This window comes from Petromyzon marinus, unplaced genomic scaffold (genome assembly GCF_048934315.1).
Source record: "Petromyzon marinus isolate PM22_M1 ecotype Great Lakes invasive population unplaced genomic scaffold, UKy_Petmar_22M1.pri1.0 PM_Scaffold_177, whole genome shotgun sequence".
Lineage (NCBI taxonomy): Eukaryota > Metazoa > Chordata > Hyperoartia > Petromyzontiformes > Petromyzontidae > Petromyzon > Petromyzon marinus.
Window position 1 is genome coordinate 36,901 of NW_027423143.1, and position 72,089 is coordinate 108,989.

Here is a 72,089-nt window from a genome sequence, read left to right on the forward strand (position 1 = left end):
TAGTGTGTGTGTTAGTGTGTGTGTGTTAGTGTGTCTGTGTTAGCGTGTGTGTGTGTTAGTGTGTGTGTGTATTAGTCCGGCAAAACAACCCCCTACCTCCTCGCGGTGCCGGATGGCAACTCTCTCGTGGACAATGCTGTGGGGGGAGGGCCAATTCCGATTGGCCTTTCCCCTCATGGCATCTGTGTCCACCACAGTGGCTAAACGGGGGCTCTGGACAGGTGCGAAGGGCTGGTAACCCCTCCACCTTCAATAAATTACCACAAAACCACGTCTAAAATATCTAAATAATAAGCTTGTGCCGGAGGTCCCAGGTGCCTATGACGTCTCCTGGCCAAACCCCAATTGGTGGAGCCAGGAGATTGAATCTCTACCCTCGGGGCTACTCCAGAAACAACGAAAAGCCACTTCGTGTGGCCACGTGGAATGTTCGAACGCTCACTGCGGAGGAGAGGCTGCCACTCCTCTGTCGGGAGCTGGACCGGTACCGCCTGGATCTAAGCGGCATTCAGGAGGTCCGGTGGACCGGCTCTGGCTCCTGCCACCATGAGGGGTGGACAGTCCTCTACTCGGGGCAGCAGACTGCAAAACAACAGGGTGTGGCTCTTCTTCTGAACAAAAGAATGAAGGGGGCGTGGGAGCGTGGCGGTGAGGTGTGGGAAGCTGTAAGTCCCAGGCTACTCTGGGCTCGCCTTCCCATCAACCGGAGGTGAGGAATGGTGGTCGTGGTTACTTATGCCCACACTGAAGATGAACATCCGTGGAGGGATGCAGGCAAAGCCGATGAGTCAGATGCCTTCTATGACCTCCTGTCACAGGTGCTGGCTAAAGTGGCCCCTCGGGATAGACTCATCATGTTGGGTGACTTCAATGCCCGAGTTGGTCATGATGCTGGCATCTGGCCTGGAGTCATTGGAAGGCATGGGCCAGATCAGCTCAATAACAACGGCAGGAGGCTGCTAAATCTTTGTGCCGCCCATGGGCTTGTAATTACCAACACGCTGTTCCGGCATCGGCGGATCCACACAACATCATGGATGCATGCCGGGTCCAAGCAAGAACATCTGCTGGACTACATAGTGACAGGCCAGCGGATGCAAGCCCATGTCCTTGACACCAGGACCTACCGTGGAGCTGATCTGCCCTCTGACCATCGACTAGTCATCTGTAAGAAGCGCCTGCCATTCTTCCACTCCGGTGGTGGGTGTACACCCAGGACCCCATTCCAAACCTCAAGTGACCTGGTCTCAGTTATCTGCTGAAAGTTGCAAGCGAGAATTTGATCATCGCTTGCGGCTGGGGTTGGCATCGTCCCCGACTCCTCCTGATGTCGAGGGTAAATGGGCGAGGTTTAGGACTGTGACTCATGCAGCTGCAATGGCTGCTTTGGGTACTCGGTCCAGACCTCCCCAGAGACCCTGGCTGACAGAGGAGGTGTTCAGGATGGTTGAGAAAAAGCGACAGGCCTACTGTCATCGGCTACAGAATCCCACGTCAGAGAATGAGGAGGCTTACCGCAGCCTTCGCTCGGAGGTTCGGAGAGCCGTGAGGCGCTGCAAGGATGGGTGGTGGTCGCGGGTTGCTGAGGAGATGGAGTCTGACTCAGTGGCCCGTGATCACAAATCTCTGTTCAACTCCATCAAAAAAGTATTCTGCAGCGCCACACCTATTGCCATCATTAGGGGAAAAAACGGTGATCCAATCTCTGACCCCCAGGAACAGGTTTGCAGATTTGCTGGGCATTTCTGTGAGGTCCTGGGGGAGGGGAAATCCCTCGACATGGGAAACATCGTGGCACAAAGTGAGGATGACCCTGCTGAGGCTGCGGTGCCTCAAATATTGGAAGAAGTCACCCCCTGTGAGTGGCTGGCTGAGGTGCCATCTGTTGAGGAAGTATTGAAGGCGATCCAGAGTCTGAGACCAGGAAAGGCAGCGGGCAGAGATGATCTCCCAAGCGAAATGCTGAGGGAGGGTGGCGTTTGTGCACAGACTGCCCTATACGACATCATAACAGTCTGGACCACTGGACGAGTTCCGCAGGATTGGAAGGATGCCCTGGTGGTCCCCCTCTTTAAGAAGGGGGACCGCACAGACTGTAACAACTACAGGGGCATCTCACTCCTCAGTGTGTCAGGAAAGGTCCTGGCAAGGATCATTAAGGACCTTCATGATAGTGAACGCGCCCGGGTAAAACTACGTGGCCGGGAGTCGGAGCCATTCCCTGTACACCTTGGGGTGCGACAGGGATGTCCTCTGGCTCCCACATTATTGAAGATCTAATTTGACCATGTAGTTCGTGAAGCCTTCAATAGCTGTACCGGGGGAATCTCCATATGGTACAGATATATTGGGAGGCTTATCGATGCCTGAGTGCGGTCAAGGGATGGCTCCCTATTGGTCAACAACGTTATGTACGCTGATGATTTGGTAATCGCTGCTCACTCAGAGGAGGAGTTGGAGGCGCTGCTGCTGAGACTGGAGCGTGCCACTAAGAGATGGGGCCTTACCATCAGCCCCACTAAAACTAAGCACCTGCCTGGGTATTTTGTACCATCGGACACTCCACCCCCACAACTCCCAATCGGTGATGGGGCAGTTGTGGAAAGAGTGGAGAGTTTCCCATACCTGGACAGTGTGCTTATGACCGGCTCCAGTTTAACAGCAGAGGTCTCACTCCGAATCAGTCGAGTGGCAATATCTTTTCATCGGTTGCGTAATGCTGTGTGGAAGCTACCTGGTCTGTCGCTCCGCACTAAGCTTCAGGTCTTCTCGGCCACGGTCATTCCCTCCCTTCTCTACGCTTGCGAAACGTGGACCCCCCTAATGGAACATTTTCGCCTGCCTATGATCCATCCTGGGATTAACCAGGCTGGATTGTGTGAGGAGCTCACAAATCTTTGAAAGATCTGGGCAAGGTCCCATCGGTGAGCTCCTCCGGCAGGCAAGGCTGCGATGGCTGGGTCATGTAGCCCGCATGCCCAGCCACCGCATGCCGAAACAGCTTTTGTTCGGCGGGATCGAGGGGGCTAAGCGGGCGCGGCACGGGCTAGAGAAGAGATGGAGTGATGTGGTACAGGAGGACGTGGAGCTGAGTGGACTTGCCGATGACTGGTACCAGCGGTGTCAAGATCGGCCTCTGTGGAGGAGACTCGTGAAGGATGCTAATGGGCAGTTGGAGGCAGTCGCCATCCAACAACAACGGAGGGCGGAGGAGCGACGCTCACAACAACGAGCGGACCATATTTGCCTCCTACCGCGAGGGTGTGATTGTGAATATGTGTGTGGTGGTGATGGTGATGCTGATGGTGGTGATAGGGTTCAGTGTTAAACACAGAGATTCACAGAGCCAGACTAAGGCTCCCACAGGGTTCAGTGTTAATCGCTGAGGCTCACAGAGCCAGACTAAGGCTCCCACAGGGTTCAATGTTAATCACTGAGGATCACAGAGCCAGACTGAGGCTCCCACAGGGTTCAGTGTTAATCACTGAGACTCACAGAGCCAGACTAAGGCTCCCACAGGGTTCAGTGTTAATCACTGAGGATCACAGAGCCAGACTGAGGCTCCCACAGGGTTCAGTGTTAATCACTGAGGCTCACAGAGCCAGACTAAGGCTCCCACAGGGTTCAGTGTTAATCGCTGAGGCTCACAGAGCCAGACTAAGGCTCCCACAGGGTTCAATGTTAATCACTGAGGCTCACAGAGCCAGATTAAGGCTCCCTCCCACAGGGTTCAGTGTTAATCACTGAGACTCACAGAGCCAGACTAAGGCTCCCACAGGGTTCAGTGTTAATCACTGAGGCTCACAGAGCCAGACTAAGGCTCCCTCCCACAGGGTTCACTGTTAATCACTGAGGCTCACAGAGCCAGACTAAGGCTCCCACAGGGTTCAGTGTTAATCAGTGAGACTCACAGAGCCAGACTGAGGCTCCCACAGGGTTCAGTGTTAATCACTGAGGCTCACAGAGCCAGACTAAGGCTCCCACAGGGTTCAGTGTTAATCACTTAGGCTCACAGAGCCAGACTAAGGCTCCCACAGGGTTCAGTGTTAATCACTGAGACTCATAGAGCCAGACTAAGGCTCCCACAGGGTTCACTGTTAATCACTGAGGCTCACAGAGCCAGACTAAGGCTCCCACAGGGTTCAGTGTTAATCACTGAGACTCATAGAGCCAGACTAAGGCTCCCACAGGGTTCACTGTTAATCACTGAGGCTCACAGAGCCAGACTAAGGCTCCCACAGGGTTCAGTGTTAATCACTGAGGCTCACATAGCCAGACTGAGACTCCCACAGGGTTCAGTGTTAATCACTGAGGCTCACAGAGCCAGACTGAGGCTCCCACAGGGTTCAGTGTTAATCACTGAGACTCACAGAGCCAGACTAAGGCTCCCTCCCACAGGGTTCAGTGTTAATCACTGAGGCTCACAGAGCCAGACTGAGGCTCCCTCCCACAGGGTTCACTGTTAATCACTGAGGCTCACAGAGCCAGACTAAGGCTCCCACAGGGTTCAGTGTTAATCAGTGAGACTCACAGAGCCAGACTGAGGCTCCCACAGGGTTCAGTGTTAATCAGTGAGGCTCACAGAGCCAGACTGAGGCTCCCACAGGGTTCAGTGTTAATCAGTGAGACTCACAGAGCCAGACTGAGGCTCCCACAGGGTTCAGTGTTAATCACTGAGGCTCACAGAGCCAGACTAAGGCTCCCACAGGGTTCAGTGTTAATCACTGAGGCTCACATAGCCAGACTGAGACTCCCACAGGGTTCAGTGTTAATCACTGAGGCTCACAGAGCCAGACTGAGGCTCCCACAGGGTTCAGTGTTAATCACTGAGACTCACAGAGCCAGACTAAGGCTCCCTCCCACAGGGTTCAGTGTTAATCACTGAGGCTCACAGAGCCAGACTGAGGCTCCCACAGGGTTCAGTGTTAATCAGTGAGACTCACAGAGCCAGACTAAGGCTCCCACAGGGTTCAGTGTTAATCACTGAGGCTCACAAGGGGGTAATCTGTGCGTGTTTATACATAGTGTGTGTGTGTATATGAGTGTGTATATACAACGTGTGTGTGTGTCTTCTAAAAATACGCGTGTATGTGTGTGTGTGAAAGTGTATGTATCGCTACTCACAGCACTTGCCCCTACAGACCCTGCTAGAGGCTACCTGGGGGAGCTTTGTCTGTGTGTGTAGCAGCACTTGTCCCTACAGCCCTGTTAGAGGCTACCTGGGGGAGCTGTGTCTGTGTTTATGTGTCTGTGTGTCTGCGGAGTGTGTGTGTATATGTGTGTCTGTGTGTGTATCTGTGTGTCTGTGTATGTCTGTGTGTATGTGTATGTCTGTGTGTGTCTGTGTGTGTGTGTCTGTGTGTGACTGTGTGTGTCTTTGTGTGTCTGTGTATATGTGTGTATCTGTGTGTCTGTGTGTGTCTGTGTGTCTGTGTATGTCTGTGTGTGTGTGTCTGTGTGTGTGTCTGTGTGTGACTGTGTGTGTCTTTGTGTGTCTGTGTATATGTGTGTCTGTGTGTCTATGTGTGTGTATCTGTGTGTCTGTGTGTCTGTGTATGTCTGTGTGTGTCGGTGTGGTGTGTGTGTCTGTGTGTGACTGTGTGTGTGTCGGTGTGGTGTGTGTGTCTGTGTATCTGTGTGTGTATCTGTGTGTGTGTGTCTGTGTGTGTATCTGTGTGTGTGTCTGTGTATGTATCTGTGTGTGTATCTGTGTGTGTGTGAATCTGTGTGTGTGTGTCTGTGTGTGTGTCTGTGTGTGTGTCTGTGTATCTGTGTGTGCGTCTGTGTGTGTGTCTGTGTGTATCTGTGTGTGTCTGTGTGTGTGTGTCTGTGTGTGTGTCTGTGTGTATCTGTGTGTGTGTGTGTATCTGTGTGTGTGTATCTGTGTGTGTGTATCTGTGTGTGTGTATCTGTGTGTGTGTGTGTATCTGTGTGTATCTGTGTGTGTGTGTGTGTCTGTGTGTGTGTATCTGTGTGTATCTGTGTGTGTGTGTGTATCTGTGTGTCTGTGTGTATCTGTGTGTGTGTGTATCTGTGTGTGTATCTGTGTGTGTGTGTATCTGTGTGTGTGTCTGTGTGTGTGTCTGTGTATGTCTGTGTATCTGTGTGTGTCTGTGTGTGTCTGTGTGTGTGTATCTGTGTCTGTGTGTGTCTGTGTGTGTGTGTATCTGTGTGTGTGTCTGTGTGTGTGTGTATCTGTGTGTGTGTCTGTGTCTGTGTGTGTATCTGTGTGTGTGTATCTGTGTGTATCTGTGTGTGTTTCTGTGTGTATCTGTGTGTGTGTGTGTCTGTGTGTGTGTATCTGTGTGTGTCTGTGTGTGTGTATCTGTGTGTGTGTATCTGTGTATCTGTGTGTGTCTGTGTGTGTATCTGTGTGTATGTCTGTGTGTATCTGTGTGTGTGTGTCTGTGTGTGTGTATCTGTGTGTGTATCTGTGTGTGTGTCTGTGTGTGTCTGTGTGTGTATCTGTGTGTGTGTGAGAGAGTCTACACACACACAAACTCGTACTCTCTCCTCTCTCAACAATCTGTAAACACAACTTGACAGCATTGGCGTTGCTCTGTAGGTGGTCTAAACAACATGGGTGGCAAAGGTCTGGCCTTCATCTAGATCAACTCAGCCTAAACACAGAGACACACAGAGCCAGTCACAGACTCACACAGAGACTCACCACCACACAGAGATACCCATAGACTCACCACCACACAGAGACTCACCACTACACAGAGACTCACCACCACACACAGACCCACAGACTCACCACCACACAGAGACTCACCACCACACAGAGACCCACAGACTCACCACTACACAGAGACTCACCACCACACAGAGACCCACAGACTCACCACCACACAGAGACCCAGAGACTCACCACCACACAGAGACTCACCACCACACAGAGACCCAGAGACTCACCACTACACACAGACCCACAGACTCACCACCACACAGAGACTCACCACCACACACAGACCCAGAGACTCACCACTACATAGAGACTCAACACTACACAGAGACTCACCACCACACAGAGACTCACCACCACACAGAGACTCACCACCACACAGACCCACAGACTCACCACCACACAGAGACCCATAGACTCACCACCACACAGAGACTCACCACCACACAGAGACTCACCACCACACACAGACCCACAGACTCACCACCACACAGAGACTCACCACCACACAGAGACCCACAGACTCACCACCACACAGAGACTCACCACCACACAGAGACCCATAGACTCACCACCACACAGAGACCCATAGACTCACCACCACACAGAGACCCATAGACTCACCACCACACAGAGACCCATAGACAATACCACACAGAGACCCATAGACTCACCACCACACAGAGACCCATAGACAATACCACACAGAGACCCATAGACTCACCACCATACAGAGACCCATAGACTCATCACCACACAGAGACCCATAGACTCACCACCACACAGAGACCCAGACTCACTAACACCACACAGAGACCCATAGACTCACCACCACACAGAGACCCATAGACTCACCACCACACAGACACCCATAGACTCACCACCACACAGAGACCCATAGACTCACCACCACACAGAGACCCATAGACTCACCACCACACAGAGACCCATAGACTCACCACCACACAGAGACCCATAGACTCACCACTACACAGAGACCCATAGACTCACCACCACACAGAGACCCATAGACTCACCACCACACAGAGACCCATAGACTCACCACTACACAGAGACCCATAGACTCACCAACACCACACAGAGACCCATAGACTCACCACCACACAGAGACCCATAGACTCACCAACACACAGAGACCCATAGACTCACCACCACACAGAGACCCATAGACTCACCACCACACAGAGACCCATAGACTCACCACCACACAGAGACCCATAGACTCACCAACACACAGAGACCCATAGACTCACCAATACACAGAGACCCATAGACTCATCACCACACAGAGACCCATAGACTCACCACCACACAGAGACCCATAGACTCACCACCACACAGAGACCCATAGACAATACCACACAGAGACCCATAGACTCACCACCACACAGAGACCCATAGACTCACCACCACACATAGACCCATAGACTCATCATCTCACAGAGACCCATAGACTCACCACCACACAGAGACCCATAGACTCACCACCACACAGAGACCCATAGACTCACCACCACACAGAGACCCATAGACTCACCACCACACAGAGACCCATAGACTCACCACCACACACATAGAGACCCATAGACTCATCATCACACAGAGACCCATAGACTCACCACCACACAGAGACCCATAGACTCACCACCACACAGAGACCCATAGACTCATCATCACACAGAGACCCATAGACTCACCACCACACAGAGACACAGACTCACTAACACCACACAGAGACCCATAGACTCACCACCACACAGAGACCCATAGACTCACCACCACACAGAGACCCATAGACTCACAACCACACAGAGACCCATAGACTCACCACCACACAGAGACCCATAGACTCACCACCACACAGAGACCCATAGACTCACCACCACACAGAGACCCATAGACTCACCACCACACAGAGACCCATAGACTCACCACCACACAGAGACCCATAGACTCACCACCACACAGAGACCCATAGACTCACCACCACACAGAGACCCATAGACTCACCACTACACAGAGACCCATAGACTCACCAACACCACACAGAGACCCATAGACTCACCACCACACAGAGACCCATAGACTCACCAACACACAGAGACCCATAGACTCACCACCACACAGAGACCCATAGACTCACCACCACACAGAGACCCATAGACTCACCACCACACAGAGACCCATAGACTCACCAACACACAGAGACCCATAGACTCACCACTACACAGAGAGCCATAGACTCACCACCACACAGAGACCCATAGACTCACCAACACCACACAGAGACCCATAGACTCACCACTACACAGAGACCCATAGACTCACCATCACACAGAGACCCATAGACTCACCACCACACAGAGACCCATAGACTCACCACCACACAGAGACCCATAGACTCACCACCACACAGAGCCCCATAGACTCACCAACACCACACAGAGACCCATAGACTCACCACCACACAGAGACCCACAGACTCACCACCATACAGAGACCCATAGACTCACCACCACACAGAGACCCATAGACTCACCACCACACAGAGACCCATAGACTCACCACCACACAGAGACCCATAGACAATACCACACAGAGACCCATAGACACCACCACACAGAGACCCATAGACTCACCACCACACAGAGAACCATTGACTCATCATCTCACAGAGACCCATAGACTCACCACCACACAGAGACCCATAGACTCACCACCACACAGAGACCCATAGACTCATCATCACACAGAGACCCATAGACTCACCACCACACAGAGACCCATAGACTCACCACCACACAGAGACCCATAGACTCATCATCACACAGAGACCCATAGACTCACCACCATACAGAGACCCATAGACTCACCACCACACAGAGACGATAGACTCACCACCACACAGAGATCCATAGACTCACCACCACACAGAGACCCAGACTCACTAACACCACACAGAGACCCATAGACTCACCACCACACAGAGACCCATAGACTCACCACCACACAGAGACCCATAGACTCACCACCACACAGAGACCCATAGACTCACCACCACACAGAGACCCATAGACTCACCACCACACAGAGACCCATAGACTCACCACCACGCAGAGACCCATAGACTCACCACCACACAGAGACCCATAGACTCACCACTACACAGAGACCCATAGACTCACCACCACACAGAGACCCATAGACTCACCACCACACAGAGACCCATAGACTCACCACCACACAGAGACCCATAGACTCACCACTACATAGAGACCCATAGACTCACCACACACACAGAGACCCGTAGACTCACCACCACACAGAGACCCGTAGACTCACCACCACACAGAGACCCACAGACTCACCACTACACAGAGACCCATAGACTCACCAACACCACACAGAGACCCATAGACTCACCACTACACAGAGACCCATAGACTCATCACCACACAGAGACCCATAGACTCACCACCACACAGAGACCCATAGACTCACCAACACACAGAGACCCATAGACTCACCACCACACAGAGACGCATAGACTCACCAACACACAGAGACCCATAGACTCACCACCACACAGAGACCCATAGACTCACCACCACACAGAGACCCATAGACTCACCACCACACAGAGACCCATAGACTCACCACCACACAGAGACCCATAGACTCACCACCACACAGAGACCCATAGACTCACCAACACACAGAGACCCATAGACTCACCACTACACAGAGACCCATAGACTCACCACTACACAGAGAGCCATAGACTCACCACCACACAGAGACCCATAGACTCACCAACACCACACAGAGACCCATAGACTCACCACTACACAGAGACCCATAGACTCACCATCACACAGAGACCCATAGACTCACCACCACACAGAGACCCATAGACTCACCACCACACAGAGACCCATAGACTCATCAACACCACACAGAGACCCATAGACTCACCACCACACAGAGACCCATAGACTCACCAAGACCACACAGAGACCCATAGACTCACCACCACACAGAGACCCATAGACTCGCCACCACACAGAGACCCATAGACTCACCACACACACAGAGATCCATAGACTCACCACCACACAGAGACCCATAGACTCACCAATACACAGAGACCCATAGACTCACCACCACACAGAGACCCATAGACTCACCACCACACAGAGACCCATAGACTCACCACCACTCAGAGACCCATAGACTCACCACACACAGAGACCCGTAGACTCACCACTACACAGAGACCCATAGACTCACCACCACACAGAGACCCATAGACTCACCACCACACAGAGACCCATAGACTCACCACCACACAGAGACCCGTAGACTCACCACTACACAGAGACCCATAGACTCACCACCACACACAGAGACCCATAGACTCACCACCACACAGAGACCCATAGACTCACCACCACACCGAGACCCATAGACTCACCACCACACAGAGACCCATAGACTCACCACCACACAGAGACCCACAGACTCACCACCACACAGAGACCCATAGACTCACCACACACATAGAGACCCATAGACTCATCATCACACAGAGACCCATAGACTCACCAACACACAGAGACCCATAGACTCACCACCACACAGAGACCCACAGACTCACCACCACACAGAGACCCATAGACTCACCACTACACAGAGACCCATAGACTCATCACACATAGACCCATAGACTCACCACCACACAGAGACCCATAGACTCACCACCACACAGAGACCCATAGACTCACCACCACACAGAGACCCGTAGACTCATCACTACACAGAGACCCATAGACTCACCACCACACAGAGACCCATAGACTCATCACTACACAGAGACCCATAGACTCACCACCACACAGAGACCCACCGACTCACCACCACACAGAGACCCATAGACTCACCACACACATAGAGACCCATAGACTCATCATCACACAGAGACCCATAGACTCACCACCACACAGAGACCCATAGACTCACCACCACACAGAGACCCACAGACTCACCACCACACAGAGACCCATAGACTCACCACTACACAGAGACCCATAGACTCATCACACATAGACCCATAGACTCACCACCACACAGAGACCCATAGACTCACCACCACACAGAGACCCATAGACTCACCACCACACAGAGACCCATAGACTCATCATCACACAGAGACCCATAGACTCACCACCACACAGAGACCCATAGACTCACCACCACACAGAGACCCATAGACTCATCATCACACAGAGACCCATAGACTCACCACCATACAGAGACCCATAGACTCACCACCACACAGAGACGATAGACTCACCACCACACAGAGATCCATAGACTCACCACCACACAGAGACCCAGACTCACTAACACCACACAGAGACCCATAGACTCACCACCACACAGAGACCCATAGACTCACCACCACACAGAGACCCATAGACTCACCACCACACAGAGACCCATAGACTCACCACCACACAGAGACCCATAGACTCACCACCACACAGAGACCCATAGACTCACCACCACGCAGAGACCCATAGACTCACCACCACACAGAGACCCATAGACTCACCACTACACAGAGACCCATAGACTCACCACCACACAGAGACCCATAGACTCACCACCACACAGAGACCCATAGACTCACCACCACACAGAGACCCATAGACTCACCACCACATAGAGACCCATAGACTCACCACACACACAGAGACCCGTAGACTCACCACCACACAGAGACCCGTAGACTCACCACCACACAGAGACCCACAGACTCACCACTACACAGAGACCCATAGACTCACCAACACCACACAGAGACCCATAGACTCACCACTACACAGAGACCCATAGACTCATCACCACACAGAGACCCATAGACTCACCACCACACAGAGACCCATAGACTCACCAACACACAGAGACCCATAGACTCACCACCACACAGAGACGCATAGACTCACCAACACACAGAGACCCATAGACTCACCACCACACAGAGACCCATAGACTCACCACCACACAGAGACCCATAGACTCACCACCACACAGAGACCCATAGACTCACCACCACACAGAGACCCATAGACTCACCACCACACAGAGACCCATAGACTCACCAACACACAGAGACCCATAGACTCACCACTACACAGAGACCCATAGACTCACCACTACACAGAGAGCCATAGACTCACCACCACACAGAGACCCATAGACTCACCAACACCACACAGAGACCCATAGACTCACCACTACACAGAGACCCATAGACTCACCATCACACAGAGACCCATAGACTCACCACCACACAGAGACCCATAGACTCACCACCACACAGAGACCCATAGACTCATCAACACCACACAGAGACCCATAGACTCACCACCACACAGAGACCCATAGACTCACCACCACACAGAGACCCATAGACTCACCACCACACAGAGACCCATAGACTCACCAACACCACAAAGAGACCCACAGACTCACCACCACACAGAGACCCATAGACTCACCACACACAGAGACCCATAGACTCACCACCACACAGAGACCCATAGACTCACCACCACACAGAGACCCATAGACTCACCACACACACAGAGACCCATAGACTCACCACCACACAGAGACCCATAGACTCACCACCACACAGAGACCCATAGACTCACCACTACACAGAGACCCATAGACTCACCACACACACAGAGACCCATAGACTCACCACCACACAGAGACCCATAGACTCACCACCACATAGAGACCCATAGACTCACCAACACACAGAGACCCATAGACTCACACCACACAGAGACCCATAGACTCACCACTACACAGAGACCCACAGACTCACCAGCACACAGAGACCCATAGACTCACCACCACACAGAGACCCATAGACTCACCACCACACAGAGACCCATAGACTCACCAAGACCACACAGAGACCCATAGACTCACCACCACACAGAGACCCATAGACTCGCCACCACACAGAGACCCATAGACTCACCACACACACAGAGATCCATAGACTCACCACCACACAGAGACCCATAGACTCACCAATACACAGAGACCCATAGACTCACCACCACACAGAGACCCATAGACTCACCACCACACAGAGACCCATAGACTCACCACCACTCAGAGACCCATAGACTCACCACACACAGAGACCCGTAGACTCACCACTACACAGAGACCCATAGACTCACCACCACACAGAGACCCATAGACTCACCACCACACAGAGACCCATAGACTCACCACCACACAGAGACCCGTAGACTCACCACTACACAGAGACCCATAGACTCACCACCACACACAGAGACCCATAGACTCACCACCACACAGAGACCCATAGACTCACCACCACACCGAGACCCATAGACTCACCACCACACAGAGACCCATAGACTCACCACCACACAGAGACCCACAGACTCACCACCACACAGAAACCCATAGACTCACCACACACATAGAGACCCATAGACTCATCATCACACAGAGACCCATAGACTCACCACCACACAGAGACCCATAGACTCACCACCACACAGAGACCCACAGACTCACCACCACACAGAGACCCATAGACTCACCACTACACAGAGACCCATAGACTCATCACACATAGACCCATAGACTCACCACCACACAGAGACCCATAGACTCACCACCACACAGAGACCCATAGACTCACCACCACACAGAGACCCGTAGACTCATCACTACACAGAGACCCATAGACTCACCACCACACAGAGACCCATAGACTCATCACTACACAGAGACCCATAGACTCACCACCACACAGAGACCCACCGACTCACCACCACACAGAGACCCATAGACTCACCACACACATAGAGACCCATAGACTCATCATCACACAGAGACCCATAGACTCACCACCACACAGAGACCCATAGACTCACCACCACACAGAGACCCACAGACTCACCACCACACAGAGACCCATAGACTCACCACTACACAGAGACCCATAGACTCATCACACATAGACCCATAGACTCACCACCACACAGAGACCCATAGACTCACCACCACACAGAGACCCATAGACTCATCACTACACAGAGACCCATAGACTCACCACTACACAGAGACCCATAGACTCACCACCACCACACAGAGACCCATAGACTCACCACCACCACACAGAGACCCATAGACTCACCAACACCACACAGAGACCCATAGACTCACCACCACACAGAGACCCATAGACTCACCAACACACAGAGACCCACAGACTCACCACACACACAGAGACCCATAGACTCACCAGTACACAGAGACCCATAGACTCACCACCACACAGAGACTCACCACCACACAGAGACCCATAGACTCACACAGAGACCCATAGACTCACCACCACACAGAGACCCATAGACTCACCACCACACAGAGACCCATAGACTCACCAACACAACACAGAGACCCATAGACTCACCAACACCACACAGAGACTCACCATCCCTGATAGACTCACCACACAGACTCACCACCAGTGAAATATCCACCCCCCCAAAGTGAGGTCAAAGTAAGGTCAAATTGAGGTCAAAGGTTACAACGGAGTTGAGGTCACGTGACTCCCACAGCCTCGTAAATTCATGGAGAGATCCTCCAAGCTGAGGATGGTGGGGGGGGAGAGTGGGGGGGGAGAGTGGGGGGAGAGTGGGGGGAAAGTGGGGGGGAGAGTGGGGGGGAGAGTGGGGGGAGAGTGGGGGGAGAGTGGGGGGAGAATGAATGGGTGAGTGGGTGAGTGAGTAGGTGAGTGGCTGAGAGAGTGAGTGGGTGAGTGAGTGGCTGAGTGAGTGAGTGGCTGAGTGAGTGGCTGAGTGGGTGAGTCAGTGGCTGAGTCAGTGGCTGGGTGAGTGAGTAGGTGAGTGAGTGGGTGGGTGAGTGTCTGAGTGAGTGGCTGGTTGAGTGGCTGAGTGGGTGGGTGAGTGAGTGGGTGAGTGAGTGTCTGAGTGAGTGAGTGGCTGGTTGAGTGGTTGAGTGAGTGGCTGAGTGAGTGGGTGGGTGAGTGGCTGAGTGAGTGGGTGGGTGAGTGGCTGAGTGAGTGGCTGGTTGAGTGGCTGAGTGGGTGGGTGAGTGAGTGGGTGAGTGAGTGTCTGAGTGAGTGGCTGGTTGAGTGGCTGAGTGGGTGGGTGAGTGGGAGGGTGAGTGTCTGAGTGAGTGGCTGGTTGAGTGGCTGAGTGGGTGGGTGAGTGGGTGGGTGAGTGAGTGTCTGAGTGAGTGAGTGGCTGGTTGAGTGGTTGAGTGAGTGGCTGAGTGAGTGGGTGGGTGAGTGGCTGAGTGAGTGGGTGGGTGAGTGGCTGAGTGAGTGGGAGGGTGAGTGTCTGAGTGAGTGGCTGGTTGAGTGGCTGAGTGGGTGGGTGTCTGAGTGAGTGAGTGGCTGGTTGAGTGGTTGAGTGAGTGGCTGAGTGAGTGGGTGGGTGAGTGAGTGTCTGAGTGAGTGAGTGGCTGAGTGAATGGCTGAGTGAGTGGCTGAGTGAGTGGCTGAGTGAGTGACTGGGTGAGTGGCTGAGTGAGTGGGTGAGTGGCTGAGTGAGTGGCTGAGTGAGTGGCTGGGTGAGTGGCTGAGTGAATGCCTGAGTGAGTGGCTGAGTGAGTGAGTGGCTGAGTGAGTGGCTGAGTGAGTGGCTGGGTGAGTGGCTGAGTGAGTGGCTGAGTGAGTGGCTGAGTGAGTGGCTGGGTGAGCGGCTGACTGAGTGAGTGGCTGGGTGAGCGGCTGACTGAGTGAGTGGCTGGGTGAGTGGCTGAGTGAGTGGGTGGGTGAGTGAGTGTCTGAGTGAGTGAGTGGCTGGTTGAGTGGTTGAGTGAGTGGCTGAGTGAGTGGGTGGGTGAGTGGCTGAGTGAGTGGGAGGGTGAGTGTCTGAGTGAGTGGCTGGTTGAGTGGCTGAGTGGGTGGGTGAGTGAGTGGGTGAGTGAGTGTCTGAGTGAGTGGCTGGTTGAGTGGTTGAGTGAGTGGCTGAGTGAGTGGGTGGGTGAGTGTCTGAGTGAGTGAGTAGCTGAGTGAGTGGCTGAGTGAGTGGCTGGGTGAGTGGCTGGGTGAGTGGCTGAGTGAGTGGGTGAGTGGCTGAGTGAGTGGCTGAGTGAGTGGCTGGGTGAGTGGCTGAGTGAATGCCTGAGTGAGTGGCTGAGTGAGTGAGTGGCTGAGTGAGTGGCTGAGTGAGTGGCTGGGTGAGTGGCTGAGTGAGTGGCTGAGTGAGTGGCTGAGTGAGTGGCTGAGTGAGTGGCTGAGTGAGTGGCTGGGTGAGCGGCTGACTGAGTGAGTGGCTGGGTGAGTGGCTGAGTGAGTGAGTGAGTGGCTGGGTGAGTGACTGAGTGAGTGGGTGAGTGGCTGAGTGAGTGGCTGAGTGAGTGAGTGGCTGGGTGAGTGAGTGACTGAGTGAGTGGGTGAGTGGCTGGTTGAGTGGCTGAGTGAGTGGCTGAGTGAATGGCTGAGTGAGTGGCTGAGTGAGTGGCTGAGTGAGTGGCTGAGCGAGTGGCTGGGTGAGTGGCTGAGTGAGTGAGTGGCTGAGTGAGTGGCTGGGTGAGTGGCTGAGTGAATGGCTGAGTAAGTGGCTGAGTGAGTGGCTGAGTGAGTGAGTGGCTGAGTGAATGGCTGAGTGAGTGAGTGAGTGGCTGAGGGAGTCAGTGGCTGAGTGAGCGAGTGGTTGAGTGAGTGGCTGAGTGGCTGGGTGAGTGAGTGGCTGGGTGAGTGGCTGAGTGGCTGGGTGAGTGAGTGGGTGAGTGAGTGGCTGGGTGAGTGAGTGGCTGGGTAAGTGAGTGAGTGGCTGCTTGAGTGGCTGGGTGAGTGAGTGGCTGAGTGAGTGGCTGGGTGAGTGAGTGGCTGAGTGAGTGGCTGAGTGAGTGGCTGGGTGAGTGAGTGGCTGGGTGGACATCAATCCAAGTGAATGTCTCTCCCTGCCACAATAATCTGTTTATTCACCGTTAATTGAACGTCCAATCGCGACCACCAACACAACTTTGCCAAGTATGTACAACAGGTCAACATCGCGATAACCAACAGCGAGAAAAATGAAGTCAAACTAACACACACACACTAACACACACTCACTAACACACACAAACTAACACACACTCACTAACACACACTCACTAACACACACACTCACACACACACTCACTAACACACACTCACTAACACACACACTCACACATTCACTAAAACACACACACTAACACACACTAACACACACTCACACACACTAACACACACTCACTAACACACTAACACACACTCACACACACTAACACACACACTCACACTAACACACACACTAACACACACACACTCACTAACACACTAACACACACACTCACACACTAACACACACACTAACACACACACACACCTACACACTCACTAACACACACTAACACACACACTCACACACACTAACACACACTCACACACACTAACACACACTCACACACACACTAACACACACACACACTAACACACATACAAACACACAGTAACACACACACACTAACACACACACTAACACACACACACTAACACACACACACACACATACTAACACACACACTAACACACACACTAACACACACTAACACACTCACACACACTAACACACACACTCACACTAACACACACACTAACACACACACACTCACTAACACACTAACACACACACTCACACACTAACACACACACTAACACACACACACACCTACACACTCACTAACACACACTAACACACACACTCACACACACTAACACACACTCACACACACTAACACACACTCACACACACACTAACACACACACACACTAACACACATACAAACACACAGTAACACACACACACTAACACACACACTAACACACACACACACACATACTAACACACACACTAACACACACACTAACACACACTAACACACACACACTCACTAACACACACACACTCACTAACACACACACACCAACACACACACACCAACACACACACACTAACACACACACACACTAACACACACACTAACACACACAAACACACACTAACACACACACACTAACACACACACACTAACACACACACACTAACACACACACACACTCACACACACACACACACACACTAACACACACTAACACACACACACTAACACACACACACTAACACACACTAACACACACACACACACTAACACACACACTCACACACTAACACACACACACACTCACACACACACTAACACACACACACTAACACACACACACTAACACACACACACTAACACACACAGACTAACACACACTAACACACACACACACACACTACACACTAAACACACACACACTAACACACACACACTACACACTAACACACACACTACACACTAAACACACACACACACACTAACACACACACACACTAACACACACACTAACACACACACACTAACACACACACTAACACACACACACTAACACACACACACTAACACACACACAATAACACACACACAATAACACACACACACTAACACACACACACTAACACACACACACACTAACACACACACTAACACACACACACTAACACACACACACACTAACACACACACACACTAACACACACACTAACACACACACTAACACACACACACTCACACACACACACACACTAACACACACACACTAACACACACTCACTCACACGCACAGCGAAATCTCAAAGAGTTTTGCTGTCGTTCAGATAGAGTCATGTGCTGTATAAATTAATAACAACAATAATACAATCCCGGCAGTGTGAGAGACACGTCTGATTTGAGTCCGACGTTTCGGCTACCCTACCTACTTAACCACACATGGCAGCTGTGATAACTCACAAACGCCTGTGGTGTGGGTGGGTGTGTTAGTGTGTGGGTGTGTAGGTGTGTGTGTGTTAGTGTGTGTGTGTTAGTGTGTGTGTAGGTGTGTGTAGGTGTGTGTAGGTGTGTGTGTGTAGGTGTGTGTGTAGGTGTGTGTGTATGTGTGTGTGTAGGTGTGTCTGTGTGTAGGTGTGTGTGGGTGTGTGTAGGTGTGTGTGTAGGTGTGTGTGTATATTTGTGTGTGTAGGTGTGTCTGTGTGTAGGTGTGTGTGTGGGTGTGTGTGTAGGTGTGTGTGTTAGTGTGTAGGTGTGTGTGTCTGTGTGGAGGTGTGGAGGTGTGTGTGTAGGTGTGTGTATGTGTGTGTGTAGGTGTGTGTAGGTGTGTGTGTAGGTGTGTGTGTGTAGGTGTGTGTAGGTGTGTGTAGGTGTGTGTGTGTAGGTGTGTGTGTAGGTGTGTGTGTAGGTGTGTAGGTGTGTGTGTAGGTGTGTGTGTGTGTAGGTGTGTGTGTAGGTGTGTGTGTAGGTGTGTGTGTGTGTAGGTGTGTGTGTGTAGGTGTGTGTGTAGGTGTGTGTGTGTGTGTAGGTGTGTGTGTGTTAGTGTGTGTGTGTGTAGGTGTGTGTGTGTGTGTAGGTGTGTGTGTGTAGGTGTGTGTGTGTAGGTGTGTGTGTAGGTGTGTGTGTCAGTGTGTGTGTGTAGGTGTGTGTGTAGGTGCGTGTGTGTAGGTGTGTGTGTAGGTGTGTGTGTAGGTGTGTGTGTGTAGGTGTTTGTGTGTAGGGGTGTGTGTGTAGGTGTGTATGTAGGTGTGTGTGTAGGTGTGTAGGTGTGTGTGTGTGTACGTGTGTGTGTGTAGGTGTGTGTATGTGTGTTTCTGTGTGGAGGTGTGTAGGTGTGTGTGTAGGTGTGTGTGTAGGTGTGTGTGTGTGTAGGTGTGTGTGTAGGTGTGTGTGTGTGTAGGTGTGTGTGTAGGTGTGTGTAGGTGTGTGTGTGTAGGTGTGTGTGTAGGTGTGTGTGTAGGTGTGTGTGTAGGTGTGTGTGTGTGTAGGTGTGTGTGTCAGTGTGTGTGTGTAGGTGTGTGTATGTGTGTGTGTAGGTGTGTGTGTGTAGGTGTGTAGGTGTGTGTGTTAGTGTGTAGGTGTGTGTGTAGGTGTGTGTGTGTAGGTGTGTGTGTGTGTAGGTGTGTGTGTAGGTGTGTGTGTGTGTGTAGGTGTGTGTGTGTGTAGGTGTGTGTAGGTGTGTGTGTAGGTGTGTGTGTGTAGGTGTGTGTGTAGGTGTGTGTGTCTGTTCATGAATGATATTAGGATGCAGACTATAATAATCCTACACCTCATATCCCCTATAACCCTGCATCCCATACAGAACCCTACACCTCACATCCCCTATAACCCTGCATCCCATACAGAACCCAACACCTTACATCCCCTATAACCCTGCATCCCATATAGAACCCTACACCTCACATCCCCTATAAACCTGCATCCCATACAGAACCCAACACCTTACATCCCCTATAACCCTGCATCCCATACAGAACCCTACACCTCACATCCCCTATAAACCTGCATCCCATACAGAACCCTACAGCCCTATATCCCGGTCCCCTATAACCACTCCAACCCTATAACACTTTCCCCTATAACCTCCCGACCCAAAACAAGACCAGTCCCACCCCCGCACCTCCCGGCCACCGTCACAACCGGGTCGTCCGCCACTAATCCCATACTAATCCCATACTAATCCCATACTAAGCCTCAATCATTCCCTTTCAATGTCCTATCATTCCTCCCCTACTAACTCCCTCCCACCTACTAATTCCCCTACTATAATAATCCCTCCCCGCCCACGCTCCCCCCACCCTACTAATTCCCCTACTAATTCCCTCCCCTACTAATTCCCCTATTAACCGCACGCCCCTGTGACCATCAGACGCTCAAAAAATGACCCCCTCCAAAAATCTTTGGGGACTTTTGCTGCTGCTGATGCTGCTGATGATGCTGCTGAGGTTGCTGATGATGATGCTGCTGAGGCTGAGGCTGCTGATGATGATGATGATGATCCAAATCTGTGACGAGCGGCAGGAGTGGAGATTTGTGATTGCCGGAAGAATCCAACTTGGCCTGGCAGGGCGGGAGGGCGGGGGAGAGATAACGGGGCAGTCAGTGAGTCAGTCAGTAGGTTAGTTAGTAGGTTAGTCAGTAGGTTAGTCAGTAGGTTAGTCAGTCAGGCAGTTAGTCAGTTAGTTAGTTAGTCAGTTAGTTAGTCAGTTAGTTAGTCAGTAGGTTAGTCAGTAGGTTAGTCAGTAGGTTAGTCATTCAGGCAGTTAGTCAGTTAGTTAGTCAGTTAGTTAGTCAGTTAGTCAGTCAGTTAGTCAGTTAGTTAGTCAGTCAGTCAGTAGGTTAGTCAGTAGGTTAGTCAGTAGGTTAGTCAGTAGGTTAGTCAGTTAGTAGGTTAGTCAGTTAGTTAGTCTGTTAGTCAGTCAGTTAGTTAGTCAGTTAGTAGGTTAGTCAGTTAGTTAGTTAGTCAGTTAGTCAGTTAGTAGGTTAGTTAGTAGGTTAGTCAGTAGGTTAGTCAGTAGGTTAGTCAGTAGGTTAGTCAGTTAGTTAGTCAGTTAGTTAGTCAGTAGGTTAGTCAGTAGGTTAGTCAGTTAGTAGGTTAGTCAGTTAGTTAGTTAGTTAGTCTGTTAGTCAGTCAGTTAGTTAGTCAGTTAGTAGGTTAGTTAGTCAGTTAGTTAGTTAGTCAGTTAGTCAGTTAGTTAGTCAGTTAGTTAGTTAGTCAGTCAGTTAGTCAGTTAGTTAGTCAGTCAGTAGGTTAGTCAGTCAGTCTGTTAGTCAGGCAGTTAGTCAGTCAGTCAGTAGGTTAGTCAGTCAGTCAGTAGGTTAGTCAGTCAGTTAGTAAGTTTGTTAGTCAGTCGGTTAGTCAGTCAGGCTGTTAGTCAGTATGTTAGTCAGTCAGTAGGTTAGTCAGTCAGTAGGTTAGTCAGTCAGGCTGTTAGTCGTCAGTCAGTCAGTAAGTTAGTCAGTCAGGCTGTTAGTCAGTCAGTTAGTCAGTCAGTAGGTTAGTTAGTCAGTTAGTCAGTAAGTTAGTTAGTCAGTAGGTTAGTCACTCAGTCTGTTAATTAGTCAGTTAGTTAGTCAGTAGGTTAGTTAGTCAGTCAGTCAGTCACTCTCTCAGTCAGTAGGTTAGTTAGTCAGTCAGTCCGTCAGTCAGTCCGTGAGTCAGTCAGTTAGTCAGTCACTCAGTTAGTCAGTCAGTCAGTTAGTCAGTCAGTCAGTCTCTCAGTCAGTAGGTTAGTTAGTCAGTTAGTCAGTCAGTCCGTGAGTCAGTCAGTTAGTCAGTCACTCAGTCAGTTAGTCAGTCAGTTAGTCAGTCAGTCAGTCAGTTAGTCAGTCAGTCGCTCAGTCAGTTACTCAGTTAGTCAGGCAGTTAGTCAGTCAGTCAGTCAGTTAGTCAGTCAGTCAATCAGTCAGTCAGTTAGTCAGTCGCTCAGTCAGTTACTCAGTTAGTCAGGCAGTCGCTCAGTCAGTTAGTCAGTCACTCACTCACTCAGTCAGTCACTCACTCAGTCAGTCACTCACTCAGTCAGTCAGTTAGTTAGTCAGTCAGTCAGTCAGTTAGTCAGGCAGTCGCTCAGTCAGTTAGTCAGTGACTCACTCAGTCAGTCAGTCAGTCACTCACTCAGTCAGTCACTCACTCAGTCAGTCACTCACTCAGTCAGTCACTCACTCAGTCAGTCACTCAGTCAGTCAGTCAGTCATCCACCCACCCACTCACTCACCCACTCACCCTCCCACCCACTCACCCACTCACTCACTCACCCACCCACCCTCCCACCCACTCACCCACCCACCCACCCACTCCACCCACCCTCCACACTCCACCCACACTCCACCCACACTCCACCCACACCCACACCCACCCACACCCACCTTATTGTACGCTAGTACCCCCAGGATCGCGATCATCATCCCGGTGATGTTGAGTCCCGTGACGGGGTTCCTGAGAAGCATCAAGGACACAGCCACCACCACGATCCTTTTGGTAGCGTTGGCCACTGAGTATGACACCGGACTAACGAGGTTCAGAACGCTGAAGGCCACCAGGTTCTGGGCAAAGTTGCAGAAACCGCTGAGAGTGAGAAGAAGCAGCAGCCAGGACCACTCACTCACGCTGGTCTGGTGGGTGGGTGGGTGGGAGAGATGGTGGGTGGGTGGGAGAGATGGTGGGAGAGATGGTGGGTGGGTTAGAGGTACATTCAGCGAGTAACTCAGACACTCAGACACTCAATCAACCACTTACTCACTCATCCACTCACTCACCCACTCACCCACTCACCCACTCATCCACTCACTCACTCACTCACCCACTCAGCCACTCACTCACCCACTTACTCACTCACCCACTCATTCACTTACTCACCCACTTACTCACTCACCCACTCATCCACTCACTCACTCAGCCACTCACCCACTCAGCCACTCACTCACCCACCCACCCATCCAGACAGACAGAGAGACAGAGACTCGCAGACACACACAGAGAGACACAGACACACACAGAGAGACAGAGAGACACAGAGAGACAGAGAGACAGAGAGACACGTTCTGGGCAAAGTTGCAGAAACTGCTGAGAGTGAGAAGAAGAAGCAGCCAGGACCACTCACTCACGCTGGTCTGGTGGGTGGGTGGGTGGGAGAGAGAGATGGTGGGTGGGTGGGAGAGTGGGTGGGAGAGATGGTGGGTGGGTTAGAGGGACATTCAGCGAGTAACTCAGACACTCAATCAACCACTCACTCAGCCACTCAGCTACTCAATCAACCACTCACTCACTCACCCACTCACTCACCCACTTACTCACTCACCCACTCAGCCACTCACTCACCCACTCACTCACTCACCCACTCACTCACCCACTTACTCACTCACCCACTCAGCCACTCACTCACCCACTCAGCTACTCAATCAACCACTCACTCACTCACCCACTCACTCACTCACCCACTCAGCCACTCACTCACCCACTTACTCACTCACCCACTCATCCACTCACTCACTCAGCCACTCACTCACTCAGCCACTCACCCACCCACTCATCCACTCACTCACCCACTCACTCACCCACTCACCCACCCACCCACCCACTCACTCACCCACTCACTCACCCACCCACCCATCCAGACAGACAGAGAGACAGAGACTCGCAGACACACACAGAGAGACACAGACAGACACAGAGAGACAGAGAGACAGAGAGACAGAGAGACACGTTCTGGGCAAAGTTGCAGAAACCGCTGAGAGTGAGAAGAAGCAGCAGCCAGGACCACTCACTCACGCTGGTCTGGTGGGTGGGTGGGTGGGAGAGAGATGGTGGGTGGGTGGGAGAGTGGGTGGGAGAGATGGTGGGTGGGTTAGAGGTACATTCAGCGAGTAACTCAGACACTCAGACACTCAATCAACCACTTACTCACTCATCCACTCACTCACCCACTCACCCACTCACCCACTCATCCACTCACTCACTCACTCACCCACTCAGCCACTCACTCACCCACTTACTCACTCACCCACTCATTCACTTACTCACCCACTTACTCACTCACCCACTCATCCACTCACTCACTCAGCCACTCACCCACTCAGCCACTCACTCACCCACCCACCCATCCAGACAGACAGAGAGACAGAGACTCGCAGACACACACAGAGAGACACAGACACACACAGAGAGACAGAGAGACACAGAGAGACAGAGAGACAGAGAGACACGTTCTGGGCAAAGTTGCAGAAACTGCTGAGAGTGAGAAGAAGAAGCAGCCAGGACCACTCACTCACGCTGGTCTGGTGGGTGGGTGGGTGGGAGAGAGAGATGGTGGGTGGGTGGGAGAGTGGGTGGGAGAGATGGTGGGTGGGTTAGAGGGACATTCAGCGAGTAACTCAGACACTCAATCAACCACTCACTCAGCCACTCAGCTACTCAATCAACCACTCACTCACTCACCCACTCACTCACCCACTTACTCACTCACCCACTCAGCCACTCACTCACCCACTCACTCACTCACCCACTCACTCACCCACTTACTCACTCACCCACTCAGCCACTCACTCACCCACTCAGCTACTCAATCAACCACTCACTCACTCACCCACTCACTCACTCACCCACTCAGCCACTCACTCACCCACTTACTCACTCACCCACTCATCCACTCACTCACTCAGCCACTCACTCACTCAGCCACTCACCCACCCACCCACTCACTCACCCACCCACCCATCCAGACAGACAGAGAGACAGAGACTCGCAGACACACACAGAGAGACACAGAGAGACACAGACAGACACAGACAGAGAGACACAGACAGACAGAGAGACACGTTCTGGGCAAAGTTGCAGAAACCGCTGAGAGTGAGAAGAAGCAGCAGCCAGGACCACTCACTCACGCTGGTCTGGTGGGTGGGTGGGTGGGAGAGAGAGATGGTGGGTGGGTGGGAGAGATGGTGGGTGGGTGGGAGAGATGGTGGGTGGGTTAGAGGGACATTCAGCGAGTCACTCAGACACTCAGACACTCAATCAACCACTTACTCACTCACCCACCCACCCACTCACCCACTCACTCACTCACCCACCCACTCACCCACTCACTCACCCACTCACTTACTCACCCACTTACTCACTCACCCACCCACCCACTCACCCACTCACTCACTCACTTACTCACCCACTCACTCACTCACCCACTCATCCACTCACTCACTCAGCCACCCACTCACTCACTCAGCCACTCACTCACCCACCCACCCATCCAGACAGACAGAGAGACAGAGACACACAGAGAGACAGACACAGAGAGACACAGACAGACACAGAGACAGAGAGACAGACAGAGAGACAGAGAGACAGAGAGACACGTTCTGGGCAAAGTTGCAGAAACCACTGAGAGTGAGAAGAAGAAGCAGCCAGGACCACTCACTCACGCTGGTCTGGTGGGTGGGAGAGATGGTGGGTGGGAGAGAGAGATGGTGGGTGGGTTAGAGGGACATTCAGCGAGTCACTCAGACACTCAATCAGACACTCACCCACCCACCCACTTACTCACTCACCCACTCATCCACTCACCCACCCACTCACTCACTCAGCCACTCAATCAACCACTCACTCACTCACTCACCCACTCACTCACTCACCCACTCACTTACTCACCCACCCACCCACTCACCCACTCACTCAGCCACTCACTCACCCACTTACTCACTCACTCACCCACTCACTCACTCACCCACTCACTTACTCACCCACCCACCCACTCACTCACTCACTCAGCCACTCAATCAACCACTCACTCACTCACTCACCCACTCACTTACTCACCCACTTACTCACTCACCCACCCACCCACTCACCCACTCACTCAGCCACTCACTCACCCACTTACTCACTCACCCACTCATCCACTCACTCACTCAGCCACTCACTCACTCAGCCACTCACTCACCCACCCACCCATCCAGACAGACAGAGAGACAGAGACTCACAGACAGACACAGAGAGACAGAGAGACAGACACAGAGAGACAGAGACACACAGAGACACAGAGAGACAGAGAGACAGAGAGACACGTTCTGGGCAAAGTTGCAGAAACCACTGAGAGTGAGAAGAAGCAGCAGCCAGGACCACTCACTCACGCTGGTCTGGTGGGTGGGAGAGATGGTGGGTGGGAGAGAGATGGTGGGTGGGAGAGAGAGATGGTGGGTGGGTTAGAGGGACATTCAGCGAGTCACTCAGACACTCAGACACTCAATCAACCACTTACTCAGCCACTCAGCCACTCAATCAACCACTCACTCACTCACCCACTCACTCACTCACCCACTCATCCACTCACTCACCCACTCACCCACTCACTCACTCACCCACTCACTCACCCACTCACCCACTCACTCACTCATCCACTCACTCACCCACTCACCCACTCACTCACTCACCCACCCACTCACTCACTCACCCACTCATCCACTCACCCACTCACTCACTCATCCACTCACTCACCCACTCACCCACTTACTCACCCACTTACTCACTCACCCACTCATCCACTCACTCACTCAGCCACTCACTCAACCACTCACTCACTCACCCACTTACTCACCCACTTACTCACTCACCCACTCATCCACTCACTCACTCAGCCACTCACTCAACCACTCACTTACTCACCCACTTACTCACTCACCCACCCACCCACTCACCCACTCACTCAGTCACCCACTCACCCACTTACTCACTCACCCACTCATCCACTCACTCACTCAGCCACTCACTCACTCAGCCACTCACTCACTCACTCACCCATCCAGACAGACAGAGAGACAGAGACTCGCAGACACACAGACAGAGAGACACAGACAGACACAGAGAGACAGAGAGACACAGAGAGACACAGAAAGACAGAGAGACAGAGAGACACGTTCTGGGCAAAGTTGCAGAAACCGCTGAGAGTGAGAAGAAGCAGCAGCCAGGACCACTCACTCACGCTGGTCTGGTGGGTGGGAGAGATGGTGGGTGGGAGAGAGAGATGGTGGGTGGGTTAGAGGGACATTCAGCTAATCACTCAGACACTCAGACACTCAATCAACCACTTACTCTCCCACCCACTCACCCACCCACTCACCCACTCACTCACTCACCCTCTCACCCACTCACCCACGCACTCACCCACTCACTCACCCACCCACTCACCCACCCACTCTCCCACCCACTCACCCACCCACTCACCCACTCACTCACTCATCCACTCACTCACCCACTCACCCACTCACCCACTTACTCACTCACCCACTCATCCACTCACTCACCCACTCACCCACTCACCCACTTACTCACTCACCCACTCATCCACTCACTCACCCACTCACTCACTCACCCACTCAGCCACTCACTCACCCACTCACTCACTTACTCACCCACTTACTCACTCACCCACTCATCCACTCACTCACTCAGCCACTCACCCACCCACCCACTCACTCACCCACCCACCCATCCAGACAGACAGAGAGACAGAGACTCGCAGACACACACAGAGAGACACAGAGAGACACAGAGAGACAGAGAGACACAGACAGACACAGAGAGACAGAGAGACACGTTCTGGGCAAAGTTGCAGAAACCGCTGAGAGTGAGAAGAAGCAGCAGCCAGGACCACTCACTCACGCTGGTCTGGTGGGTGGGAGAGATGGTGGGTGGGAGAGAGAGATGGTGGGTGGGAGAGAGGGACATTTAGCGAGTCACTCAGACACTCAGACACTCACTCAGCCACTCACTCAACCACTCACTCACTCACCCACTCACTCACTCAGCCACTCACTCACTCACCCACTCATCCACTCACCCACTCACTCACTCATCCACTCACTCACGCTGGTCTGGTGGGTGGGAGAGATGGTGGGTGGGAGAGAGAGATGGTGGGTGGGTTAGAGGGACATTCAGCGAGTCACTCAGACACTCAGACACTCACTCAGCCACTCAATCAACCACTCACTCACTCACCCACTCACTTACTCACTCACCCACTCACCCACTCACCCACTTACTCACTCACCCACTCATCCACTCACTCACTCAGCCACTCACTCACTCAGCCACTTACCCACTCACTCACCCACTCATCCACTCACTCACCCACTCACTCACCCACTCACCCACTTACTCACTCACTCACTCAGCCACTTACCCACTCACTCACCCACTCATCCACTCACTCACTCAGCCACTCACCCACCCACCCACTCACTCACCCACCCACCCATCCAGACAGACAGAGAGACAGAGACTCGCAGACACACACAGAGAGACACAGACAGACACAGAGAGACAGAGAGACACAGAGAGACAGAGAGACAGAGAGACACGTTCTGGGCAAAGTTACAGAAACCGCTGAGAGTGAGAAGAAGCAGCAGCCAGGACCACTCACTCACGCTGGTCTGGTGGGTGGGAGAGATGGTGGGTGGGAGAGAGAGATGGTGGGTGGGTTAGAGGGACATTCAGCGAGTCACTCAGACACTCAGACACTCACTCAGCCACTCACTCAACCACTCACTCACTCACCCACTCACTCACTCAGCCACTCACTCACTCACCCACTCATCCACTCACCCACTCACTCACTCATCCACTCACTCACGCTGGTCTGGTGGGTGGGAGAGATGGTGGGTGGGAGAGAGAGATGGTGGGTGGGTTAGAGGGACATTCAGCGAGTCACTCAGACACTCAGACACTCAATCAACCAATCACTCACTCACCCACCCACTCACTCACTCACCCACTCATCCACTCACCCACTCACTCACTCATCCACTCACTCACCCACTCACCCACTTACTCACCCACTTACTCACTCACCCACTCATCCACTCACTCACTCAGCCACTCACTCAACCACTCACTCACTCACCCACTTACTCACCCACTTACTCACTCATCCACTCACTCACTCAGCCACTCACTCAACCACTCACTCACTCACCCACTTACTCACTCACCCACTCACTCACTCACCCACTCACCCACTCACTCACTTACTCACCCACTTACTCACTCACCCACTAATCCACTCACTCACTCAGCCACTCACCCACCCACCCACTCACTCACCCACCCACCCATCCAGACAGACAGAGAGACAGAGACTCACAGACAGACACAGAGAGACACAGACAGACACAGAGAGACAGAGACACACAGAGAGACAGAGAAACAGAGAGACACGTTCTGGGCAAAGTTGCAGAAACCGCTGAGAGTGAGAAGAAGCAGCAGCCAGGACCACTCACTCACGCTGGTCTGGTGGGTGGGTGGGTGGGAGAGAGAGATGGTGGGTGGGTGGGAGAGTGGGTGGGAGAGATGGTGGGTGGGTTAGAGGTACATTCAGCGAGTAACTCAGACACTCAGACACTCAAACAACCACTCACTCACTCACCCACTCACTCACTCACCCACTCAATCAACCACTCACTCACTCACCCACTCACTCACTCACCCACTCAGCCACTCACTCACCCACTTACTCACTCACCCACTCATCCACTCACTCACTCAGCCACTCACTCACTCAGCCACTCACTCACCCACACACCCATCCAGACAGACAGAGAGACAGAGACTCACAGACAGACACAGAGAGACAGAGAGACAGACACAGAGAGACAGAGAGACAGAGAGAGAGACAGAGAGACAGAGAGACAGAGAGACACGTTCTGGGCAAAGTTGCAGAAACCACTGAGAGTGAGAAGAAGAAGCAGCCAGGACCACTCACTCACGCTGGTCTGGTGGGAGAGAGAGATGGTGGGTGGGTTAGAGGGACACTCAGCTAATCACTCAGACACTCACCCACTCATCCACTCACTTACTCAGCCACTCACTCACCCACTCAGCTACTCAATCAACCACCCACTTACTCACTCACCCACCCACCCACCCACTCAGCCACTCACTCACTCACTTACTCACTCACCCACTCATCCACTCACTCACTCACTCACCCACTTACTCACTCACCCACTCATCCACTCACTCACTCAGCCACTCACTCACTCACTCAGCCACTCACTCAGCCACTCACTCACTCAGCCACTCACTCACCCACTTACAGAGAGAGACAGAGAGACACAGACAGACACAGAAAGACAGAGAGACAGAGAGACAGAGAGACAGAGAGACAGGTTCTGGGCAAAGTTGCAGAAACCGCTGAGAGTGAGAAGAAGCAGCAGCCAGGACCACTCACTCACGCTGGTCTGGTGGGTGGGAGAGATGGTGGGTGGGAGAGAGAGATGGTGGGTGGGAGAGAGAGATGGTGGGTGGGTTAGAGGGACACTCAGCTAGTCACTCAGACACTCATACACTCACTCAGCCACTCAATCAACCACTCACTCACTCACCCACTCACTCACTCAGCCACTCACTCACTCAGCCACTCACTCACCCACTCATCCACTCACTCACTCAGCCACTCACTCACTCAGCCACTCAGCCACTCACTCAGCCACTCTCTAACTCACTTACAGAGAGAGACAGAGAGACAGAGACAGAGAGACACAGACAGACACAGAGAGACAGAGAGACAGAGAGACAGAGAGACAGAGAGACAGAGAGACAGAGAGACAGGTTCTGGGCAAAGTTGCAGAAACCGCTAAGAGTGAGAAGAAGAAGCAGCCAGGACCACTCACTCACGCTGGTCTGGTGGGTGGGAGAGATGGTGGGTGGGAGAGAGAGATGGTGGGTGGGTTAGAGGGACATTCAGCGAGTCACTCAGACACTCAGACACTCAATCAACCAATCACTCAGCCACTCAGCCACTCAATCAACCACTCACTCACTCACTCAGCCACTCACTCACTCACTTACTCACTCACCCACTCATCCACTCACTCACTCACTCACCCACTCATCCACTCACTCACCCACTCACTCACTCATCCACTCACTCACCCACTCACTCACTCACTCAGCTACTCAATCAACCACTCACTCACTCACCCACTCACTCACTCACCCACTCAGCCACTCACTCACCCACTCAGCCACTCACTCACCCACTTACTCACTCACCCACTCATCCACTCACTCACTCAGCCACTCACCCACCCAGCCACTCACTCACCCACCCACCCATCCAGACAGACAGAGAGACAGAGACACACAGACAGACACAGACAGACACAGAGAGACACAGAGAGACACAGAGAGACACAGAGAGACAGAGAGACACGTTCTGGGCAAAGTTACAGAAACCGCTAAGAGTGAGAAGAAGCAGCAGCCAGGACCACTCACTCACGCTGGTCTGGTGGGTGGGAGAGATGGTGGGTGGGAGAGAGAGATGGTGGGTGGGTGGGAGAGATGGTGGGTGGGTTAGAGGGACATTCAGCGAGTCACTCAGACACTCAGACACTCAATCAACCACTTACTCACTCATCCACTCACTCACCCACTCACCCACTCACCCACTCACTCACCCACTCACTCACTCACTCATCCACTCACTCACTCACTCAGCCACCCACTCACTCACTCACCCACTCACCCACTCATCCACTCACTCACTCACTCACCCACTCACTCACTCACCCACTCACTCACTCACTCACCCACTCACTCACTCACCCACTCATCCACTCACTCACTCACTCAGCCACCCACTCACTCACTCAGCCACTCACTCACCCACCCACCCATCCAGACAGACAGAGAGACAGAGACACACAGAGAGACAGACACAGAGAGACACAGACAGACACAGAGACAGAGAGACAGAGAGACAGACAGAGAGACAGAGAGACAGAGAGACACGTTCTGGGCAAAGTTGCAGAAACTGCTGAGAGTGAGAAGAAGCAGCAGCCAGGACCACTCACTCACGCTGGTCTGGTGGGTGGGTGGGTGGGAGAGAGAGATGGTGGGTGGGTGGGAGAGATGGTGGGTGGGTTAGAGGGACATTCAGCGAGTCACTCAGACACTCAGACACTCACTCAGCCAATCACTCAGCCACTCACTCACTCACTCAGCCACTCACTCACTCAGCCACTCATCCACTCACTCACCCACTCACTCACTTACTCACCCACTTACTCACTCACCCACTCACCCACTTACTCACTCACCCACTCATCCACTCACTCACTCAGCCACTCACTCACTCAGCCACTCACCCACTCAGCCACTCACTCACCCACCCACCCATCCAGACAGACAGAGAGACAGAGACTCGCAGACACACACAGAGAGACACAGACAGACACAGAGAGACAGAGAGACAGACACAGAGAGACAGAGAGAGACAGAGAGACAGAGAGACAGAGAGACACGTTCTGGGCAAAGTTGCAGAAACCGCTGAGAGTGAGAAGAAGCAGCAGCCAGGACCACTCACTCACGCTGGTCTGGTGGGTGGGTGGGTGGGAGAGAGAGATGGTGGGTGGGTTAGAGGGACATTCAGCGAGTCAATCAGACACTCAGACACTCACTCAACCACTCACTCACTCACTCAGACACTCAGACACTCACTCAACCACTCACTCACCCACCCACTCACTTACTCACCCACTCATCCACTCACTCACCCACTCACTCACTTACTCACCCTCTCACCCACTCACCCACGCACTCACCCACTCACTCACCCACTCAAACACCCACCCACCCACTCACCCACCCACTCACCCACTCACTCACTCACCCACCCACTCACCAACTCACCCACTCACTCACTCACTCACCCACCTACCCACTCACTCACTCACCCACCCACTCACTCGCTCACTCACTCACTCACTCACCCACTCACTCACTCGCTCACTCACTCACTCACCCACCTACCCACTCACTCACCCACTCACCCACTCACTCACCCACTCACTCGCTCACTCACTCACTCACCCACTCACTCACTCGCTCACTCACTCACTCACCCACCTACCCACTCACTCACCCACCCACTCACTCACTCACTCCTCACTCACTCACCCACTCACTCACTCACCCACTCACCCACTCACCCACTCACTCACCCACTCACTCACCCACTCACTCACCCACTCACTCACTCACCCACCCACTCACCCACTCACTCACTCACCCACTCACCCACTCACTCACCCACTCACTCACTCACTCACCCACTCACCCACTCACTCACTCACCCATTCACTCACTCACCCACCCACTCACCCACCCCCACCCCCACGACCTCATCACAACCCACCGTGAAATCCATCCGCAGGAAGTCCACTCCATCAAAGTAGACCCACGTGGGGACCATGAAAATCAGGGCGAGTCGCCCCAGCAGGTAAAGCAGCCGCAGGTGGTGCATGCCCGTATCCCGCAGCATCTGAGGAGGAGTGTGAGGGACTACTTTACGTATCCCTGGGCGGGGAGTGTGAGGGACTACTTTGTTGACGTATCCCTGGGCGGGGAGTGTGAGGGACTACTTTGTTGACGTATCCCGGGGCAGGGAGTGTGAGGGACTACTTTGTTGACGTATCCCTGGGCGGGGAGTGTGAGGGACTACTTTGTTGACGTATCACGGGGCGTCTGAGGGACTACTTTGTTGATGTATCACGGGGCGGGGAGTGTGAGGGACTACTTTGTTGACGTATCCCTGGGCGGGGAGTGTGAGGGACTACTTTGTTGACGTATCACGGGGAGTGTGAGGGACTACTTTGTTGATGTATCCCTGGGCTGGGAGTGTGAGGGACTACTTTGTTGATGTATCACGGGGAGTGTGAGGGACTACTTTGTTGATGTATCCCTGGGCGGGGAGTGTGAGGGACTACTTTGTTGACGTATCACGGGGCGGGGAGTGTGAGGGACTACTTTGTTGACGTATCACGGGGCGGGGAGTTTGAGGGACTACTTTGTTGACGTATCACGGGGAGTGTGAGGGACTACTTTGTTGATGTATCACGGGGCGGGGAGTGTGAGGGACTACTTTGTTGACGTATCACGGGGAGTGTGAGGGACTACTTTGTTGACGTATCACGGGGAGTGTGAGGGACTACTTTGTTGACGTATCACGGGGAGTGTGAGGGACTACTTTGTTGACGTATCCCTGGGCGGGGAGTGAGGGACTACTTTGTTGACGTATCCCTGGGCGGGGGAGTGTGAGGGACTACTTTGTTGACGTATCACGGGGCGGGGAGTGTGAGGGACTACTTTGTTGATGTATCCCTGGGCGGGGAGTGTGAGGGACTACTTTGTTGACGTATCACGGGGAGTGTGAGGGACTACTTTGTTGACGTATCACGGGGAGTGTGAGGGACTACTTTGTTGACGTATCACGGGGAGTGTGAGGGACTACTTTGTTGACGTATCCCTGGGCGGGGAGTGTGAGGGACTACTTTGTTGACGTATCCCTGGGCGGGGGAGTGTGAGGGACTACTTTGTTGACGTATCACGGGGAGTGTGAGGGACTACTTTGTTGACGTATCCCTGGGCGGGGAGTGTGAGGGACTACTTTGTTGACGTATCACGGGGAGTGTGAGGGACTACTTTGTTGACGTATCCCTGGGCGGGGGAGTGTGAGGGACTACTTTGTTGACGTATCACGGGGAGTGTGAGGGACTACTTTGTTGACGTATCACGGGGCGGGGAGTGTGAGGGACTACTTTGTTGACGTATCACGGGGAGTGTGAGGGACTACTTTGTTGACGTATCACGGGGAGTGTGAGGGACTACTTTGTTGACGTATCCCTGGGCGGGGAGTCTGAGGGACTACTTTGTTGACGTATCACGGGGAGTGTGAGGGACTACTTTGTTGACGTATCCCTGGGCGGGGAGTGTGAGGGACTACTTTGTTGATGTATCCCTGGGCGGGGAGTGTGAGGGACTACTTTGTTGACGTATCACGGGGCGGGGAGTGTGAGGGACTACTTTGTTGATGTATCACGGGGCGGGGAGTGTGAGGGACTACTTTGTTGATGTATCACGGGGCGGGGAGAGTGAGGGACTACTTTGTTGATGTATCCCTGGGCGGGGAGTGTGAGGGACTACTTTGTTGACGTATCACGGGGAGTGTGAGGGACTACTTTGTTGATGTATCCCGGGGAGTCTGAGGGACTACTTTGTTGACGTATCCCTGGGCAGGGAGTGTGAGGGACTACTTTGTTGATGTATCCCTGGGCGGGGCGTGTGAGGGACTACTTTGTTGATGTATCCCTGGGCGGGGCGTGTGAGGGACTACTTTGTTGACGTATCACGGGGCGGGGAGTGTGAGGGACTACTTTGTTGACGTATCACGGGGAGTGTGAGGGACTACTTTGTTGACGTATCACGGGGAGTGTGAGGGACTACTTTGTTGACGTATCACGGGGCGGGGAGTGTGAGGGACTACTTTGTTGACGTATCCCTGGGCGGGGAGTGTGAGGGACTACTTTGTTGACGTATCACGGGGAGTGTGAGGGACTACTTTGTTGACGTATCCCTGGGCGGGGAGTGTGAGGGACTACTTTGTTGACGTATCACGGGGAGTGTGAGGGACTACTTTGTTGATGTATCACGGGGCGGGGAGTGTGAGGGACTACTTTGTTGACGTATCCCTGGGCGGGGAGTGTGAGGGACTACTTTGTTGACGTATCACGGGGAGTGTGAGGGACTACTTTGTTGATGTATCACGGGGAGTGTGAGGGACTACTTTGTTGACGTATCACGGGGCGGGGAGTGTGAGGGACTACTTTGTTGACGTATCACGGGGAGTGTGAGGGACTACTTTGTTGACGTATCACGGGGAGTGTGAGGGACTACTTTGTTGATGTATCACGGGGCTGGGAGTGTGAGGGACCACTTTGTTGATGTATCCCGGGGAGTGTGAGGGACTACTTTGTTGATGTATCACGGGGAGTGTGAGGGACTACTTTGTTGATGTATCACGGGGCGGGGAGTGTGAGGGACTACTTTGTTGATGTATCCCGGGGAGTTTGAGGGACTACTTTGTTGACGTATCACGGGGAGTGTGAGGGACTACTTTGTTGACGTATCACGGGGCGGGGAGTGTGAGGGACTACTTTGTTGACGTATCACGGGGAGTGTGAGGGACTACTTTGTTGATGTATCCCTGGGCGGGGAGTGTGAGGGACTACTTTGTTGACGTATCACGGGGCGGGGAGTGTGAGGGACTACTTTGTTGACGTATCACGGGGAGTGTGAGGGACTACTTTGTTGACGTATCACGGGGAGTTTGAGGGACTACTTTGTTGACGTATCACGGGGCGTCTGAGGGACTACTTTGTTGATGTATCACGGGGCGGGGAATGTGAGGGACTACTTTGTTGATGTATCCCTGGGCGGGGAGTGTGAGGGACTACTTTGTTGATGTATCACGGGGAGTGTGAGGGACTACTTTGTTGATGTATCACGGGGCGGGGAGTGTAAGGGACTACTTTGTTGATGTATCCCTGGGCGGGGAGTGTGAGGGACTACTTTGTTGACGTATCACGGGGAGTGTGAGGGACCACTTTGTTGACGTATCACGGGGAGTGTGAGGGACTACTTTGTTGATGTATCACGGGGCGGGGAGTGTGAGGGACTACTTTGTTGACGTATCACGGGGCGGGGAGTGTGAGGGACTACTTTGTTGACGTATCACGGGGAGTGTGAGGGACTACTTTGTTGACGTATCACGGGGAGTGTGAGGGACTACTTTGTTGATGTATCACGGGGAGTGTGAGGGACTACTTTGTTGACGTATCACGGGGAGTCTGAGGGACTACTTTGTTGACGTATCACGGGGAGTGTGAGGGACTACTTTGTTGATGTATCCCGGGGCGGGGAGTGTGAGGGACTACTTTGTTGACATATCACGGGGAGTGTGAGGGACTACTTTGTTGACGTATCCCTGGGCGGGGAGTGTGAGGGACTACTTTGTTGATGTATCCCTGGGCGGGGAGTGTGAGGGACTACTTTGTTGACGTATCACGGGGAGTGTGAGGGACTACTTTGTTGATGTATCCCTGGGCGGGGAGTCTGAGGGACTACTTTGTTGACGTATCACGGGGCGGGGAGTGTGAGGGACTACTTTGACGTATCACAGGGAGTGTGAGGGACTACTTTGTTGATGTATCCCTGGGCGGGGAGTGTGAGGGACTACTTTGTTGACGTATCCCTGGGCGGGGGAGTTTGAGGGACTACTTTGTTGATGTATCACGGGGCGGGGAGTGTGAGGGACTACTTTGTCGATGTATCCCTGGGCGGGGAGTGTGAGGGACTACTTTGTTGATGTATCCCGGGGCGGGGAGTGTGAGGGACTACTTTGTTGACGTATCACGGGGCGGGGAGTCTGAGGGACTACTTTGTTGACGTATCCCTGGGCGAGGAGTGTGAGGGACTACTTTGTTGATGTATCCCGGGGCGGGGAGTTTGAGGGACTACTTTGTTGATGTATCACGGGGAGTGTGAGGGACTACTTTGTTGATGTATCACGGGGCGGGGAGTGTGAGGGACTACTTTGTTGACGTATCACGGGGAGTGTGAGGGACTACTTTGTTGATGTATCCCTGGGCGGGGAGTGTGAGGGACTACTTTGTTGATGTATCCCTGGGCGGGGAGTGTGAGGGACTACTTTGTTGATGTATCACGGGGCGGGGAGTGTGAGGGACTACTTTGTTGATGTATCCCTGGGCGGGGAGTGTGAGGGACTACTTTGTTGGCGTATCACGGGGAGTGTGAGGGACTACTTTGTTGACGTATCACGGGGCGGGGAGTGTGAGGGACTACTTTGTTGACGTATCCCGGGGAGTGTGAGGGACTACTTTGTTGACGTATCACGGGGAGTGTGAGGGACTACTTTGTTGATATATCCCTGGGCGGGGAGTGTGAGGGACTACTTTGTTGACGTATCACGGGGCGGGGAGTGTGAGGGACTACTTTGTTGATGTATCCCTGGGCGGGGAGTGTGAGGGACTACTTTGTTGACGTATCCCGGGGAGTGTGAGGGACTACTTTGTTAATGTATCCCTGGGCGGGGAGTGTGAGGGACTACTTTGTTGACGTATCACGGGGCGGGGAGTGTGAGGGACTACTTTGTTGACGTATCACGGGGCGGGGAGTGTGAGGGACCACTTTGTTGATGTATCACGGGGAGTGTGAGGGACTACTTTGTTGACGTATCACGGGGCGGTGTGAGGGACTACTTTGTTGACGTATCCCTGAGCGGGGAGTGTGAGGGACTACTTTGTTGACGTATCACGGGGAGTGTGAGGGACTACTTTGTTGATGTATCCCGGGGCGGGGAGTGTGAGGTACTACTTTGTTGATGTATCACGGGGCGAGGAGTGTGAGGGACTACTTTGTTGATGTATCCCGGGGCGGGGAGTTTGAGGGACTACTTTGTTGATGTATCACGGGGCGGGGAGTGTGAGGGACTACTTTGTTGACGTATCACGGGGAGTGTGAGGGACTACTTTGTTGATGTATCCCTGGGCGGGGAGTGTGAGGGACTACTTTGTTGATGTATCACGGGGCGGGGAGTGTGAGGGACTACTTTGTTGATGTATCCCTGGGCGGGGAGTGTGAGGGACTACTTTGTTGGCGTATCACGGGGAGTGTGAGGGACTACTTTGTTGACGTATCACGGGGAGTGTGAGGGACTACTTTGTTAATGTATCCCTGGGCGGGGAGTGTGAGGGACTACTTTGTTGACGTATCACGGGGCGGGGAGTGTGAGGGACTACTTTGTTGACGTATCACGGGGCGGGGAGTGTGAGGGACCACTTTGTTGATGTATCACGGGGAGTGTGAGGGACTACTTTGTTGACGTATCACGGGGCGGTGTGAGGGACTACTTTGTTGACGTATCCCTGAGCGGGGAGTGTGAGGGACTACTTTGTTGACGTATCACGGGGAGTGTGAGGGACTACTTTGTTGATGTATCCCGGGGCGGGGAGTGTGAGGGACTACTTTGTTGATGTATCACGGGGCGAGGAGTGTGAGGGACTACTTTGTTGATGTATCCCGGGGCGGGGAGTTTGAGGGACTACTTTGTTGATGTATCACGGGGCGGGGAGTGTGAGGGACTACTTTGTTGACGTATCACGGGGAGTGTGAGGGACTACTTTGTTGATGTATCCCTGGGCGGGGAGTGTGAGGGACTACTTTGTTGATGTATCACGGGGCGGGGAGTGTGAGGGACTACTTTGTTGATGTATCCCTGGGCGGGGAGTGTGAGGGACTACTTTGTTGGCGTATCACGGGGAGTGTGAGGGACTACTTTGTTGACGTATCACGGGGCGGGGAGTGTGAGGGACTACTTTGTTGACGTATCCCGGGGAGTGTGAGGGACTACTTTGTTGATGTATCACGGGGAGTGTGAGGGACTACTTTGTTGATGTATCCCTGGGCGGGGAGTGTGAGGGACTACTTTGTTGACGTATCCCTGGGCGGGGAGTTTGAGGGACTACTTTGTTGACGTAGGTGATGGTGATGATGTAGAAGATGTAGGTGATGGTGTAGGTGATGATAGTGGTGGTGTAGGTGATGCAGGTGATGATGATGATGCAGGTGATGATGATGCAGGTGATGATGATGCAGGTGATGTGTAAGAGACCTTCTTTGAGAAGATGTTCTGCAGGCTGAAGCACAGCGTGGCTATCAGGGTGCTGACGGTGATGATGCAGGTGATGATGATGGTGGTGACGGTGGTGATGATGATGTAGGTGATGATGGTGATGATGGTGATGATGATGGTGGTGACGGTGGTGATGATGATGTAGGTGATGATGGTGATGATGGTGATGATGATGGTGGTGATGGTGGTGATGATGATGATGGTGGTGATGATGATGCAGGTGATGATGGTGATGATGGTGATGTAGGTGATGGTGATGATGTAGGTGATGATGTAGGTGATGATGTAGGTGATGGTGATGATGATGTAGGTGATGATGATGTAGGTGATGCAGGTGATGATGTAGGTGATGTAGGTGATGATGTAGGTGATGATGATGGTGATGTAGGTGATGCAGGTGATGATGATGGTGATGCAGGTGATGATGATGTAGGTGTGTAAGAGACCTTCTTTGAGAAGATGTTTTGCAGGCTGAAGCACAGCGTGGCTATCAGGGCGCTGACGGTGATCGTGATGGTGTAGGTGATGATGATGATGATGCAGGTGATGGTGGTGATGGTGATGATGATGTAGGTGGTGATGATGATGCAGGTGATGATGATGTAGGTGTGTTAGAGACCTTCTTTGAGAAGATGTTTTGCAGGCTGAACCAGAGCGTAGCTATCAGGGCGCTGACGGTGATCGTGATGATGATGGTGGTGGTGTAGGTGATGCAGGTGATGATGGTGATGATGGTGTAGATGATGGTGTAGATGATGGTGGTGATGTAGGTGATGTAGGTGATGTAGGTGATGATGCAGGTGATGATGTAGGTGATGATGTAGGTGATGATGATGGTGATGCAGGTGATGCAGGTGATGCAGGTGATGGTGGTGATGGTGGTGTAGGTGATGATGGTGATGTAGGTGATGGTGTAGGTGATGGTGGTGATGGTGGTGATGGTGGTGATGGTGGTGTAGGTGATGCAGGTGATGATGATGTAGGTGATGATGGTGGTGGTGTAGGTGATGATGTAGGTGATGATGTAGGTGATGATGTAGGTGATGATGTAGGTGATGATGTAGGTGATGGTGTAGGTGATGGTGTAGGTGATGATGATGATGCAGGTGATGTGTAAAAGACCTTCTTTGAGAAGATGTTTTGCAGGCTGAAGCACAGCGTGGCTATCAGGGCGCTGACGGTGATGATGTAGGTGATGATGATGATGATGATGCAGGTGATGATGATGATGCAGGTGATGTGTAAAAGACCTTCTTTGAGAAGATGTTTTGCAGGCTGAAGCACAGCGTGGCTATCAGGGCGCTGACGGTGATGATGCAAGTGATGATGATGATGATGCAGGTGATGTGTAAGAGACCTTCTTTGAGAAGATATTTTGCAGGCTGAAGCACAGCGTGGCTATCAGGGCGCTGACGGTGATGATGCAAGTGATGATGATGATGATGCAGGTGATGTGTAAGAGACCTTCTTTGAGAAGATATTTTGCAGGCTGAAGCACAGCGTGGCTATCAGGGCGCTGACGGTGATGATGCAAGTGATGATGATGATGATGCAGGTGATGTGTAAGAGACCTTCTTTGAGAAGATGTTCTGCAGGCTGAAGCACAGCGTGGCTATCAGGGCGCTGACGGTGATGATGCAAGTGATGATGATGATGATGTAGGTGATGTGTTAGAGACCTTCTTTGAGAAGATGTTTTGCAGGCTGAAGCACAGCGTGGCTATCAGGGCGCTGACGGTGATGATGCAAGTGATGATGATGATGATGCAGGTGATGTGTAAGAGACCTTCTTTGAGAAGATGTTTTGCAGGCTGAAGCACAGCGTGGCTATCAGGGCGCTGACGGTGATGATGTAGGTGATGATGATGCAGGTGATGATGTAGGTGTGTTAGAGACCTTCTTTGAGAAGATGTTTTGCAGGCTGAAGCACAGCGTGGCTATCAGGGCGCTGACGGTGATGATGTAGGTGATGATGATGATGCAGGTGATGATGTAGGTGTGTAAGAGACCTTCTTTGAGAAGATGTTCTGCAGGCTGAAGCACAGCGTGGCTATCAGGGCGCTGACGGTGATGATGATGATGATGTAGATGTTGTAGGTGATGATGTAGGTGATGATGATGATGATGCAGGTGATGTGTAAGAGACCTTCTTTGAGAAGATGTTCTGCAGGCTGAAGCACAGCGTGGCTATCAGGGCGCTGACGGTGATGATGTAGGTGATGATGATGCAGGTGATGATGCAGGTGATGTGTTAGAGACCTTCTTTGAGAAGATGTTTTGCAGGCTGAAGCACAGCGTGGCTATCAGGGCGCTGACGGTGATGATGTAGGTGATGATGATGCAGGTGATGATGTAGGTGATGTGTTAGAGACCTTCTTTGAGAAGATGTTTTGCAGGCTGAAGCACAGCGTGGCTATCAGGGCGCTGACGGTGATGATGTAGGTGATGATGATGATGCAGGTGATGATGTAGGTGTGTAAAAGACCTTCTTTGAGAAGATGTTTTGCAGGCTGAAGCACAGCGTGGCTATCAGGGCGCTGACGGTGATCGTGATGGTGGTGTAGGTGGTGATGTAGGTGATGGTGATGATGCAGGTGATGTGTAAGAGACCTTCTTTGAGAAGATGTTCTGCAGGCTGAAGCACAGCGTGGCTATCAGGGCGCTGACGGTGATGATGATGATGATGTAGATGTTGTAGGTGATGATGCAGGTGATGATGATGCAGGTGATGTGTTAGAGACCTTCTTTGAGAAGATGTTTTGCAGGCTGAAGCACAGAGTGGCTATCAGGGCGCTGACGGTGATGATGATGATGATGTAGATGTTGTAGGTGATGATGCAGGTGATGATGATGCAGGTGATGTGTTAGAGACCTTCTTTGAGAAGATGTTTTGCAGGCTGAAGCACAGCGTGGCTATCAGGGCGCTGATGGTGATCGTGATGGTGTAGGTGATGGTGATGGTGGTGTAGGTGATGGTGATGATGCAGGTGATGATGATGCAGGTGATGTGTTAGAGACCTTCTTTGAGAAGATATTTTGCAGGCTGAAGCACAGCGTGGCTATCAGGGCGCTGACGGTGATGATGTAGGTGATGATGATGCAGGTGATGATGTAGGTGTGTAAGAGACCTTCTTTGAGAAGATGTTCTGCAGGCTGAAGCACAGCGTGGCTATCAGGGCGCTGACGGTGATGATGCAAGTGATGATGATGATGATGCAGGTGATGTGTAAGAGACCTTCTTTGAGAAGATGTTTTGCAGGCTGAAGCACAGCGTGGCTATCAGGGCGCTGACGGTGATGATGCAAGTGATGATGATGATGATGCAGGTGATGTGTAAGAGACCTTCTTTGAGAAGATGTTTTGCAGGCTGAAGCACAGCGTGGCTATCAGGGCGCTGACGGTGATGATGCAAGTGATGATGATGATGATGCAGGTGATGTGTAAGAGACCTTCTTTGAGAAGATGTTTTGCAGGCTGAAGCACAGCGTGGCTATCAGGGCGCTGACGGTGATGATGCAAGTGATGATGATGATGATGCAGGTGATGTGTAAGAGACCTTCTTTGAGAAGATGTTTTGCAGGCTGAAGCACAGCGTGGCTATCAGGGCGCTGACGGTGATGATGCAAGTGATGATGATGATGATGCAGGTGATGATGTAGGTGTGTAAGAGACCTTCTTTGAGAAGATGTTTTGCAGGCTGAAGCACAGCGTGGCTATCAGGGCGCTGACGGTGATGATGTAGGTGATGATGATGATGCAGGTGATGATGTAGGTGTGTAAGAGACCTTCTTTGAGAAGATGTTTTGCAGGCTGAAGCACAGCGTGGCTATCAGGGCGCTGACGGTGATGATGTAGGTGATGATGATGATGCAGGTGATGATGTAGGTGTGTAAGAGACCTTCTTTGAGAAGATGTTTTGCAGGCTGAAGCACAGCGTGGCTATCAGGGCGCTGACGGTGATGATGTAGGTGATGATGATGATGCAGGTGATGATGTAGGTGATGTGTTAGAGACCTTCTTTGAGAAGATGTTTTGCAGGCTGAAGCACAGCGTGGCTATCAGGGCGCTGACGGTGATGATGATGGTGATGATGCAGGTGATGTGTAAGAGACCTTCTTTGAGAAGATGTTTTGCAGGCTGAAGCACAGCGTGGCTATCAGGGCGCTGACGGTGATGATGATGATGATGTAGATGTTGTAGGTGATGATGCAGGTGATGATGATGCAGGTGATGTGTTAGAGACCTTCTTTGAGAAGATGTTCTGCAGGCTGAAGCACAGCGTGGCTATCAGGGCGCTGACGGTGATGATGATGATGATGTAGATGTTGTAGGTGATGATGCAGGTGATGATGATGCAGGTGATGTGTTAGAGACCTTCTTTGAGAAGATGTTTTGCAGGCTGAAGCACAGCGTGGCTATCAGGGCGCTGACGGTGATGATGTAGGTGATGATGATGATGCAGGTGATGATGTAGGTGTGTAAGAGACCTTCTTTGAGAAGATGTTTTGCAGGCTGAAGCACAGCGTGGCTATCAGGGCGCTGACGGTGATGATGATGATGATGTAGATGTTGTAGGTGATGATGCAGGTGATGATGATGCAGGTGATGTGTTAGAGACCTTCTTTGAGAAGATGTTTTGCAGGCTGAAGCACAGCGTGGCTATCAGGGCGCTGACGGTGATGATGTAGGTGATGATGATGATGCAGGTGATGATGTAGGTGTGTAAGAGACCTTCTTTGAGAAGATGTTTTGCAGGCTGAAGCACAGCGTGGCTATCAGGGCGCTGACGGTGATGATGTAGGTGTTGTAGGTGGTGATGATGATGTAGGTGATGATGATGATGCAGGTGATGTGTTAGAGACCTTCTTTGAGAAGATGTTTTGCAGGCTGAAGCACAGCGTGGCTATCAGGGCGCTGGCCAGACCCCACGAGTCCAGGGATATCTCAGTGGCGGTGGCGAGGAGCACGCCGGCGATGATGGGGACCAGCGACAAATACACCTGGACATCGTCAACAACATCGTCAACATCATCATCAACATCATCGTCAACATCATCATCAACAACAACAACAACATCAACAACATCGTCAACAACATCAACATCAACAACATCAACAAAAACATAAACAACATCGTCAACAACAACATCATCATCACCAACATCAACAACAACAACAACATCATCAACATCATCAACAACAACATCGTCAACAACAACATCATCATCACCAACATCAACAACAACATCAACATCATCAACAACATCATCAACATCAACAACAACATCATCATCAACAACAACAACAACAACATCAACAACATCGTCAACATCAACAACAATAACATCAACAACATCAACAACAACAAAAACATCAACAACATCAACAACATCATCAACATCAACAACATTATCAATAACATTAACATCATCAACAACATCAACATCATCATCAACATCAACAACATCATCAATAACATTAACATCATCAACAACATCAACATCATCATCAACATCAACAACATTATCAATAACATTAACATCATCAACAACATCAACATCATCATCAACATCAACAACATCATCAATAACATTAACATCATCAACAACATCAACATCATCATCAACATCAACAACATCATCAATAACATTAACATCATCAACAACAACAACATCATCAATAACATTAACATCATCAACAACATCAATAACATCAACATCATCAACAACATCAATAACATCAACATCATCAATAACATCAACATTAACAACATCATCAACATCAACAACATCATCAATAACAACAACATTAACATCATCAACATCAACAACAACATCATCAATAACAACAACATTAACAACATCAACAACATCAACATTAACAACATCATCAACATCATCAATAACATCAACATTAACAACATCATCAACATCAACAACATCATCAATAACAACAACATTAACAACATCATCAACATCAACAACATCATCAATAACAACAACATTAACAACATCAACAACAACATCAACAACATCAACATTAACAACATCATCAACATCATCAATAACATCAACATCATCAACATCTGTAGTGATAGACTGTAGTGTATAGTGTAGTGTACTAGTGTAGGTTGTAGTGTATAGTGTAGTGTGTAGTGTAGTGTATAGTGTAGTGTATAGTGTAGTGTAGTAGTGTATAGTGTAGTGTACTAGTGTAGTTTGTAATGTATAGTGTAGTAGTGTATAGTGTAGTAGTGTATAGTGTAGTAGTGTAAAGTGTAGTAGTGTATAGTGTAGTAGTGTATAGTGTAGTGTATAGTATAGTGTATAGTGTAGTGTACTAGTGTAGTTTGTAATGTATAGTGTAGTGTGTAGTATATAGTGTAGTGTATAGTATAGTGTAGTAGTGTATAGTGGAGTGTATAGTGTAGTAGTGTATAGTGTAGTGTATAGTGTAGTGTATAGTGTAGTGTATAGTAGTCTAGTGTATAGTCTAGTAGTGTATAGTATAGTGTATAGTGTAGTAGTGTATAGTGTAGTGTATAGTGTAGTAGTGTATAGTGTAGTGTATAGTGTAGTAGTGTATAGTGTAGTGTATAGTGTAGTAGTGTATAGTGTAGTAGTGTAGCGTAGTAGTGTATAGTGTAGTAGTGTATAGTGTAGTGTAGTAGTGTATAGTGTAGTAGTGTATAGTGTAGTGTATAGTGTAGTGTAGTAGTGTATAGTGTAGTAGTGTGTAGTGTAGTAGTATATAATGTAGTGTATAGTGTAGTAGTGTATAGTATAGTGTATAGTGTAGTAGTGTATAGTGTAGTGTAGTAGTGTATAGTGTAGTAGTGTATAGTGTAGTGTACTAGTGTAGGAGTGTATAGTGTAGTGTAGTAGTGTGTAGTGTATAGTGTAGTGTACAGTGTAGTAGTGTGTAGTGTAGTAGTGTATAGTGTAGTAGTAGCGTATAGTGTAGTAGTGTATAGCATAGTAGTGTATAGTATAGTGTAGTAGTGTATAGTGTAGTGTATAGTGTAGTAGTGTATAGTGTAGTGTAGTAGTGTATAGTGTAGTGTGTAGTGTAGTAGTGTGTAGTGTAGTAGTGTATAGTGTAGTAGTGTATAGTGTAGTAGTGTATAGTGTATAGTAGTGTATAGTGTAGTGTATAGTGTAGTGTACTAGTGTGTAGTGTAGTGTAGTAGTGTATAGTTGTATAGTAGCGTATAGTGTAGTAGTGTATAGTGTAGTGTATAGTGTAGTGTACTAGTGTATAGTGTAGTGTGTAGTGTAGTAGTGTATAGTGTAGTATATAGTGTAGTAGTGTATAGTGTTGTGTATAGTGTAGTGTATAGTAGTGTATAGTGTAGTGTATAGTAGTGTATAGTGTAGTGTGTAGTGTATAGTGTATAGTGTAGCAGTGTATAGTGTAGCAGTGTATAGTGTAGTAGTGTATAGTGTAGTGTATAGTAGTGTATAGTGTAGTGTGTAGTGTATAGTGTAGTGTAGTAGTGTATAGTGTAGTGTATTAGTGTATAGTGTAGTAGTGTATAGTGTAGTATGTAGTGTAGTGTAGTAGTGTATAGTGTAGTAGTGTGTAGTGTAATAGTGTATAGTGTAGTGTATAGTGTAGTGCATAGTGCAGTGTAGTAGTGTATAGCGTAGTGTAGTAGTGTATAGTGTAGTGTATAGTGTAGTAGTGTATAGTGTAGTGTATAGTGTAGTAGTGTATAGTGTAGTGTATAGTGTAGTAGTGTATAGTGTAGTGTATAGTACTGTATAGTGTAGTGGTGTATAATGTAGTGTATAGTGTATAGTGTAGTGCATAGTGTAGTGTATAATGTAGTGTAGTAGTGTATAGTGTAGTAGTGTATAGTATAGTGTATAATGTAGTGTATAGTCTAGTAGTGTACAGTAGTGTATAGTGTAGTAGTGTATAATGTAGTGTATAGTATAGTGTATAATGTAGTGTATAGTGTAGTGTAGTAGTGTATAATGTAGTGTATAGTATAGTGTATAGTAGTGTATAATGTAGTGTAGTAGTGTATAGTGTAGTGTATAGTGTAGTGTATAGTGTAGTAGTGTATAGTGTAGTGTATAATGCAGTGTATAATGTAGTGTATAGTGTAGCAGTGTGTAGTGTATAGTGTAGTGTATAGTAGTAGTGTATAGTGTAGTGTATAATGCAGTGTATAATGTAGTGTATAGTGTAGTAGTGTGTAGTGCAGTGTATAATGTAGTGTATAGTGTAGTGTAGTAGTGTATAGTGTAGTGTATAGTGTAGTGTATAATGTAGTGTATAGTGTAGTGTATAATGTAGTGTATAGTGTAGTAGTGTATAATGTAGTGTATAGCGTAGTGTATAATGTAGTGTATAATGTAGTGTATGGTGTAGTGTATAATGTAGTGTATAGTGTAGTGTATAGTGTAGTGTATAATGTAGTGTATCATGTAGTGTATAGTGTAGTGTATAGTGTAGTGTATAATGTAGTGTATAGTGTAGTAGTGTATAGTGTATAATGTAGTGTATAGTGTAGTGTATAGTGTAGTGTATAGTGTAGTGTATAGTGTAGTGTAGTAGTGTATAGTGTAGTGCATAGTGTAGTGTGGTAGTGTATAGTGTAGTGTATAGTGTAGCAGTGTATAGTATTGTATAGTGTAGTGTAGTAGTGTATAATGTAGTGTATAGTGTATAATGTAGTGTATAGTGTAGTAGTGTATAGTGTAGTGTATCGTTTAGTGTATAATTTAGTGTGTAGTGTAGTGTATAGTGTAGTGTACAGTGTGTAGTGTAGTGTATAGTGTAGTGTATAGTGTAGTGTATAATGTAGTGTAGTGTATAGTGTAGTGTATAATGTAGTGTGTAGTGTATAGTGTAGTGTATAGTGTAGTGTATAATGTAGTGTGTAGTGTAGTGTATAGTGTAGTGTATAATGTAGTGTGTAGTGTACAGTGTAGTGTAGTAGTGTATAGTGTAGTGTATAGTGTAGTAGTGTATAGTGTAGTAGTGTATAGTGTAGTAGTGTATAGTGTAGTGTATAGTGTAGTGTATAGTGTAGTAGTGTATAGTGTAGTAGTGTATAGTGTAGTGTATAGTGTATAATGTAGTGTATAGTGTAGTAGTGTATAGTGTAGTAGTGTATTGTATAATGTAGTGTATAGTGTAGTAGTGTATAGTGTAGTAGTGTATTGTATAATGTAGTGTATAGTGTAGTAGTGTATAGTGTAGTAGTGTATAGTGTAGTAGTGTATAGTGTAGTAGTGTATAGTGTAGTAGTGTATAGTGTAGTAGTGTATAGTGTAGTAGTGTATAGTAGTGTATAGTGTAGTAGTGTATAGTGTATAGTGTAGTAGTGTATAGTGTAGTAGTGTATAGTGTAGTAGTGTATAGTGTAGTAGTGTATAGTGTAGTGTAGTAGTGTATAGTGTAGTAGTGTATAGTGTAGTAGTGTATAGTGTAGTGTATAGTGTAGTGTATAGTGTAGTAGTGTATAGTGTAGTAGTGTATAGTGTAGTAGTGTATAGTGTAATAGTGTAGTGTATAATGTAGTGTATAGTGTAGTGTATAGTGTAGTGTATAATGTAGTGTATAGTGTAGTAGTGTATAGTGTAGTGTATAGTGTAGTGTATAGTGTAGTAGTGTATAGTGTAGTGTATAGTGTAGTGTATAGTGTAGTAGTGTATAGTGTAGTAGTGTATAGTGTAGTGTAGTAGTGTATAGTGTAGTAGTGTATAGTGTAGTGTAGTAGTGTATAGTGTAGTAGTGTATAGTGTAGTAGTGTATAGTGTAGTAGTGTATAGTGTAGTGTAGTAGTGTATAGTGTAGTAGTGTATAGTGTAGTAGTGTATAGTGTAGTGTAGTAGTGTATAGTGTAGTAGTGTATAGTGTAGTGTATAGTGTAGTAGTGTATAGTGTAGTGTAGTCACCTTGTGTGTCTGTTTCTCCTTCATGATGATGCGAGAGAGCAGCACCACCCAGATGGGCATCGTGGCCTTGACTGGTGAGGAACGTGGTGAGGAGTTACTCACCCACTCACTCACTTAGTCACTCACTCACTCACCCACTCACTCACTAACTTAGTCACTCACTCACTTAGTCACTCACTCACCCACTCACTCACTCACCCACTCACTCACCCACCCATTCACTCACTCACTCACTCACCCACTCACTCACTCACCCACTCACTCACTCACTCACCCACTCACTCACCCACTCACTCACTTACCCACTCACTCACCCACTCACTCACTCACTTAGTCACTCACTCACTTAGTCACTCACTCACTTAGTCACTCACTCACTTAGTCACTCACTCACCCACTCACTCACCCACCCATTCACTCACTCACTCACTCACCCACTCACTCACTCACTCACCCACTCACTCACTCACTTAGTCACTCACTCACTCACTCACCCACTCACTCACTTAGTCACTCAGTAACTTAGTCACTCAGTCACCCACTCACCCACCCACTCACCCACTCACTCACCCACTCACCCACTCACCCACTCACTCACTTAGTCACTCACTCACCCACTCAGTAACTTAGTCACTCACTCACCCACTCACTCACTCACCCACTCACTCACTCACTCACCCATTCACTCACCCACCTACTCACTCACCCACCCACTCACTCACTCACCCACTCACTCTCACTCACCCACTCACCCACCCACTCACTCACCCACCCACCCACTCACTCACCCACCTACTCACTCACCCACTCACTCTCACTCACCCACTCACCCACCCACTCACTCACCCACCCACCCACTCACTCACCCACCTACTCACTCACCCACCCACTCACTCACTCACTCACCCACTCACTCACCCACCCACTCACTCACTCACTCACCCAGTCACTCACTCACCCACCAACTCACCCAGTCACTCACCCACCCACTCACTCACTCACCCAGTCACTCACCGACTCACTCACTCACTCACCTAGTCACTCACCCAGTCACTCACCCACTCACTCACCCACTCACTTACTCACTCACCCAGTCACCCACCCACTCACTCACCCAGTCACTCACCGACTCACTCACTCACTCACCCAGTCACTCACCCAGTCACTCACCCACTCACTCACCCACTCACTTACTCACTCACCCAGTCACTCACTCACTCACCCGCCCACTCAGTAACTTAGTCACTCACTCACCCACTCACTCACCCACGCACTCACCCACTCACTCACCCCCTCACCCACTCACTCCACTCACTCACTCACTCACCCACTCACTCCACTCACTCACCCACTCACTCACTCACTCACCCACTCACCCACGCACTCACCCACTCACCCACGCACTCACCCACTCACCCACGCACTCACCCACTCACTCACCCCCTCACCCACTCACTCCACTCACTCACTCACCCACTCACCCACTCACTCCACTCACTCACTCACCCACTCACTCCACTCACTCCACTCACTCACCCACTCACTCCACTCACCCACCCACTCACTCACCCACCCACTCACTCACCCACCCACGCTCTCACTCACCCACTAACTCACCCACTCACTCACCCAGTCACCCACTCACTCACCCACTCACTCACTCACACACCCACTCACCCACTCACTCACCCACTCACCCACTCACTCACCCACTCACCCACCCACTCACCCACTCACTCACTCACCCACTCACTCACCCACCCACCCACCACTCACCCACCCACCCACTCACCCACCCACTCACCCACTCACCCACTCACTCACCCACCCACCCACTCACCCACCCACTCACTCACTCACCCACCCACTCACTCACTCACCCACCCACTCACTCACTCACCCACTCACCCACCCACTCACCCACCCACTCACCCACCCACCCACCCACTCACTGACTGACTCACCCACTCACTGACTCACCCACTCACTCACCCACTCACCCAACCACTCACCCACTCACTCACTCACCCACTCACTTAGTCACTCACTCACCCACTCAGTAACTTAGTCACTCACCCACCCACTCACTCACTCACCCACTCACCCACTCACTCACTCACCCACTCACCCACTCACTCACTCAACCACTCACTCACCCACCCACTCATTTACTCAGCCACCCACCTACTCACTCACCCACTCACCTACCCACCCACTCACTCACTCCACTCACTCATCCACCCTCTCACCCACTCACTCACCCACTCACTCACCCACCCACCCAGTCACTCACTCACCCACCAACTCATTTACTCAGCCACCCACCCACTCACTCACCCACCCACCCACTCACCCACTCACTCACTCACCCACCCACCCAGTCACCCACCCACCCACCCAGTCACCCACTCACCCACCAACTCATTTACTCAACCACCCACCCACTCACTCACTCAATCAGTGGGTGGGTGACTCACTCACCCACCCACCCAACCACTCACCCACTCACTCACTCATTCACCCACCCAGTCACCCAACCACCCACTCACTCACCCACTCACCCACTCACCCACCCACCCACCCACTCACTCACCCCCCCACCCACACCACCCACCCACCACCCACCCACCACCCCCTCCCGACCTGTATGCGCGTACGACACCGGCACTCGCCACAGGCTGAAGTGCGCCGACACCGACGAGAAAAATTTCCCGAAAGCGAGCGGAAAAAGCAGCCGCCTGAAAGTGGCCCGGGGCATGGGAGGCCCCGTGGGGACCCTCCAGGCTCTCGCGAGGGGCCCCATGTACAGGCAGACGGAGGCGATGTGGAACAGGGACACGGTCAGCGGACGCGGGAATCCCTGGAGCACCACTTTGTTGAGGACGTTGCCGGCCGAGCTGACGGAGTACCAGGCGAGGCACAGGGCGCCCACTCTCAGGCCCACTCGGAGGTGGTGGTGGCGGTGGTGGTGGTGGTGGTTGGTGAGAGTGGTGGTGGTGGTGAGAGTGGTGGTGGTGGTGGATGGTGATAGCATGGTGGTGGTGGTGTGTGTGGTGGTGTGTGTGGGTGGTGGTGTGTGTGTGTGGGCGCTGGGTTGTTGATGTGGGCTGTGGTGGCGGTGATGGTTGTGGTGGTTGTGGTGATGGTGGTGGTGGTGGTGGTGATGGTTGTGGTGATGGTGGTGGTAATGATGGTGGTGATGGTGATGATGGTGGTGGTGATGGTGGTGATGGTGGTGGTGGTGGTGATGGTGGTGATGGTGGTGGTGATGGTTGTGGTGGTGGTGATGGTGGTGGTGGTGATGGTTGTGGTGGTGATGGTGGTGGTGGTGGTGATGGTGGTGATGGTGGTGATGATGGTGGTGATGGTGATGGTGGTGGTGATGGTGGTGATGGTGGTGGTGGTGGTGGTGATGGTTGTGGTGGTGGTGATGATGGTGGTGGTGATGGTGGTGATGATGGTGGTGATGGTGGTTGTTGTGGTGGTGGTTGTGGTGGTGATGGTGATGGTTGTGGTGATGGTGATGATGGTGGTGGTGGTAATGATGGTGGTGATGATGGTGGTGGTGGTGGTGGTGATGGTGGTGGTGATGGTGGTGGTGGTGATGGTGGTGGTGATGGTGGTGGTGGTGATGGTGGTGGTGGTGGAGGTGGCGGTGGTGATGATGGTGGTGGTTGTGGTGATGATGGTAATGACAGTTGTGGTGATGGTGGTGGTGATGGCGGTGGTGATGATGGTGATGATGGCGGTGGTAGTGATGGTGGTAGTGATCGTGATGGTAATGATGGTGATGACGGTTTTGGCGATGGTGGTGGTGGTTGTGATGATGGTGACGGTAGTGGTTGTGATGGTGGTGTTGATAGCAGTGATGATGGCGGTAGTGATTGTGGTGATGGTGGTGATGGTGGTGATGGGTGCAGGAAAGGACAAGTCATACACACATCACACACAGTCAAAGCTCCCCCGAGTAGCCTCTAGCAGACTGTAGGGGCAAGTGCTGTTAGTAGTAGCGACTAGCAAGACACACACAGACACAACAACAACAACAACCGCCATTCGCCACTAAGTGGCGGTGACGTCACCACGACGCTTGTGCCAGGCTATGTGCACCCTGAGGCCACGTGAAGTGTCGAACGCCCGCTGGCAGGAGGTCACTGGGCAGACCCAGGTGCCACGGGTCGACTGACTGAGATGACTGGCTGATGCACCACCTGTGCCCCCTACTGTGCCAACCTGCTGTGCTTTAGCCACCCGGCGCTCCGCTCGTTGTTGTGAGCGTCGCTCCTCCGCCCTCCGCTGTTGTTGGAGGGCGACTGCCTCCAACTGCCCAGTAGCGTCCTTCACGAGCCTCCTCCACAGAGGCCGATCTTGACACCGCTGGTACCAGTCATCGGCAAGTCCACTCAGCTCCACGTCCTCCTGTACCACATCACTCCATCTCTTCTCTAGCCCGTGCCGTGCCCGCCTAGCCCCCTCGATCCGGCCGAACAAAAGCTGTTTAGGTATGCGGTGGCTGGGCATGCGGGCTACATGACCCAGCCATCGCAGCCTTGCCCGCCGGAGGAGCTCACCGATGGGACCTTGCCCAGATCTTTCAAGGATTTGTGAGCTCCTCACACAATCCAGTCTGGTTAAACCCAGGATGGATCGTAGGCAGGCCAGCCTAAATGTTTCTAACCGGCGAAGATGTTCCATTAGGGGGGTCCACGTTTCGCAAGTGTAGAGAAGGGAGGGAATGACCATGGCCGAGAAGACCTGAAGCTTAGTGCAGAGTGACAGACCAGGTAGCTTCCACACAGCGTTACGCAACCGATGAAAAGATATTGCCGCTCGACTGATTCGGAGTGAGACCTCTGCTGTTAAACTGGAGCCAGTCATAAGCACACTGCCCAGGTATGGGAAACTCTCCACTCTCTCCACAACTGCCCCATCACCGATTCGGAGTTGTGGGGGTGGAGTGTCCGATGGTACAAAATATCCAAGCAGGTGCTTAGTTTTGGTGGGGCTGATGGTAAGGCCCCACCTCTTAGTGGCACGCTCCAGTCTCAGCAGCAGCGTCTCCAACTCCGCCTCTGAATGAGCAGCTATTACCAAATCATCGGCATACATAACGTGATTGACCAATAGGGAGCCATCCCTTGACCGCACCCGGGCATCGATCAGCCTCCCAGTGTATTTGTACCAGATGGAGATTCCCCCGGTACAGCCATCGAAGGCTTCACGAACTACGCGGTTGAAAAAGATGTTAAATAATGTGGGAGCCAGAGGACATCCCTGTTGGATCTCCTCAGCAACCAGCGACCACCACCCATCCTTGCAGCACCTCACGGCTCTCCGAACCTCCGAGCGAAGGCTGCGGTAAGCCTCCTCATTCTCTGACGTGGGATTCTGTAGCCGATGACAGTGGGCCTGTCGCTTTTTCTCAGCCAGCTTGAACACCTCCTCTTGTCAGCCAGGGTCTCTGGGGAGGTCTGGATCGTGTACCCAAAGCAACCATTGCAGCTGTATGAGTCACAGTCCTAAACCTCGCCCATTCACCCTCGACATCATGCGGAGTGGGGGACGATGCCAATCCCAGCTGCAAGCGATGATCAAATTCTTGCTTGCAACTTTCATCAGCTAGCTGAGACCAGGACACTAAGTGTTTGAATGGGGTCCTGGGTGTACACCCACCACCGGAGTGGAAGAATGGCAGGCGCATCTTACAGATGACTAGTCGATGGTCAGAGGGCAGATCAGCTCCACGGTAGGTCCTGGTGTCAAGGACATGGGCTCGCATCCGCTGGTCCGTCACTATGTAGTCCAGCAGATGTTCTTGCTTGGACCCGGCATGAATCCATGATGCTGTGTGGATGCGCCGATGCCGGAACAGCGTGTTGGTAATTACAAGCCCATGGGCTGCACAAAAATCTAGCAGCCTCCTACCGTTGTTATTGAGCTGATCTGGCCCATGCCTTCTAATCACTCCAGACCAGGTGCCAGCATCATGACCAACTCGGGCATTGAAGTCACCCAACAAGATGACTCTATCCCGAGGTGCCACTTTAGCCAGCACCTGTGACAGGAAGTCATAGAAGGCATCTGACTCATCGGCTTTGCCTGCATCCCTCCACGGATGTTCATCTTCGGTGGGGGCATAAGTAACCACGACCACCACTCCTCGCCTCCGGTTGATGGGAAGGCGAGCCCAAAGTAGCCTGGGGCTTACAGCTTCCCACACCTCACTGCCACGCTCCCACACCCCCTTCATTCTTTTGTTCAGAAGAAGAGCCACTCCCTGTTGTTTGGCAGTCTGCTGCCCCGAGTAGAGGACTGTCCACCCCTCATGGTGGCAGGAGCCAGAGCCGGTCCACCGGACCTCCTGAATGCCACAGAGATCCAGGCGGTACCGGTCCAGCTCCCGACAGAGGAGTGGCAGCCTCTCCTCCGCAGTGAGCGTTCGAACATTCCACGTGGCCACCCGTAGTGGCTTTTCGTTGTTTCTGGAGTAGCCCCGAGGGTGGGTATTCAATCTCCTGGCTCCGCCAAATGGTGCTTTGGCCAGGAGACGTCATAGACGCCTGGCCCCCCGGGGCCTCCGGCACAAGCTTATTAGTTATATAGTTTAGAGGTGGTTTAGTGGTACATTTATTGAAGGTGGAGGGGTTACCAGCCCCTCGCACCCATCCAGAGCCCCCATTTAGCCACTGTGTACTACACAGACACAAACACACACATACACGTACAGACACACAGGCACACACAGACACACATACAGACACTCACACAGACACACATACACGTACAGACACACAGACACACAGACACATATACAGACACTCACATACACACTCAAAACAGACACATACAGACACACACATACACGTACAGATACACATACACACACAGACATACATACAAGTACAGACACACATACAAGTACAGACACACATACACGCACAGACACATACACGTACAGACACACAGACAGACATACATACATACAAGTACAGACACACATACACGCACAGACACACATACACGTACAGACACACAGGCACACACAGACACGCAGACACTCAGAGACACTCACATAGACATACATACACGTACAGACACACAGGCACACACAGACACACAGACACTCACAGACACTCACACAGACACTCGCACATACACGTGCAGACAGACACTCACAGACACTCACATACACACTCAAACAGACACAGACACAGACAGACACACACACAGACACACATACAGACACACACAGACACAAACACACACACTCACATACACACTCAAACAGACACATACAGACACACACACATACACGTACAGACACACAGACATACAGACACAAATACAGACACACATACACGTACAGACACACAGACACACATACAGACACTCACAGACACTCACATACACACTCAAACAGACACAGACACACATAGAGACACACACACAGACACACATACAGACACACATACAGACACAAACACACACTCACATACACACTCAAACAGACACACATACATAGACGCACACACAGACACGTACAGACACACACAGACACAGTGAGTGTAGTGGTGAGTGTACTAGTGGTGAGTGGTGAGTGTACTAGTGGTGAGTGTACTAGTGGTGAGTGTACTAGTGGTGAGTGAACTAGTGGTGAGTGTACTAGTGGTGAGTGTAGTGCTGAGTGAGTGGTGAGTGTACTAGTGTGTACTAGTGGTGAGTGAGTGGTGAGTGTACTAGTGGTGGGTGTAGTACTAGTGGTGAGTGTACTAATGGTGAGTGTACTAGTAGTAGGAGTGGTGAGTGTACTAGTGGTGAGTGTACTAGTAGTACTAGTGGTGAGTGTAGTACTAGTGGTGAGTGTACTAGTGGTGGTGAGTGTGGTAGTGGTGGTGGTGAGTGAGTGGTGAGTGTAGTACTAGTGTTGAGTGTACTAGTGGTGAGTGTACTAGTGGTGAGTGTACTAGTGGTGAGTGTACTAGTAGTAGGAGTGGTGAGTGTAGTACTAGTGGTGAGTGTGAGTGGTGAGTGAGTGGTGAGTAGTGGTGAGTGTACTAGTGGTGAGTGTAGTACTAGTGGTGAGTGTGAGTGGTGAGTGAGTAGTGGTGAGTGTACTAGTGGTGAGTGAGTGGTGAGTAGTGGTGAGTGTACTAGTGGTGAGTGTAGTACTAGTGGTGAGTGTGAGTGGTGAGTGAGTGAGTGGTGAGTGTACTAGTGTGTACTAGTGGTGAGTGTGAGTGGTGAGTGTACTAGTGGTGAGTGTACTAGTGTGTACTAGTGGTGAGTGTACTACTAGTGGTGAGTGTGTACGTGTGGTGAGTAGTGGTGAGTGCGTGGTGAGTGTTGAGTGTACTAGTGGTGAGTGAGTGGTGAGTGTACTAGTGGTGAGTGTACTAGTGGTGAGTGTACTAGTGGTGAGTGGTGAGTGTACTAGTGGTGAGTGAGTGGTGAGTGTACTAGTGGTGAGTGTACTAGTGGTGAGTGAGTGGTGAGTGTACTAGTGGTGAGTGAGTGGTGAGTGTACTAGTGGTGAGTGGTGAGTGTACTAGTGGTGGTGAGTGAGTGGTGAGTGAGTGTACTAGTGGTGAGTGTACTAGTGGTGAGTGAGTGGTGAGTGAGTAGTAAGTGTACTAGTGGTGGTGAGTGTAGTGATGAGTAGTGGTGAGTGTACTAGTGGTGAGTGTACTAGTGGTGAGTGTACTAGTGGTGAGTGAGTGGTGAGTGTACTAGTGGTGAGTGTACTAGTGGTGAGTGTACTAGTGGTGAGTGAGTGGTGAGTGTAGTGGTGGTGAGTAGTGGTGAGTGAGTGGTGAGTGTACTAGTGGTGAGTGTAGTGGTGAGTAGTAGTGAGTACTAGTGGTGGTGAGTGAGTGGTGAGTGTTGAGTGTACTAGTGGTGAGTGTACTAGTGGTGAGTGTACTAGTGGTGAGTGAGTGTGCTAGTGGTGAGTGTACTAGTGGTGAGTGTACTAGTGGTGAGTGTGTAGTAGTAGTGGTGAGTGTACTAGTGGTGGTGAGGAGTGGTGAGTGAGTGTACTAGTGGTGAGTGTACTAGTGGTGGTGAGGAGTGGTGAGTGAGTGTACTAGTGGTGAGTGTACTAGTGGTGGTGAGGAGTGGTGAGTGAGTGTACTAGTGGTGAGTGTACTAGTGGTGGTGAGGAGTGGTGAGTGAGTGTACTAGTGGTGAGTGTTGAGTGTATTAGTGTGTACTAGTGGTGAGTGAGTGTACTAGTGGTGAGTGTTGAGTGTATTAGTGTGTACTAGTGGTGAGTGAGTGTACTAGTGGTGAGTGTGTAGTAGTAGTGTTGTTGGTGAGTGTTGTGGTGAGTAGTGGTGAGTGGTGAGTGTTGTTGGTGCTGAGTGTACTAGTGGTGAGTAGTGGTGAGTAGTGAGTGTGGTGGTGAGTGAGAGTGGTGAGTGTAGTGGTGAGTGAGTGTACTAGTGGTGAGTGTCGTGGTGAGTAGTAGTGAGTACTAGTGGTGGTGGTGAGTGGTGAGTGTACTAGTGGTGAGTGTACTAGTGGTGAGTGTGTAGTACTAGTGGTGAGTGTGTAGTACTAGTGGTGAGTGTACTAGTGGTGGTGGTGAGTAGTGGTGAGTGTACTAGTGGTGAGTGAGTGGTGAGTGTGGTGGTGAGTGTAGTACTAGTGTTGTGTGTACTAGTGGTGAGTGTACTAGTGGCGAGTGAGTGGTGAGTGTGATGGTGAGTGAGTGGTGAGTGAGTGGTGAGTGTAGTACTAGTGGTGAGTGAGTGTAGTACTAGTGGTGAGTGTACTAGTGGTGAGTGAGTGGTGAGTGTGATGGTGAGTGAGTGGTGAGTGAGTGGTGAGTGTAGTACTAGTGGTGAGTGAGTGTAGTACTAGTGGTGAGTGTACTAGTGGTGAGTGAGTGGTGAGTGTGATGGTGAGTGAGTGGTGAGTGTAGTACTAGTGGTGAGTGAGTGTAGTACTAGTGGTGAGTGTACTAGTGGTGAGTGAGTGGTGAGTGTGGTGGTGAGTGTAGTGGTAGTGGTGAGTGTAGTACTAGTGGTGAGTGTACTAGTACTAGTGGTGAGTGAGTGTAGTACTAGTGGTGGTGAGTGGTGAGTGTGTAGTACTAGTGGTGAGTGTACTAGTGGTGGTGGTGAGTGTAATAGTAGTGGTGGTGGTGAGGGTACTAGTGGTGGTGGTGAGTGTAGTACTAGTGGTGGTGAGTGGTGAGTGTACTAGTGGTGAGTGAGTGTACTAGTGTGTACTAGTGGTAAGTACTAGTGGTGAGTGTACTAGTGGTAAGTACTAGTGGTGAGTAGTGGTGAGTGTAGTGGTGAGTGTAGTAGTGAGTGTAGTACTAGTGGTGAGTGTACTAGTGGTGAGTGTACTAGTGGTGAGTGTACTAGTGGTGAGTGTACTAGTGTGTACTAGTGGTGAGTGTACTAGTGGTGAGTGAGTAGTGGTGAGTGTTGGTGAGTGTTGCTGCTGAGTGTAGTGGTGAGTGTACTGGTGGTGAGTGTACTAGTGGTGAGTGTACTGGTGGTGAGTGTACTAGTGGTGAGTGTACTGGTGGTGAGTAGTGGTGAGTGTACTAGTGGTGAGTGTACTAGTGGTGAGTGGTGAGTGTACTAGTGGTGAGTGAGTGTACTAGTGTGTACTAGTGGTAAGTACTAGTGGTGAGTGTACTAGTGGTAAGTACTAGTGGTGAGTGTGGTGGTGAGTGTAGTAGTAGTGGTGAGTGTACTAGTAGTGGTGGTGAGTAGTAGTGAGTACTAGTGGTAGTGGTGAGTGAGTGGTGAGTGAGTGGTGAGTGAGTGTAGTACTAGTGGTGAGTAGTAGTGAGTGTACTAGTGGTGAGTGAGTGGTGAGTGTACTAGTGTGTACTAGTGGTGAGTGTACTAGTGTTGAGTGTACTAGTGGTGGTGAGTGTGGTGGTGGTGGTGGTGAGTGAGTGGTGAGTGTACTAGTGGTGAGTGTAGTACTAGTGGTGAGTGTACTAGTGGTGAGTGTACTAGTGGTGAGTGTACTAGTAGGAGTGGTGAGTGTAGTAGTGGTGAGTGTAGTACTAGTGGTGAGTGTAGTACTAGTGGTGAGTGGTGAGTGTACTAGTGGTGAGTGTACTAGTGTGTACTAGTGGTGGGTGAGTGTAGTGGTGAGTGTTGTTGGTGCTGAGTGTACTAGTGTAGTGGTGAGTAGTGGTGAGTGTAGTGGTGAGTGTACTAGTGGTGAGTGTACTAGTGGTGAGTGGTGAGTGTAGTGGTGAGTGTACTAGTGGTGAGTGTACTAGTGTAGTGGTGAGTGTACTAGTGGTGAGTGAGTGTACTAGTGTGTACTAGTGGTGAGTAGTGGTGAGTGTACTAGTGGTGAGTAGTGGTGAGTGTAGTGGTGAGTGTAGTGGTGAGTGTTGTACTAGTGTAGTGGTGAGTGGTGAGTGTAGTGGTGAGTGTACTAGTGTGTACTAGTGGTGAGTGTACTAGTGTAGTACTAGTGTAGTGGTGAGTGTACTAGTGGTGAGTGTTGGTGAGTGGTGAGTGTTGTACTAGTGGTGAGTGTAGTGGTGAGTGTAGTGGTGAGTGTACTAGTGGTGAGTGTTGGTGGTGAGTGTACTAGTGGTGAGTAGTGGTGAGTGTACTAGTGTACTAGTGGTGAGTGTTGGTGAGTGTAGTGGTGAGTGTTGTTGGTGCTGAGTGTAGTGGTGAGTAGTGGTGAGTAGTGGTGAGTGTAGTGGTGAGTGGTGAGTGTACTAGTGGTGAGTGTAGTGGTGAGTGTTGGTGAGTGTACTAGTGGTGAGTAGTGGTGAGTGTACTAGTGGTGAGTGTAATGGTGAGTGTAGTGGTGAGTGTACTAGTGGTGAGTGTTGTGGTGAGTGTAGTGGTGATAGTGGTGAGTGGTGAGTGTTGTTGGTGAGTGGTGAGTGTTGTTGGTGAGTGGTGAGTGTACTAGTGGTGAGTGTAGTGGTGAGTGTAGTGGTGAGTGTAGTGGTGAGTAGTGGTGAGTGTTGGTGAGTGTTGTTGGTGAGTGGTGAGTGTACTAGTGGTGAGTGTAGTGGTGAGTGTAGTGGTGAGTGTAGTGGTGAGTAGTGGTGAGTGTTGGTGAGTGTTGGTGGTGAGTAGTGGTGAGTGTAGTGGTGTTGGTGAGTGTACTAGTGGTGAGTGTACTAGTGGTGAGTAGTGGTGAGTGTAGTGGTGAGTGGTGAGTGTACTAGTGGTGAGTGTAGTGGTGAGTAGTGGTGAGTGGTGAGTGTACTAGTGGTGAGTGTAGTGGTGAGTGTTGTTGGTGCTGAGTGTACTAGTGTAGTGGTGAGTAGTGGTGAGTGTTGTACTAGTGGTGAGTAGTGGTGAGTGTTGTACTAGTGGTGAGTAGTGGTGAGTGTTGTACTAGTGGTGAGTAGTGGTGAGTGTTGTACTAGTGGTGAGTAGTGGTGAGTGTTGTACTAGTGGTGAGTAGTGGTGAGTGTTGTTGGTGCTGAGTGTACTAGTGGTGAGTAGTGGTGAGTGTAGTGGTGAGTGTAGTGGTGAGTGTACTAGTGTACTAGTGGTGAGTGGTGAGTGTAGTGGTGAGTGTACTAGTGGTGAGTGTAGTGGTGAGTGTACTAGTGTACTAGTGGTGAGTAGTGGTGAGTGTAGTGGTGAGTGTACTAGTGGTGAGTGTACTAGTGGTGAGTGTAGTGGTGAGTGTACTAGTGGTGAGTGTAGTGGTGAGTGGTGAGTGTAGTGGTGAGTGTACTAGTGTACTAGTGGTGAGTGTAATGGTGAGTGTAGTGGTGAGTGTACTAGTGGTGAGTGTTGTGGTGATAGTGGTGAGTGGTGAGTGTTGTTGGTGAGTGGTGAGTGTTGTTGGTGAGTGGTGAGTGTACTAGTGGTGAGTGTAGTGGTGAGTGTAGTGGTGAGTGTAGTGGTGAGTAGTGGTGAGTGTTGGTGAGTGTTGGTGGTGAGTAGTGGTGAGTGTAGTGGTGTTGGTGAGTGTACTAGTGGTGAGTGTACTAGTGGTGAGTAGTGGTGAGTGTAGTGGTGAGTGGTGAGTGTACTAGTGGTGAGTGTAGTGGTGAGTAGTGGTGAGTGGTGAGTGTACTAGTGGTGAGTGTAGTGGTGAGTGTTGTTGGTGCTGAGTGTACTAGTGTAGTGGTGAGTAGTGGTGAGTGTTGTACTAGTGGTGAGTAGTGGTGAGTGTTGTACTAGTGGTGAGTGGTGAGTGTTGTACTAGTGGTGAGTAGTGGTGAGTGTTGTTGGTGCTGAGTGTACTAGTGGTGAGTAGTGGTGAGTGTAGTGGTGAGTGTAGTGGTGAGTGTACTAGTGTACTAGTGGTGAGTGGTGAGTGTAGTGGTGAGTGTACTAGTGGTGAGTGTAGTGGTGAGTGTACTAGTGTACTAGTGGTGAGTAGTGGTGAGTGTAGTGGTGAGTGTACTAGTGGTGAGTGTAGTGGTGAGTGTACTAGTGGTGAGTGTACTAGTGGTGAGTGTAGTGGTGAGTGTACTAGTGGTGAGTGGTGAGTGTAGTGGTGAGTGTAGTGGTGAGTGTACTAGTGGTGAGTGTAGTGGTGAGTGTACTAGTGTACTAGTGGTGAGTAGTGGTGAGTGGTGAGTGTAGTGGTGAGTGTACTAGTGGTGAGTGTAGTGGTGAGTGTACTAGTGTACTAGTGGTGAGTAGTGGTGAGTGGTGAGTGTAGTGGTGAGTGTACTAGTGTACTAGTGGTGAGTGTAGTGGTGAGTGTACTAGTGTACTAGTGGTGAGTAGTAGTGAGTGGTGAGTGTAGTGGTGAGTGTACTAGTGGTGAGTGTAGTGGTGAGTGTACTAGTGTACTAGTGGTGAGTGGTGAGTGTAGTGGTGAGTGTAGTGGTGAGTGGTGAGTGTACTAGTGTACTAGTGGTGAGTAGTGGTGAGTGGTGAGTGTAGTGGTGAGTGTACTAGTGTACTAGTGGTGAGTGTAGTGGTGAGTGTACTAGTGGTGAGTAGTGGTGAGTGGTGAGTGTAGTGGTGAGTGTAGTGGTGAGTGTACTAGTGTACTAGTGGTGAGTGTACTAGTGGTGAGTGTAGTGGTGAGTGTACTAGTGTACTAGTGGTGAGTGGTGAGTGTACTAGTGGTGAGTGTAGTGGTGAGTGTACTAGTGTACTAGTGGTGAGTAGTGGTGAGTGGTGAGTGTAGTGGTGAGTGTACTAGTGTACTAGTGGTGAGTGTAGTGGTGAGTGTACTAGTGGTGAGTATAGTGGTGAGTGTACTAGTGGTGAGTGTAGTGGTGAGTGGTGAGTGTAGTGGTGAGTGTACTAGTGTACTAGTGGTGAGTGTAGTGGTGAGTGTACTAGTGTACTAGTGGTGAGTGTAGTGGTGAGTGTACTAGTGGTGAGTATAGTGGTGAGTGTACTAGTGGTGAGTGTAGTGGTGAGTGGTGAGTGTAGTGGTGAGTGTACTAGTGTACTAGTGGTGAGTAGTGGTGAGTGGTGAGTGTAGTGGTGAGTGTAGTGGTGAGTGTACTAGTGTACTAGTGGTGAGTGGTGAGTGTTGTACTAGTGGTGAGTGTAGTGGTGAGTGTACTAGTGTACTAGTGGTGAGTAGTGGTGAGTGGTGAGTGTAGTGGTGAGTGTACTAGTGTACTAGTGGTGAGTGTAGTGGTGAGTGTACTAGTGTACTAGTGGTGAGTGGTGAGTGTAGTGGTGAGTGTACTAGTGGTGAGTGTAGTGGTGAGTGTACTAGTGGTGAGTGTAGTGGTGAGTGGTGAGTGTAGTGGTGAGTGTACTAGTGTACTAGTGGTGAGTAGTAGTGAGTGGTGAGTGTAGTGGTGAGTGTACTAGTGGTGAGTGTAGTGGTGAGTGTACTAGTGTACTAGTGGTGAGTAGTGGTGAGTGGTGAGTGTAGTGGTGAGTGTACTAATGTACTAGTGGTGAGTAGTGGTGAGTGGTGAGTGTAGTGGTGAGTGTACTAGTGGTGAGTGTAGTGGTGAGTGTTGTTGGTGCTGAGTGTAGTGGTGAGTGTACTAGTGTACTAGTGGTGAGTAGTGGTGAGTGGTGAGTGTAGTGGTGAGTGTACTAGTGGTGAGTGTACTAGTGTACTAGTGGTGAGTGTACTAGTGTACTAATGTACTAGTGGTGAGTAGTGGTGAGTGTAGTGGTGAGTGTTGTTGGTGCTGAGTGTACTAGTGGTGAGTGTACTAGTGGTGAGTAGTGGTGAGTTAAGTGGTGAGTGTAATGGTGAGTTAAGTGGTGAGTGATGGTGAGTGGTGGTGAGTGTTGTTGGTGGTGAGTGTAAACTCACCAGGCGATGTTGAACCCCCACAGACCCGGATCCAACGCCACACGAGGATCCGGTTCCAAACACGAGTCGACGAGGAATCGGTTACTAAAATTAAACGGCAAAGTCGATTCCTCTTGCAACTCAATAAAGGAATCGATTTCTTACGCAACTCACTTATCCGATTCCACGTGCAAATCAATTGGAGTCGAATCCCAATGCGATTCAATGTTGGGAATTGATTTGCGTTGAGCGTGACGTGGAATCGACTGGCTTTGACTTCTAAAGGAGAATCGAATCCCTTTGGTTTGTAGGAGGGAATCTAAGCTCATTCTCGCGTAGCGCGACTCGTTTTTTGGAATCGAGTCCTATAGACTTTCATTGGGAATCGACTCAGTGACTTACTTAGGAAATCGATTCCTAACTGACTTTCACAGAGAAGTCGACTCCTCATTCACTTCCATGGGGAATTGACTCAGCGAGTGGTTTGAGGAATCGATTCCCCTTTTACTTGTTTTGGAGAATCTACAAGGTTACAATAGCGCGGAATCGACTCGGCGATCTGTTTGGCAAGATCGATTCTCATTCCAATCCATGGGAGAATCGACTCAGTGACTAGTATCGAGAAATCGATTCCTCATCGTCTTGGTGGTGGAAGGGGGGTTGGAACCGGCTACTGAGGGGGCGTGGTCGGGGCGCTGTTAATTTAGCGTCGGGCGGCGACACTGCGCATGCGCGGGGACGTGGCCAATGGACTCTACCAAGGCGGCGTTTAAGAGGAGGGGGGTTTTAAATTTTTTTATTAAAAAACCCCTAAAAATTGGACCGTACCAAGTCACGTCTCTATAGACCCACCAAAACCATTAAAATCTACGATTATTTATCGATCATTGACGATTATTAAGAATGCACACCACAGACAACTATTAACAACACAAATGATTGATTAATAACCGAGGCGTAGCGTGATTTTTTGTGGTCGTAATTTGATTTTAACAGTGAGTAATCGATTACTAATGATGAATTTGCCGATTATTTGTTGTGTCACATTGTTCTTAATCGATAGGGTTCAGTGTTGATCACTGGGGAGGCTCACAGAGCCAGACTAAGGCTCCCACAGGGTTCAGTGTTAATCAGTGAGGCTCACAGAGCCAGACTAAGGCTCCCACAGGGTTCAGTGTTAATCACTGAGACTCACAGAGGCAGACTAAGGCTCCCACAGGGTTCAGTGTTAATCACTGAGACTCACAGAGGCAGACTAAGGCTCCCACAGGGTTCAGTGTTAATCACTGAGACTCACAGAGCCAGACTAAGGCTCCCACAGGGTTCAGTGTTAATCACTGAGACTCACAGAGCCAGACTGAGGCTCCCACAGGGTTCAGTGTTAATCACTGAGACTCACAGAGACAGACTAAGGCTCCCACAGGGTTCAGTGTTAATCACTGAGGCTCACAGAGCCAGACTGAGGCTCCCACAGGGTTCAGTGTTAATCACTGAGGATCACAGAGCCAGACTGAGGCTCCCACAGACACCCATAGAGAAACACAGAGACCCACAGACACCCACAGAGACTCACAGACACCCACAGAGACACACAAAGACTCACAGAGACCCACAGAGACCCTCAGACATCCACAGAAACCCACAGACACTCACAGAGACACACAGAGACACACAGAGACTCACAGACATCCACAGAGACCCACAGACACCCACAGACACTCACAGAGACACACAGAGACACACAGACATCCACAGAGACCCACAGACACTCACAGAGACCCACAGAGACTCACAGACACCCACAGAGACTCACAGACACCCACATACATCCACAGAGACACACAGACACACACAGACACCCACAGACACCCACACAGACACCCACACAGACACCCACACATACATCCACAGAGACCCACAGACACACACAGACACCCACACAGACACCCACAGACACACACAGAGACACACAGACACCCACAGAGACACACACAGAGACCCACAGAGACACACAGAGACACACAGAGACCCACAGACACCCACAGAGACACCCACAGAGACACACAGACACTCACAGAGACCCACAGACACACACAGACACCCACAGACACACACACACACCCACAGACACACACAGACACAAACAGACACACACAGACAAACAGACACCCAAAGACACCCACATACACCCACAGACACACACACAGACACCCACAGACACACACAGACACCCACAGATACACACAGACACCCACACAGACACACACAGACACCCACAGACACCCACAGACACACACAGACACCCACAGACACACACAGATACACACAGACACCCACACAGACACCCACAGACACCCACAGACACACACAGACACCCACAGACACACACAGACACCCACAGACACACACAGACACACACAGACAAACAGAGACACCCACAGACAGATGGATTCTGGCTTAGCAATCATTGGAAGGATTTGATAAACCATTTCAGGTCTTAATTGATTGTTCACGCTTACGGTGGCTTTCAGACAGCGTACATTAATAATGTTTCGTCTCCCCCCTCCTCTTTTCAGAACACAGATGGACTAAGTCCTTCTGAATAAATTGCCAAATCGCTGCGCGTGGCGCTGACGTTTTTTATAAATATAAATAAATACGCCGCTTAAAAATAAATAAATTTATGCAAACCAACACACCTGATGACGACCGTTTGAGTTATGGTCGAAACGTCGTGAGAATTTTTTTATTGTTTTAAATATATTTATTTATTTTGTTGTTTCCCTTCAACGTGGTGACTTTACCTGAAAGAGCTAAGGATATGAATTGCTGCAGTCACGAATGCTTTAAGTCAAAACGTGGCTAATATTTCGATTTAAAGCTTTCGTGACTGCAAGGGTTCATCTTCGTTCGGTTATTTCGGTAAGGTCAATGGCTCTTTCGGCGAAGTCAATGCTAAATTCTCCTGTTTTATTTGTACCAGGTGCCTCTGTGAATGTGTATGCTTTGACTTTAACATAGCCATTTCTGTGACCAGTCACAAAGCTAATCACTCAGCTATTTCAATGCTAAATTCTCCTGTTTGAATTGTACTAGGTGCCTCTGTGAATGTGTATGCTTTAACTTTAACATAGCCATTTCTGTGACCAGTCACAAAGCTAATCACTCAGCTATTTCAATGCTAAATTCTCCTGTTTGATTTGTACCAGGTGCCTCTGTGGATGTGTATGCTTTGACTTTAACATAGCCATTTCTGCGACCTGTCACAAGCTAATCCCTCAGCTATTTCAATGCTAAATTATCCTGTTTGATTTGTGCCAGATGCCTCTGTGAATGTGTAGGCTTTGACTTTAACATAGCTATTTCTGTGACCAGTGACAAGCTAATCACTCAGTTATTTTAATGCTAAATTCTCCTGTTTGATTTGTACTAGGTGCCTCTGTGGATGTGTATGCTTTGACTTTAACATAGCCATTTCTGTGACCATTCACAAACTAATCACTCAGCTATTTCAATGCTAAATTCTCCTGTTTGATTTGTACTAGGTGCCTCTGTGGATGTGTATGCTTTGACTTTAACATAGCCATTTCTGCGACCAGTCACAAGCTAATCACTCAGCTGAAATGCTAAATTCTATGCTAATTCCTTTGTCAATGGGTGCCTCTGTGGATGTGTATGCTTTGACTTTAGCATAGCCATTTCTGTGACCAGTCACAAGCTAATCACTCAGCTATTTCAATGCTAAATTCTCCTGTTTGATTTGTACTAGGTGCCTCTGTAGATGTGTATGTTTTGACTTTAACATAGCCATTTCTGTGACCAGTCACAAGCTAATCCCTCAACTATTTCAATGCTAAATTCTCCTGTTTGATTTGTACTAGGTGCCTCTGTAGATGTGTAGGCTTTGACTTTAACATAGCTATTTCTGTGACCAGTCACAAGCAAATCACTCAGCTATTTCAATGCTAAATTCTCCTGTTTGATTTGTACTGGGTGCCTCTGTGGATGTGTATGCTTTGACTTTAACATAGCCATTTCTGTGACCATTCACAAGCTAATCATTCAGCTATTTCAATGCTAAATTCTCCTGTTTGATTTGTACTAGGTGCCTCTGTGGATGTGTATGCTTTGACTTTAACATAGCCATTTCTGTGACCAGTCACAAGCTCATCACTCAGCTATTTCAATGCTAAATTATCCTGTTAGATTTGTACTAGGTGCCTCTGTGGATGTGTAGGCTTTGACTTTAACATAGCCATTTCTGCGACCAGTCATAAGCTAATCACTCAGCTATTTCAATGCTAAATTCTATGCTAATTTCCTTTGTCAAGGGGTGCCTCTGTGGATGTGTATGTTTTGACTTTAACATAGCCATTTCTGTGACCAGTGACAAGCTAATCACTCAATTATTTTAATGCTAAATTCTCCTGTTTGATTTGTACTAGGTGCCTCTGTGGATGTGTATGCTTTGACTTTAACATAGCCATTTCTGCGACCAGTCACAAGCTAATCACTCAGCTATTTCAATGCTAAATTCTCCTGTTTGATTTGTACTAGCTGCCTCTGTGGATGTGTATGCTGACTTTAACATAGCCATTTCTGCGACCAGTCACAAGCTAATCACTCAGCTGAAATGCTAAATTCTATGCTAATTCCTTTGTCAATGGGTGCCTCTGTGGATGTGTATGCTTTGACTTTAGCATAGCCATTTCTGTGACCAGTCACAAGCTAATCCCTCAACTATTTCAATGCTAAATTCTCCTGTTTGATTTGTACTAGGTGCCTCTGTAGATGTGTAGGTTTTGACTTTAACATAGCTATTTCTGTGACCAGTCACAAGCAAATCACTCAGCTATTTCAATGCTAAATTCTCCTATTTGATTTGTACAAGGTGCCTCTGTGGATGTGTACACTTTGACTTTAACATAGCCATTTCTGCGACCAGTCACAAGCTAATCACTCAGCTATTTCAATGCTAAATTCTCCTGTTTGATTTGTACTAGCTGCCTCTGTGGATGTGTATGCTTTGACTTTAACATAGCCATTCCTGTGACCAGTCACAAGCTAATCACTCAGCTATTTCAATGCTAAATTCTCCTGTTTGATTTGTACTACGTTCCTCTGTGGATGTGTATGCTTTGACTTTAACATAGCCATTTATGTGACCAGTCACAAGCTAATCACTCAGCTATTTCAATGCTAAATTCTCCTGTTTGATTTGTACTAGCTGCCTCTGTGAATGTGTAGGTTTTGACTTTAACATAGCCATTTCTGTGACCAGTTACAAGCTAATCACTCAGCTATTTCAATGCTAAATTCTATGCTAATTTCCTTTGTCAAGGGGTGCCTCTGCGGATGTGTATGCTTTAACTTTAACATAGCCATTTCTGTCACCAGTCACAAGCTAATCACTCGGTTATTTCAATGCTAAATTCTCCTGTTTGATTTGTACTAGGTGCCTCTGTGGATGTGTATGCTTTGACTTTAACATAGCCATTTCTGCGACCAGTCACAAGCTAATCACTCAGCTGAAATGCTAAATTCTATGCTAATTCCTTTGTCAATGGGTGCCTCTGTGGATGGGTATGCTTTGACTTTAGCATAGCCATTTCTGTGACCAGTCACAAGCTAATCCTTCAACTATTTCAATGCTAAATTCTCCTGTTTGATTTGTACTAGGTGCCTCTGTAGATGTGTAGGCTTTGACTTTAACATAGCTATTTCTGTGACCAGTCACAAGCAAATCACTCAGCTATTTCAATGCTAAATTCTCCTGTTTGATTTGTACAAGGTGCCTCTGTGGATGTGTACACTTTGACTTTAACATAGCCATTTCTGCGACCAGTCACAAGCTAATCACTCAGCTATTTCAATGCTAAATTCTCCTGTTCGATTTGTACTAGGTGCCTCTGTGGATGTGTAGGCTTTGACTTTAACATAGCCATTTCTGCGACCAGTCACAAGCTAATCACTCAGCCATTTCAATGCTAAATTCTCCTGATTGATTTGTACTAGGTGCCTCTGTGGATGTGTAGGCTTTGACTTTAACATAGCTATTTCTGTCACCAGTCACAAGCTAATCACTCAGCTATTTCAATGCTAAATTCTATGCTAATTTCCTTTGTCAAGGGGTGCCTCTGTGGATGTGTATGTTTTGACTTTAACATAGCCATTTCTGTGACCAGTGACAAGCTAATCACTCAATTATTTTAATGCTAAATTCTCCTGTTTGATTTGTACT

The 72,089-nt window shown here is 50.1% G+C and overlaps 1 protein-coding gene across 1 annotated transcript; it reads right to left on the minus strand.

Moving 5' to 3' along the window:
- Positions 1-17,711: 17,711 nt before the first annotated feature.
- Positions 17,712-41,185, minus strand: LOC142922806 (solute carrier family 35 member E1-like). The gene is made up of 4 exons (XM_076063743.1): positions 40,726-41,185; positions 34,393-34,518; positions 23,576-23,821; positions 17,712-21,766 (listed from the first exon to the last, which is right to left on the minus strand). Exons 2-4 carry the CDS (start codon positions 34,516-34,518, stop codon positions 21,572-21,574), a joined length of 567 nt encoding a protein of 188 aa, XP_075919858.1. The 5' UTR covers positions 40,726-41,185; the 3' UTR covers positions 17,712-21,571.
- Positions 41,186-72,089: the final 30,904 nt, after the last annotated feature.

What these genes read in the sequence shown, in the direction of transcription:
- LOC142922806 (XM_076063743.1), bottom strand. Translation starts at nt 34,518, where the DNA reads ATGCTGCGGGATACGGGCATGCACCACCTGCGGCTGCTTTACCTGCTG. An exon ending in TCCTGCGGATGGATTTCACG is followed by an intron (nt 23,822 to 34,392) that starts GTGGGTTGTGAT and finishes CCCACCCACCAG; the next exon opens with ACCAGCGTGAGTGAGTGGTC. An exon ending in GGGTACTAGCGTACAATAAG is followed by an intron (nt 21,767 to 23,575) that starts GTGGGTGTGGGT and finishes CCGCCCTGCCAG; the next exon opens with GCCAAGTTGGATTCTTCCGG.